Raw genomic sequence first — 72089 nt, 5'->3', positions numbered from 1 at the left:
TACATTAACAATGTGTCCCTGAGCATGACACTTAAACCCTAGTTGCTCCATAGGTGTGCGACCTCTGATGTACATAGCAATTGGAAGTCACTTTGGATAAAAGTGTCAGCTAAATGTAAAAGTCTGTTTTATTTTGCGCTTCATAATGCACCACACATTTTCAATGGGAGACAGGTCTGAACTGCATGCAGGCAAGTCTAGTACCCGCACTCTTTCACTACGAAGCCACGCTGTTGTAACACATGCAGAATGTGGCTTGGCATTGTCTTGCTGAAATAAGACATTTGGATGGCAGCATGTTGCTCCAAACCTGTATGTACCTTTCAGCATTAATGGTGCCTTCCCAGATGTGCAAGTTACCCATGGCTAGGGCACTAACACACCCCCATACCATCACAGATGCTGGCTTTAGAACTTTGCACCGATAACAATCTGGATGGTCCTTTTCCTCTTTGGCCCCTGAGGACATTTCCAGGTCATTTCCAGGTCCACACTTAAAATGTGGACTTGTCAGACCACAGCACACTTTGTGTCAGTCCATCTCAGATGAGCTCAGGCCCAGAGAAGCCAGCTGTGCATGGTAGAGTTTTAACTTGCACTTGTAGATGTAGCGTCGAACTGTGTTCCAAACAGGTGTTTTTTCAGCTCAACTTTCCCAGTCTTTTGTTGGCCCTGTCCCAGCTTTTTTGGAGTGTTGCAGGCATCAAATTCAAAATGAGAAAACAAAAAAACAAAGTTTATCAGTTTAACCCTTGTGTTGACTTTGGGTGACATTGACCCGTTTTAAATTTTTGTTTTATATCAGAAAATATGGGACGTAGAAATAAGCGCCGAAAATGTGTAGAAGAAAAATTTTACAATTTAAAACGTTGAAAAAAGCAAAAACAAACTATGAAAAAAAGGCGTCAAAAAACGTACAAAAAAAAAACATTAAATATTTAATTAAACATTAAATATCTTGTCTTTGTGTATTCAATTGAATATAGGTTGAAAAGGATTTGCAAATTATTGTATTCCATTTTTATTTACGTTTTACACAACGTCCCAAATTCATTGGAATTGGGGTTGTAATTATAAACTAGAAGGGCATTCGGGGAGTGCAGACCTCCACCAAGGCTTGCCCTATATTTCAATGTTAATGCAGTGTGAATTTTCCCAATTGGGAACTAACTTTTCCTATTATTCCGACACAACATGCAGCACAAAAGGCTTGATGGTGTTTTAAGGCCCCAACGTCTCCTTCCAGGCAGCGCTGCGACCGTTGACTTCAAGGCACCTAACCCTAACCCTAACCATTGCCTAATCCTAGTGCCGACGTTGGGGGCTTAAAACACCGATAAACGCACGAAAGCTCTATCTCGCAATGTTGACAAAAGTGAAACATAATTGGTGTGTCCGCTCCAAACTTTAACGGGTTATTCCTTGGCCCATGCTGCACCCTTCCACTAAGTTTCATGAAAATAAGCCAGTAGTTTTTCGGTAATCCTGCTGACAGTCAAATAAACCAACCAAAAAACAGACAAACCAAACGGAAAACATAACTTCCTTGGCGGAGGTAATAAAACAAAACGGTTATGATTATTTGATAATGAAAATAATTGTTACCTGCAGGCATTCACAGGTTTATAAATGTAGCCACACATTCAATGAAAGCTCTTAATACTTCACAGATATATTCAGACATTACCAAAACATTTATACTGAGCTCTAGTGACAATATAACCATATTATGTTAGTATTTAATGTTGTCTAGATTGATTTAGTTTTACATCAATATTGGAAAATATATTATTAACATGATGTTGACTTCATCTATACTGTCAAGACCTACCTGACCATGATCTCGATAAAAAAAAAAAAAGTTTTGGTTGGAGTACCAACTGGGAAGTTGATTGCATCTAGGGAACTTAGACTATACATAAACAAATAAAGCTGCCATTGATGAACTAAGCAGGTACATTATCAGACTACTCTACTAAGGTGCTTCATGCAGGTTAACTCAAACTGAGAATTAACTGGAGGCTGTGTTTGACAAAGACCTGACTGTCACGCAGTGCTTCACTGTGGTCAATCTGCAGGTCAGGAACCTTTCCTCCCCTTTCAAGTACCCTGACAATGAGCGTCTAATCCTGACAAGATTCAATATGCGTAAATGTCTTAACTGCCAGAATAGAAAAACAGTATCTAAGTGTTATGCAAAACAGACCACCTTGTAAAATCTGCACTTTTAGATTACCCCCCCCTTGAAAGATCCCCACTAAGTTAATTCACTCCATCCTCCCTCCGTATCGTGCAACAGTCGTTAATTTGAGTGAGACGGGACAGACCAAACAAACACACACAAAATACGTTCCCAAAAATCTGCAGTCCAGATGCGCTTGGCACATACCACAGCTGCACTAACATTGCTTTATGCAACAAGATGGCCTGTCATTAACGCCAAGTGCCGCGCCGGATGTGCTCTGTCAAAACCCCCCTCCACAAACCCCCAAAACCCCCAGCAGCGTCTGTATCCCATCATTCCTCTCTCTTTTAAACATCCTCACACTCATCAGCCTGAGGTTATGAGGCTTGTGGCACGCGTGCTGCATTCCTGGGAGGTGATGCGAAACAGAAATGCATTAAATTCCCGATCTGGAATCCATCGCAGGGGGTGTTGTATGTGTGAAAGAGAGAGAAAACGAGAGAGAGAGAGAGAGAGAAGGGTAGTGGGGGGTTAGGTGGAAAATAAGGATAAGGCGGGGTTAAGGGGTCTCACTGCCCCCTCGAGTACCAGAGCATCTGAGATACAAAGAGTCTGAAGACGTCTAAGGAATTCAAAATATATAGGGTTTGAAAGTTTTAGGAATTCTGTGTATTTACAGCGAACGGGGTTCTCGGGAGCCTCAGGGCCTGTAGAGCTTTACGGAGCAGAGGGGTACTCTTGGGACAGTAAAATAAAACGCCTGCAGAACATATACCTTCCTTCACAGTATCGCATATGACAATTCATGGACCCCAGGGGTGTGATACGCGCGAATTAAGAGTTCAGGGAAGCATCTGGCGAGAGAGTAGACAAAAATAGCATATCACTGCGTCTTCACATTATAGATCTCTACGGAAGATTAAAAGGTCCCCGGAGAATTCCTGCAAGGGTCAACGACGCAAACAGATGTCCTCCCTCCTCCTCATAAAAATGAAAAATGCCAAAAGTGGGTCCAGAAATTAACAGCAGCATTCCACTTCACACCAACAACAATGACTATTACTGTAAAGAGCTGCTCTGTCTCGCTGGTGGAATTTATGCTTCAACCTTATTTTACCTGCATGTCATCCATCTCGTCCACCAGCATGTTTCACTGCATCGCCCTCCTGACATTTCACAACATCACATTAGAGTTAGATTTGTGTAATGTGGGACTTAAACCAATGGCTGAAGGTTTTAGTTTAGAGATTTCGTGAGGTTCAAGGGTGCAAAGAGACGGAATTTGGGACAAAGGATCTGGCTCCAATCAGCGCATCTGACTGAGGTTGACTCTGCACCCACAGGAAGGCCGAGCCCGAGGCCACAGCGGGGTAATCAAACCCATCTTTCTCAATTGTTCATTCCAGATATAAATATCTTTTGACAATGCAAAGAGCCAAGCTAAAGGTGAGCCGTATGCCACTCTAACCTCAAATTTGTATTTTTACCCTCATAGGTTGGAGGTTACTGTGGATACATGTTAAAGTACATGCACATACCCACTTACCTACTGTAAATCATATGCAAATGCATGCACACACGAATACATCCACCTACATGCATGTATAGTGTCCACACCTGAATACATAAATGCTTATACTTAAATGTATGACTGCATGTACATTCACACCCCAGAAACACAAATGCAGCAGGGCACACAAATAAATACCTATAACTAAATGTGCTAGACACACAAAGATAATGTATTTTTTAATTTAGCCTGATATAATAATAATAATACATTTTATTTATATAGCGCTTTACATGGTACTCAAAGACACTTAGCACATATAGCAAATTAAAAACAGCAATAAACCAACACATAAAACAAGCATATTAAAATCAATTATAAACAATAAAACCAGTAACTATCAGGTGAGAAATGTAAGACTAGTGTATGTGGAAAGCTAACCTGAAGAGGTGTGTTTTGATTATGAACAGTAATAAGGCAGCAGAGAGGTGACTGGGTGTCTATGTCTATGTAGTCCTACTCTATCTGTGAGGAATGCTTTACGTGACAAGATAGAAAGACTTCAAAAGTCAATGTCTCATCCTCTTCCTCCACCATGAACACAAAAGAATGTGTGGCAAGGCGCAAATATAAAACACAAGTGTTTCTGTAAAAAAAAAAAAAAAAAAATCCCTGCAACCCCCATGGACTGTGCTGCACTCCTGCCAGCACATGAAGTTATTAATTTTTTAGTGGAAACCGTCTGACTTATCATGACTGAGCCAAGTTTAGAGCTGGCATTCTACCAGAGCATTGTTTACCAGCATCCTACTTAATTGCACAGTGTATGAAATCATTCTAAAAATACTCGGGGTGCAGCAGGCTTAAAAGGAAGCATGTGAACGAGTCAGCAGAGCTCTTCTTTACCGGGTGAAAGGCCATGTGCTTGATGAGGCGACACCGAGGGTAGAATTACCTGCACGCTCCTGTATGATCATCCCTTCCATAAATACACACCCTCTCTCTTCTTCCAGGTTGAGTGTGTCATCAAGGTAAAACTGCAGCTGCTTTTTATGACCACAAAGAAACACAACTTGCTTTGTTCTCCTGTCAAAAAAAGACTTAAAGGAGGGAATGAAACCTAATCTTAACTGTCACGATCCGCCTGAAGTGAAGACACTGGCCTGGAGATCCACCACCTCCACACCACCTCCCTTATTGTTTTTCTTAAGTACCACAACTTATTCTTAACATCCTTCTGGGTTAATGTGAATTCTCAAATAAGAATTTGAAAAAGTAAATTTTGATAATGAGACACACCCAGTGACAATGTAAAACCTTGTCTGGATAAGCACTCAAATCATTTTAGTGCTGTCAGTTAAACACGTTATTAACGGCGTTAACGCAAACCCATTTTAACGGCGTAAATTTTTTTATCGCGAGATTAACGTTCTTTTTGGCCTACCAAACTTTGTAGTTTTTTTCACATGCTGTTGCAACAACTAGTAACGTTAGAAAAACTACAACACCACACCGGATCTAGCTAGACCGGAAACAAAACAGGCACGCCACACACACTTGTTTGGGCTTACGAGCCGGGCAAAGAGTAGTAGGCTAACGTTACGTTTGGAGTGGATGGCGAGTGCGAGACGCCGAAATGGACGCCAATTAGATTCTGAATGGAAAGTTTACTTTTAAAAAGTTGCCAAATGGTTCCATTGACAAGACCAAAGTGATCTGTGTGTTTTGTCGTTGTGAACTGAGCCATCATCGCAGCACGTCCAGTCTGAAAGACCACTTGATGGCCAAGCACACAGCTGATGTGAATTCTCCGCCCCCTCGTCAAAGCCAGGCGACAATGGATGACTTCAGACAGAAGCACATTTGCACAAAGCAAGCCGATCCACTTTTCCATGTTGATAAGAGCATTGAAATGAGAAAAAACAATGGGACAAAAAGAAATCAAGGGACATTTAGAATAGATAAAAATGTGCGATTAATTGCGAGTTAACTATGACATTAATGCGATTAATCACGATTAAATATTTTAATCGTTTGACAGCACTAATAAATATCACAGCAATTTTACGAGCTTGAACCTAGTAACATTTCAAACACACCAAAAGTCTGAACTATGAAATATGGACAAAGATAAATCTTTTAGCCTTATTATAAGCACTGTAATATGTTCACTCCGTGGTCTAGTATGTACAAAGAAAATAATCAGTTTAAATCAACCATGAAACACAATGAATGAGCCAACTTTAAGTTAAGATGGATGTATAAGTGAATATCCAGCAAAACACTTTACTTACAGAAAGCCAGCGATCAAATTCCCAACTTCCCGTCTTGTAACTGAATGCTTGTGTACTTTCGAACTAGAGCTGCAACAATTAGCTGATAAAACAATTAAATTCAATTGACAGAAAACTAATCGTAGACAGTTTTTTTCTTAAACTGTTATTTGATAAACAATTAATCGTTGTCATTTTCAAGCAAAAATGCCCAAAAAAAGATGGTCTTACATTATTGTAGATTTTTGGTCAAACAAAACAAGGCATTTGAAGAAGTCATCTTGGGTTCCAGGATATTGTGATGGGCATTGACTATTTTCTGATGTTTTATAGACCACGCGATTAAAATAATCAGCATATTAATTGATAACAACAATAATCATTTATTAAACATTAAACATATAAACATTATAAAATAGGCAGCAGAGTGCGCTATCTAATATCGATGAATGATAAAAGTGACGAAAAAATATTATAGGATATGCTGTGTGAAGCAGGGACGAGTAACACTCAAACTCGTTATGGTCATTAATTAAGGCATCAATGGCTAAATAAGTTCTAAGATCCATTACTTACGTAGCCTGTGAGAGGACAGAGAACACTCCTTGTTCATATAGATTTTAACAACTTTATAGGTCCCCAACGCTGCTCCATCTCATCCACCAGGTGCCAAATATCCTGCAAACATTGAGGCTCTTTCTGTAAATGTTTTGTCATGCCTGCTTAAAGCCGTGAGGAACATTTACATAATTGACAAACATGTCTGAGTGACAAAAAGCCCCCACTTTAACAGACTGATAAAGCCAACAATGTTACGTATTTCATGTCTGAAAAGGGCTCAACAAACCTCTAAAATAACTATTTGAAAGAGCATGTCTAAAAAAAGTAAATCAATTCCTCCAGTTACTCAATCCATCTCTCCACTTGAAATGAAAGTGATGAAACATGCCTTAAACCATAAAGTCTAAATGAGGACAAAGTGACAGTAATCATTTGGCTAGAAAAAGTGGAGATTAACTTCTAATGGTGTGTCATACAATAATTTAGCTCACAAGATTGCCACATTTCAGAGCGTCTGAATCACTTAGCGGGAAGACTAGGGTGAGTGATGGCCAGCGATGCTTGCCAGATTTAGGTTTTTGATCTACTATCAATGCAGCATTGGGCGAAGACCGTAGTCTTTCAGCATGCAATGCCTCTGTGACAGAAGATGACTCATGGCAGCAGAATGTGATGGAGAAGGAAACATCACTTGCAATTACACTGTTAACTTCACAGGGATAACTATAGTAAACATGCTATTTTCGAAACACGTTTATGGGCCACTTGAGGGACATCCATCTGTTGGAATTAGAGAAGACAATGTGGAATAAAGCCCCAAAACATCTTGGACATGTGATCTAAGTTTGCTCTGCTTTTTGCCAAAAATGATAAACAATTGTAGACAGCGACCAATATATCCTTGCAGTTATACTGTATGTGAGTAAAGTTGTTTTTTAAAGATTATTCTTTGGGCATTTTAGGCCTTTAAGAGACAGGACAGCTGAAGACATGAAAGGGGAGAGAGAGGGAATGACGGTTGGAGTCGAACCCTCGGCCACTGCATTGAGGAGTAAACCTCTATATACGGATGCCCGCTCTACCAACTGAGCTATCTGGGCACCCGGTAAAGTTGGTTTTATTGACGAAAGACAAGGAATGTATACATGTGTACAAAGTGAGAAAAAGTTTAAATTAAGACTAATAACAAGATATATGCAGCAAGAAGATTGCCAGTTAAAATCCCCACCAAAACATCTACATCTACATGGTGACACCCCCCACACACCACCTACAGTATCATTAGTGCAATCAAATAACATGTGTAATCCCCAAATGTGAAGCTGCTCAGTGGTTACCGTTTTGAGTACTGGCTGTACTAAGCAGAAAATAGGTGTGAAATGTATTAAACAGGGGAAGCAGGGCGTTGCTGGAAAACAACACAGCACTTGACTTATTCTGAATAAAATGAACACTTTTCAAGTAACTGGGGTTTTAAAGCCAATTTGTTACGCAAGCATCCTTTGCATGTCATTGTTTATTAGCCTGACTCATACAGGTGTTATGATAGTAATTAAAAACGCTATTCCTCCACTGAGAACAGATTGTAGTGGGAGATTTCTTTAAATATTTAGGAGTAAGAAGTAAGATCGCTGTTGTTTAACAGTACAAAATAAACTTTATATCTGTAGGTGGTTAACAGTGTTGTTGATCAATATGACATCTCTGCCAGGTGCTGAAATTTTTGGCTGACAAAATCCATTTTCCATCCTGCACCCCACCCACTGGAATTTCAGGACTATCCAAATCCATCCCAGGCGTATTTGTACTTTCAACGCAACAATGAAAGACGTAGTGAGAAACCTAGATCACCAGACACGACAGCTATAAAACATAAACATGTGTCAGTTGCAGGTCAAAAAGTAGATTTTGCATGCTCATATATATATAACCCTAGTAAGTAATTGGCAAGGTAACTTCTCCACATTATAAAAATCTGACTGTGTGTATCATTGGGTTGTGAAAGCTGTTTTCAGTGGCAACGTTAAACACAATTCACTTTAATGAACTAAACAATACCAATTTGTTGATTTTGTTGATTAATCAACAAAAACTTACCTGTAACAATTTCATTAAACAATGAAATGTATAGTGCGTGACTATTTTTATGTTTACATGCCATTGCCAAATGAGTTGATACAAAGTTAATTAAGCTCCACAAAACTCTCTGTATTTCTCAGTATGGCTATGTTAGATGTAGTCCAGCGCTTTTCGCGCGCAGCAGCTCGAATGATGCATTTTACGTCACCGCAGAGAAAGGACAACAGCTTTGGAGATGAAGAGGACTGCTGCAACAGGTGAAGGCAGAAATGTTCACAAGTCATTTTTTGGAAGTCCAAGTCGAGTCTCAAGTCTTTGAGCACCAGTCCAAGTCAAGTCTCAAGTCTTTGAGGGGCAAGTTCAAGTCAAGTCTCAAGTCTTTTGCCACGAGTCCAAGTCAAGTCTCAAGTCTCTGGCCATCTGATCTGTCCCTAACACTGTATTGTTAAATCCTATGAATTCAAAACATGTCCTGTAGCTACCATCCAAACATTACAGTATCAAAAACAGTTGTAGGATAACTTTATGGGGTCTACTTAACACATCCCTCTAGACCTCGGACCTGGTGAAATATTAACCTAAATCTGTCACATGCAGGGTTGGGAAGTAACGGATTACATTTAATCTGGATTACGTAATTAGATTACAAAAATCAAGTAACTATAATCAGCCCATATTACAATAAAAAATGTGTAATCAGATTACAGTTACATTGTTGAGGATTACCTGATTACATTTTATCATGCAAACTATGCAACTTTTTTATGATAGCCTAACTTTGTTTTAATTTGACAAGCAGTTCATTCGTGTGTCCACTAGATGTCACTATCATCCAGTTGCCTGTGTAGTTTCTTGACAAGAAAAAGGTTCAAATCAAAACTCGAGATGGAGGAGCCGTCTGCATTGAAAGACAGACCCGTTTCAGTTGGGAAAAATGCATTTACTAGTTGGCAATATCGCCACAACTTCGATTTAAAGACAGTGGAAAATAATAATGGGTATGTTGTGTGCAAGTTGTGCAAACCAAAAGTGCAAGTATTGTCAACGGCACTAACATCTACTTCAAATCTGAAGAAACACTTGGAGGTAAGTTGAACGTTAACATTAACATTACAGGAACATGCTCGGCATCGTGCAAATATTTCTAGCTATGTATGCTAAGTACTTAGTAATAAATATAACGTTTTTAGGTGGTTCACACAGGAATGCTTTGAGAGCAAAAAGATTTCTTAGATGTAATGAAATAATAAAGAGGAAAATAAAATGAGAATTCATTGATCAATTCTGTGGCGGTGTCTTTTACTTAAGGTGCATATTTATTGAAGTGATCTAAGATCTAAGTAATCCTAAAGTAATCTGATTATATTACATGTTTTGGGTAATCCAACTGATTACGTTACTGATTACAAAAATTGCAATGTAATTTGTAGTCAGTAATGGATTACATTTCAAAGTAATCTGACCCAACCCTGGTCACATCATATGGATACAACTATAAAGATGCAATTTGCTTGTTCCCAGCACTTTGCGATGGTTAGCTTGTTACCTGTGACGATATATGCTAAATGTAACGTCTCTTTCACTCAAAAAATAGTCAAAGTATTAGGAGTAGAAATGATTGCTTTTTCATTTACTGTCAGATGCGCCGACAGTGTTGTTGTCATTACCAATATCCCATGGGGGCGACAGAAACTACGCACTATAGCTTTAAAGGTCCCATGGCATGAAAATTTCACTTTATGAGTTTTTTTTAACATTAATATGTGTTCACCCAGCCTGCCTATGGTCCACCAGTGGCTAGAAATGGCGATAGGTGTAAACCGAGCTCTGGGTATCCTGCTCTGCCTTTGAGAAAATGAAAGCTTAGATGGGCCGATCTGGAATCTCCTCCTTATGAGGTCATAAGGAGCAAGGTTACCTCCCCTTTCTCTGCTTTGCCCGCCCAGATAATTTGGCCCACCCATGAGAGAGAGACGTGGCCGGCTCCAAAGTGGCAGGTGGTCAAGGCCACACCCCCACCCTCCACCTTGCCCCCCCGCTCTCCTCCTCAATAACTACGGACACAGAAATGGCACATCCTAAGTAAAGCTCATTGTGGGACTGGCTCTAGTGGCTGTAATTCTGCACCAAGGCTGATTTTCAGGAAAGAGACTTCAGATACAGTATTAGAGGACCACTAAGGTCTATATAAAAGCATCCAAAGAGCACCATGTCATGGGACCTTTAAGTCTAGTCTAAGTCATTGATTTTTAAGCAATAGTGACAAAAATGAGACTCAAATGAAAATATTTGCTGATTTTCCTACTCTTTCCTAAACTTCTATGATAGTGAACATTATATCTGGGTTTTGGTTGTATTGGTTGAACAAAACAAGCAATATCAAGTCAAATTTGGCTCTGGGAAATTGTGATAGTCTACTCCAAGGTGCTGGAAAGGAGGGTTCGGCTGATCGTCGAACCTCAGATTGAAAGAACAATGCAGATTCCGTTCTGGTCGTGGAACAACGGACAAGCTCTTCACTCATGTATGCCCATCCGGTCTACATGTGTTTTGTGGATCTGGAGAAGGCGTATGACCGGGTCCCCCGGGAGATACTGTGGAATGTGCTGCAGGAGTATGGGGTGAGGGGGTCCCTTCTCAGGGCCATCCAATCTCTGTACGACCAAAGCGAGAGCTGTGTCCAGGTTCTCGGCAGTAAGTCGGACTGGTTTCAGGTGAGGGTTGGCCTCCCCCAGGGCTGCGCTTTGTCACGAATCCTGTTTGTGATATTCAAGGTCAGGATATCGTGGCGTAGTCGTGGTGGGGAGGGGTTGCAGTTTGGTGGGCTGGGGATCTCATCGCTGCTTTTTGCAGATGATGTGGTCCTGATGGCAACATCGGTCCGTGATCTTAAGCACTCACTGGACCAGTTCGCAGCCGATGGCGTGCCTACTCTGAGTAGGGAATGAGTCCTTAACCCAAGTCAAAGAGTTCAAGTACCTTGGGGTCTTGTTCGCGAGTGAGGGGACAATGGACCGGGAGATTAGCCTGAGAATCGGCGCAGCGGGGGCTGTATTACATTCACTTTATTGCACCGTTCTGAGCTGAGCCTTAGGGCAAAGCTCTCAATCTACCGGTCAATTTCCGTTCCTACCCTCAGCTATGGTCATGAAGGCTGGGTCATGACCGAAAGAATGAGATCCAGTGTACAAGCGGCCGAAAAGGGTTTCCTCAGGAGGGTGGCCGCCGTCTCCCTTAGAGATAGGGTGAGAAGCTCAGTCATCCGTGAGGAACTCGGAGTAGAGCCGCTGCTCCTTTGCGTCGAAAGGAGCCAGTTAAGGTGGTTTGGGCATCTGGTAAGGATGCCCCCTGGGCTCCTTACTAAGGAGGTTTTACAGGCACGTTCAGCTGGAAGAGGGCCTCGGAGAAGACCCAGGACTAGGTGGAGAAATGATATCTCCACCCTGGCCTGGGAACGCCTCGGGATCCCCCAGTCAGAGTTGGCTAATGTGGCTCGGGAAAGGGAAATATCATCCAAACGTCATGTTATATTTTTAAATTATCCAACCCACCACCATCAGCCAAACAACCGGCCATTGCAGATATATATTGACACGGGTGTGTGTGAAGTTCTTACACCTATTTTCCTTAATAAAAAGTACAATACAACGGTACACCTTCTGAATTCCAGTTTCTCTCCTTAACATAACTAAGGCTTAATTGCCTTGTTAACTCATCGTAAAACACACTTCATTCAAACAGAAACAAAATAAAACTCACCAAAACCATGTAGGTTATTAGTCTTTCACATGTTCCAACAATCACCGACTCTCACTTGACGCGAGTCTGTCCCTGAGTCGTCTCGCTTAGCCAGACATACAACACTTTCTCTCGATCGTTTTTCAGAGGCAGACCATTAAATTTACAAAATAAAATGACAAAAGTCGCCCAAAAAAAGCAACCACCAATATATTCGTCCAATTGCCCAACCCTACTATAGAGATTCAATAATTACAATCATGGTAAAACTCCTTAAGAAAAACATGTTTTACACATTTCTGAAATGTCTTAAACTATCTGAGCATCTGGTGTATGATAAAGTTAAAAGGTATAAAACTGGGGGCGACCTCTATCTCACCCGGTAGAGTGTCCCATGTAGGCACAGTCCTTGGCAGCGGCCCAAAATTAATCTGACCCGTGGCCATTTGCTGCATGTCATCCCCTCTATCTCCCCCATTTCCTGTGTATCTATACTTTCTAATAAAAAAAATGCATAAAAAAGCCCCAAAATAATAATAATAAAAAAAAGGGTATGAAACCGTGGGTACAGTATAAACCACTGAAATTGTAACCATTTATCATCTGTGTTGATATCTGAGTAATTCAGGAATCACGGAGGAGCAGCACCATTGAAACACACCACACCACTTCTTTGGAAAATACTGACAATGCTTCTAAGTGGGGCATGTCAAAGCAAAATGGTTAGAATGTTACCCAACATCTGTGGCTTAACAATGTGTTGAGGCCTTCAAAGGTTACTATCTGGTTTGTTTTGGAATAAAATGTCGCCCCCACCCCCACTGATATTCTGACACGCTACTCACATTTTTAACTGCCTAATAATAGAAAACGGTTCTACAATGGAGCTACTAGCAAATCATTTTAGCCTTGAATGATCTTAGTGTTCAAAAATCCAACACTGTCAGCTCTCAACACAGCATTAAAATGTGCACATTGTATGTCATCTTGAGGAGATTCACCTATGAGAAGATATGAGATCTGACGTGCGTTCTGTAGTACCCATCTGGTGTGCCATCACTTGGCAGAAGAGGCCAAATGGCAATGAGAAATAAATGTAACAAATCAGAAATTAAATATACATAAACAGCAGTTTCATTCAGAATTCCTTCAAGATGCTCCTCATACTGTCCGACACCCTGCAAAGCAACCTCACATTTTTGGGTCACTACTTATGTAGTGCTTATGACAATAAAGAAGGGTTCAAATGTACAGACAAATTAAAGGTAAACCAACGTAAAGTTTCTTAATAAGTGTTGAACAGAGATGGGGACTCGAGTCGCACTTAAGTCGCACAAACAGCTGACTTCAGACCTGACTTGCGACTCGACCCAAAAGACTTCAGACTTGACTCGGACTCGAGTTTTCATGCAATTATTGCTTTTTAAATCAAAATGTATTCATGTATTTCTATTTTCTTTTTTTGGCGCATATACGTTGGGGAAACGTATGATGAGCTGCATGTCCCCTGCCCTTAATAATGTGCAACGTAATGCGCTATGCATATGTGCGCACGCTCATATAAGAAAATGCATTGACGATGGCAACAGCCTTTTGTCAATAGTTTTGCTTTCAATAACTTCGTAAACAGTGGCAGTAAGCGAACAGCTACATGCAAGGTGTGTGGCACCAAGATAAATGATGCCGGATCAACAACGTTGAACTTCATCAGGCATCTCAAAACGCACCCAGATAGGTCAGTCACTTGCTAATGTGAAAGAGATGTTACATTTAGCATATATCGTCACAGGTAACAAGCTAACCATCGCAAAGTGTTGTGCTAATGCTGGGAACAGGCACATTGTAGCTTTATAGTTAGTAGTTGCTGAGGCTCAGACATCCATGGTGCATAAGAGGCGGGACGCACGGATCCATCTCCCCAAAAACAAACACTGTGTCGGGTGGGCAAACTCATGTGATGTGTAATCGATCCCGTGGATATTTCAATTCAATTCTATTTATAGAGTCAAATCATAACAAGAGTTATCTCAAGACACTTTACTGATAGAGTAGGTCTAGACCACACCAGCGCTTCCCACACATAGACTAATGTGTGGCGGTGCGCCGCACTATCAGCACCGGCCGCCGCACATTGCGTTTAGTGTTTGTAATGTTTCATTTTTTTTTTTTTAAACGCTATTTAAAACATGTTTTTCTGCATTTCCTTCCCCTTCTCTCCTCCGTCTCTCTGTCACTTGTGTCTCACTCACATACACACACACACACACACAGCTCCGAGGTGTTTGGTGTTTTTAGCCCCCAACGTCGCTTTCAGGCAGCGCGGCAATGGTTATGTCAAAGAAGTTATGTTAGTGGTTGGGTTAGCTGCCTGTAAGGCGATGTTGGAGGCTTGAAACACCATCGAGCCCACCGTGCACACAGCGTCTGTCTCCATAAAGGAGAGAAGACGGCTGGCAAAATTCACAAGTTCACGAAAGGTTGGTATCTATCTCGTAAACACCTTTACACAATCACACAATCACAATCACCGACCCGACTCTTAGCAAACAAGCGATTGCGCCTGCTTTAGAAAGTTAACTAGTCGCAAGTTTGCGGTAAAATGCAGTTGGGTTGTCGAGGTCAAAACACTATATGTAGCAGCTGTGAATCAAATAAACATATTATAAATAATGTTATGTCATTTTTTACATTCTTACACTGAATGTTTGCTGCTTCAATCCAGATGAGTATTGAAAAGTATTTTCCACGACTGAAAAAGGCATGTGTTGAGGATAAGGAGCAGCCTGAACCGGAGGTATCAGTCTGAAACAGAGCTGAACAGTCCGACCAGTGTAATTAGTTATGTTATTAATTTGTTTACAATATTTTCAGGCTTCAACCAGTGAATGACAGGGTCAGGGAGAGAGAGAGATAGATTCGTTAGGCATTGAAGTAGGAGAGGAGGACAGCATCCAACAGCGTGTCCTCCTTAGTTTTTGATACTTGATTGTTACGAAAATAAGTACCCCTCTCTTGATTTCCACTTCGACATTAGACATTTTTTGGAGTGAAAGAGATGTTACATTTAGCATATATCGTCACAGGTAACAACAACAACGGATTTTGATACTGTACTGTATGGATGGTAGCTACAGGACATGCTTTGAATTAATAAGATTCAACAATACAGTGTTAGGGACAGATCAGATGGCCAGAGACTTGAGACTTAACTTGGACTCGTGGCAAAAGACTTGAGACTTGACTTGAACTTGCCCCTCAAAGACTTGACTTGGACTCAAGCTCAAAGACTTGAGACTCGACTTGGACTTCCAAAAAATTACTTGTGAACATCTCTGGTGTTGAAACACCAGAGCAGTTTCAATGCTCATTGGCGTCGATTCACCAAGTCTCTGAGCTGGAGGGATGTACACAATTCTTCCAAAAGATAGTCCTTCATTTTGTGTTTTGCATAGATGGCCAGTAGGGCCCTTGACAAATTAGGAACTTCAACTTTGTTGCATCAGTACAATGTCCCCAGCCCCAATCCATCACGCCAGTAAGTGACACTGGAGTTGGCTGGGGAAAAAAAGAACAAGAAATATGACACAAAAAAACATGTCTATAAAATGTCCTGTCATCTGCCACGTTACAAAAAAAGGAACACAAATGTCCTGCAGGGGCCATGGATAGATTGACCTTGATCTCTGTGCCAAACTGAAGTCTTTGTTTGAACTCAGTCACAACGATACTGGAAGAGAAAACTGGACTCTCCACACATCCATCACTTGACACAAGATTTTGTTTATATTCTGACAAAAAGGTTATGTCCAGCCTCATCCTGCTCTAATGGACTAGTCTCTCAGGGCAGCTGTTGGGACACTGCTTTCTGAGTTTATTTGCTGGAATTCAAAGGCAAATTTCTCAGGATTCTCAGGTCCCACGTGGTGTAAATCTGAAACTCACAGTCATAAGCCGGGCTCTCGCTGGCCAGGAAAAGCTAAATTTAGATGAGCTCTCGAGAGAAAACTTCAGAATTAATTAATAAATTAGTTAGGGGTGTAAATCTTTGGCAATCTTACAATTCTATTCCGATTCTTGGTGTCACGATTAAATTCTCGATTCAAACTATGGTTGTTCAATAAAAAAGAAAAGGGGCACTATATTCTCTTACTCAAGTGCACTTTATTAGTTTTGGTACAAAGATATTTATACTTCATCAGACTGACATGCCCCACTTAAAAGTCTGTGTTTCAATGGTGCTGCTCCTCCGTGATTCATGAATTACTCAGATATCAACACAGATGATAAATGGTTACAGTTTCAGTGGTTTATACTGTACCCACAGTTTCATACCCTTACTAAATCCTGAACTTAAAAGGTGTTGTTGTGAGAGGAGAAACTTCAAAATGATAATCACTAAACACGTCATCTGTTATGAACAGACAGCATATTTCCCTCTAATTAAAGCAGTGCTTTAAGGGGGAGTTAACATTATAGAAAAGCTCAAATTCTGACTGTAAAACGCGGCGGTGAAATGGCGATTTATCCCTTTAAATGTGAATAAACGACAGTTACACTCACTGCCAGCAAATGCTCTTTCCGTTGTGATTGGTGGTATCTTGACAACTCGCCGTTACCTTGTTTCCTACAGACTGTGTTGATGTGACTTGTACATTACAGCTACTCAAACAGGACGGATATTTTTATTTTTTGATTACTTAGTTAAGGCGGCAGGCGCGTGTTGTTAAGGCAGACGCCTTAACTGCAAAGTTCTGCGGGAAACCCTGTATAATAATAATATAAACGTACTGTAGATGAATTAATCCAGAGCTGTTACTTATATTGTGTTGCTAGCTTGATATTCACTTTTTTGTTTTTTGTTTTTATTGGAGTCTAAAGTTTAAACTCTTTTGTGATCAGTCTGAATTGCTCTTGGCACGTCCTGTCCATTCATGTGTTACACGTGTAAACAATAATAATCTTTATTTGTATAGCACCTTACATTAATACAACACAGCTCAAAGTGTTTTACATCAAATTGTGTGTAAACAAACACCAAATAAAGAGCTACAGTTCAGATTGTCCTGTTATTTCTCTCTGATCATGTTGGTCAGGAATACTTGGAACATTGACTTTCCCTTGGGCAAATTGATAGTTTCCACCTGTAATTGGTAAATATCTGGTCCTGTTATTTCCACACAAAACAACAAAAACTGTTATTTTCCATTGTAAGAGGAATGTTTGGGCCTCACATTAATCGTGTGCATTACGCTCACAGTCCTTTCAGACCCATGAAGAGCCCCTTGGTATTACATACCAGAGGAGCAAAGTTAATAAAATCCCTATAATTCATGTATTTCTATCTCAGTAATAATAAAAACACAGAATGAAATGTGTAGCTATAAATAGACACTGAATATCTAATAATATCACATAATGGGAGCCTGCCAATGTTGAGCTCACACAAGTGCTCTACTGACCCGACTGTGGAAATCAACCACAGCTTAATCCGTCCCCTAACCAAACACCATATTGTCTTGATTACTTGTATAATGTAAAAGCTATTCTTTCAGCAACAAGTCAAGAAAAAAAAACTCTAGGTTTACTGATATGGATACAAAAACTATTTCTCAAAGCTATAGTGACCACCTATGGCTTTGATAGATAGATTTTGATCATGAGTACACTCTGTTTTGGAATAATGAAAATATGCAGCACAAGCATCTAATTTAAGAACGGGAAAGTATCATGTTAAAACACAGATCACTGAATCATCTTTTTGGCCCGTGAAGTTTGCTGTGTTGTTGCCATGACAGCTCTGTGTTTATCTTTTCAAGGCATCCAAATGCATTACTCATGTGCTTCTATAGACCCATCAAACCATTTTGTGCCACTGTGTTTTGTAAAGTCATATCAAAACAGATCTGACATTAGCAAAATTGCGTATAGAAATGTAGCCTACGGACAAGAGGATGATGATGATTGTAGGGGTTGGTAGTGGATGTAATGTGGGCTGGGATTGCATCAGCTGTATGCAGGTCAACACAAGTTGAAGGCAAAAGATTTAGAACAAACTGTGAAAGACTACTAGTACTTTTAATCAACTGTCAATTCTGTTTATCGGAAGATGTGAACGCTAATTATGCCTATTCATACAGGGTTAGTTTATAAATTCCAGCGATTTGTGTGACATGGAGAAATCAAATGGTCATGCAGCACTTTAACATTCTTACATGTATGTATTGATTGTATTTGTTTTCTGGTGTCACAACAGCGTACAAAGAAACAAGTAATTTAGGTTTGAGTTTGTTCTTTAAGCTTTAGTGCGTAACTTTTTGATATTAATAAACGTCTGTTACATTCAAGCCATTGCCAAATGAGTTGCTACAAAGCTAATTAAGACCATCGGCTCCACACAACTCTCTCTGTATTTCTCAGTATGGCTATGTTCAGAAGATTGTGTCGTCCGGTGACTTTCCCGCACAGAAGCTTGAGTGAAGATTATTACCTCTTCTGAAGAGTCCATCATGGTTTTTTTTATCCTCCGTGTCCTCCTCCGTCTATTAGCAACTGCGTGGAGGATGCGCTTACAGTTTTGTTGTCTTTGTTACTTAGAATTCCTCATGGGGGAGACAGAAACTATGCACTATAGCTTTAAAGGTCCTATGACATGCTGCTTTTTGGATGCTTTTATATAGGCCTTAGTGGTCCCCTAATACTGTATCTGAAGTCTCTTTTATATAGGCCTTAGTGGTCCCCTAATACTGTATCTGAAGTCTCTTTTATATAGACCTTAGTGGTCCCCTAATACTGTATCTGAAGTCTCTTTTATATAGGCCTTAGTGGTCCTCTAATACTGTATCTGAAGTCTCTTTTATATAGACCTTAGTGGTCCCCTAATACTGTATCTGAAGTCTCTTTTATATAGACCTTAGTGGTCCCCTAATACTGTATCTGAAGTCTCTTTTATATAGACCTTAGTGGTCCTCTAATACTGTATCTGAAGTCTCTTTTATATAGACCTTAGTGGTCCTCTAATACTGTATCTGAAGTCTCTTTTATATAGACCTTAGTGGTCCTCTAATACTGTATCTGAAGTCTCTTTTATATAGGCCTTAGTGGTCCCCTAATACTGTATCTGAAGTCTCTTTCCCGAAATTCAGCCTTGGTGCAGAATTACAGCCACTAGAGCCAGTCCCACAATGAGCTTTACTTAGGATGTGCCATTTCTGTGTCTGTAGCTTTAAATGCTATTGAGGAGAAGAGAGGGGGGGGCAAGGTGGAGGTGTGTCCTTGGCCAACTGCCATGCTTCGCTTGTTTTCAAGCCATGATGTCTCTCTCTTTCTCATGAGCGGGCCAAATTCTCTGGGCGGGCAAAGCAGAGAAAGGGGAGGTAATCTTACTCCTTATGACGTCATAAGGAAGAGATTCCAGATCGGCCCATCTGAGCTTTCATTTTCTTAAAGGCAGAGCAGGATACCCAGAGCTTGGTTTACATCTATCGTCATTTCTAGCCACTGGGGGACCATAGGCAGGCTAGGGGAACTCACATTAATGTTAAAAAACCTCATGAAGTGTGTTAACTAGCGTCATGTGCAGCAATGTTTTATTATTCCAAATATACTGCCGAATTACGGTATCAAGTTTCTTCCAGAAATGTATTGGTGGGGGTAAGGAGATCATTGTACTTAAGAAATTCACTCGAGGAACTATGTTCATTTTAACAACAGCAATCCTGGACTGTAGTGATGCCGGCAGCGCAGACCAATTGGCCAGATCCCTTTGAACACTACTTAGTATAGATTCATAGTTGTTGTTGCATTTCAGAACAGTTTTTAAGTTCATATTAACAATGGACAGCCATTCTTACCAGTGTATCTTGATTGGGAATCAAATGAATGCAAAGAAAGTGACTTTATGAACTTGATTTTAAGATTTGTATTTGTTTATTATATAATTAATCTAGTCACACATTTGAATTTAACAACAACTTTGAATGCACCACGAGGCTGTAAATTACCAGTTTCATTGAATGCACCATCTGTGTTTTTCCGACAACAGCAGCTGCAGATTATTACATCCCGGTGTCGGAATCCTCTACAGTGAAATACAGACACACTTTACACCGTTTAGCGTTAGCTGTCAGCATTGTAACCGTGTTTAATCCAGTTACTAGCTAGCTGTAGGCTAACGTTAGCTGCTGTCGAGTGTAGTGTTAACTAGCGTCATGTGCAGCGATGTTTCTGTTTCCTGTAACGTCTGTTTCAGAGCATCAGAGAGAAGTGCAGACATATCAGTGGCACCAGAATGAGGCAGCGAAATCTGCGTTGCTATTCCTGCAGCAGCAGGATGTGTTAAGAGGAAGTACGGCAAAATAGTAGCCTGTTAGGCACGACGCAAAGCCGAGTGAAGTGAAAATAAATTAATAAATGGCCGCATGCGATTAATATGATTAAAAAAAATTATTCATTCTGCTCGACCCTTAATCGCATTGCGATTAACGCGTTAATGCTGACAGCCCTAGTACTTTGGTTGTCAATTTCTTGTATTTCTGTAGCTAACAAGGAAGACCTTAATCAATGCATGTTAATCTTTACACATGCAGAACACACTACCTTTGTTTATAATGCTTGAAAGTTACTAGCGGAGGGTGTAAGTAGCACTTAGAATGATTTAACTGGTCATCTGGAGGTGCACAAGTTCAGTAAAAGCACATTCCTTTCTTAAATTTCCACAGTGCATGCAGTTGCCACAACAACACAGAGCTAATTTAAATATACTTAACCTTTTGTAGTGATTTAAAATCACAGATGGCTGACTCACATTTACACCCAACTAAACTGCCTCAAACATGCATGGCAATGACTGCACCATTATCACTCCCAACACAACAATTTTTGAGACAAATATAGACAAAAAAATATGAAAGTGGTCTTGGTGGGGGTGTACAAAACCAATTCTTTCAACACTTTCTCAAAGAAAATAGGTGTATCAAATCAGAATTAAGATTCACACTAACTAATAAACATTAGTCACGCTGTTTTATGGATTGCCGACTCGTTTATAATAGGGATGTCACGAGACCAGATACGAAGTCAGTACCAAAATTCTGAAAACATGACAGTACTCATTTTTTCACAGTACTGTAGGTCAGTGTTGGGGAGTAACGGAATACATGTACCGGCGTTACGCATTCAGAATACAAATTATGAGTAACTGTATTCCGTTACAGTTACAATTTAAATAGTTGGTATTTAGAATACAGTTACATCGTTGAAATCAATGGATTACATGACGATACTTCTGTTTCACGAGTTTATTCACTCTCTGAATAAATTAAGGTAACTCCATGCATTTCCCAGAAGCCCCAATAAGAAAACGAAAAAATTAGCTATTTGCAAGATCACTGATAGAGGTAAAGATGGAGCCGGAACCGGCACAACAGAGCCAGGGCAGGAATGCGTTTCTATCTTGGAAATTCAAACGGATTTCACATTAAAGACGGAACAGGGAGAACAAAATATAACTGTGTAGTGCAACCTCTGCTTGCCAGCAACCAACTTCCTTTCAGCGTCCAAATTACTCTACCTCCAACCTGAAGAAGCATCTTAAAGTAAGTTTTATTTTTTAATGAGCCAAGGGTAGTCGTCTGCTGTAGTTTTACTGGTCACCTTGCTATTTTATAGTTGACGTGCGACTTTACATTCTCCTACATGCTGATTTACTAGCCCCAGAGCCGTTGAAAGACTGACTAGCCCCGTTTGACATGTTAGCTAACGTTAGCTAAAATTAGCTCATGGTAGCTTAGACTGCGGTTAGATTTTTCTAGTATGCAGTTCGGGACTACAAATACAACAATCTATCTGCTTGTTTAGGTACACATTCAGCCAGTTGGAACAGAAGAACACACCAGAATAGGCCTGTTTAGTAAGCTGTATGTGATGGCCGCATTCCTACACTTATAAAATGCAATTCAATGTGGAAGTAATCCAAGTATTCAGAATACGTTACTCAGATTGAGTAACAACAAATTACATTTTCGGGCATGTATTCTGTATTCTGTAACGGAATACGTTTTGAAAGTATCCTTCCCAACACTGCCGTAGGTACAGGGGGATGCAATTATTTCGGACCCGCGGGGGCAGTATACGCCTACAAGTGTTCTAGTCTGCTGCTAATTGCTGGAGAAGAAGAAGAACGCCCACCAGCATCTCTGTTGCCGCCAAGGGGGTAAGTCTCTCTCCACAACGCCTACCTCCTATTTTGATGCGAACAAGCCATCACCCGCCGTTAGCATTCCATTGACTGCCATTCATTTTGGCGCCACTTTGACAGCGAATAACTTTACATCTGAAGCGTTTAAAGACTCTATTTGTCCGTTGTTTATTTCTAAAGAAATACGACAATGTATAAAAGGCTCCCTTACCTTGTATTACACATTATGGCTCTGTAGTAGACATTTTTGTAAAAATAGGCTAACGATTGTGTCATAACCACGAGACTTACTGTCGCATAGTAGAGGAATTACCGTACAGTACAAGAGAATCTCGCAGGCAGTTTCGACTTACATTAGCTGTTTAAGTTTAATTACTAATGTTAACTAGCATTTTAGTTAGCAATAATTAGCCTGTGCCTATGTTATCTCCTAACATATACCTACGCTCTCCGTCTCTGCAAGATTCGGAATGATTGAGATTTCTCTTGGCACAGCTACCAGAAGACTTACAACTTTCAGACAGGTTGCTCACGTCACATCTACGTCTTCAAACTCAGTTGGAGGCTGCGCAGCAACGCTCAGCCATCACCTAATCTAATAGCCTTCACTGGTCTCCGTCCAGAGCAATGGGATCTGTTGGTCCATTTATTTTACGGTCATTGGTTGCCGCTCACGCTTTACCGTAACATTACATCTACAGCAACGGCTTTCCCAACTTCACCTGGACCTTGCAAACCGAAAGCCCGGTTCTATGTGAAAATCAACAACGGCAGAGAGAAACTTACTAACTAAACATGCTTGCTGTCTGGGAGTTCTGGGTGAACTCATGGAAAACAGTACCGTAAACTGGCTGTGTGGTGATGCCAGGCTTCGGCGCAGCGGGCTGTGGGTCCAGAAGATTGAAGTTTTGTCCAGATTACATCTAAATCACGCTCTCCTTGCCCCCTCCACTCAACACCAAAACAGCGACAGAAAGCTGAAAAAAATAAAATAAAAAATGAGTAACATGAGACTGACCCAAACAAACCCCCCACCCTCCACCCACCCCAAATATAAACTTATTAATGTTTAAATATTAAGGCTGTCAAAATTTCGATTAAAGTGCCCATATTATGAAAAAAACACTTTTTCTGGGATTTGGGGTGTTCTTTTGTGTCTCTGGTGCTTCCACACACATACAAACTTTGAAAAAAATCCATCCATGCTGTTTTGAATGAGATACGGTTTCTGAATGTGTCCTGCCTTCAATCTTCGGGTGAGCTGTTCAAAATCGGCACGGCTTGTGACGTCACAAGCTGGCTAACCGCAACCGTTAGCTCGTAGCGTTAGCATGCTAACGCTAATACTAACGCTAGCATGCTACCTCATTCTCAATAGCAAAGCACTGCTACAACATACACAAGTTCACCATAATCTACAAAAGAACTACTTACATGTGCGCCCTCATTTAGAAGTCTCCCAGCTAATCCTGCCTTGTAACTGACCGAAGTTGGAGAAACAGCCTTTCTTTTACTGTCTATGGAGCTAGCTAGCTGACATGATCTACATCTGAGCTACTGCGCATGTGCGAGTGCAATCAAAGATAGTACAGAAGAAGAAGAAGAAAAGAGGTCTCACTCTGTAGCTAAAACAGAGACCAGGTGAAAAGAGGATCTGCAGCAGTGAGAGACAGCGATGCAGTACAACAAAAATAAGGTGTTTTTTGAAAATTAAACCATGTAAACCTATTCTGGTACAACCTTAAAATACAATTATGAACCTGAAAATGAACATAATATGGGTGCTTTAATTAATCTGAGAAAGAATAACGCGTTAAAAAAAATAACGCAGATTAATCCATTCCATATTGACGTTTGACCCTGAGCCATTCTAGCCACCATTCAACTGTAAAATGGAGGAGGGAGAGGAGAATGTTCTACCTGGATTATTAATTGTAACATTTACTTGTAAAAATCTTCTTCCTGCCAACCCTGGCTACCGAAATCTGGTGCCACCGATATGTCTGCGCTTCTCTCTGATGCTCTGAAACACAAACACCGCTGCACATGACGCTAGTTAACACTATACTCGACAGCAGCTAACGTTAGCCTACCGCTAGCTAGTAGCTGGAATAACACGGTTACAATGCTGACAGCTAACGCTAAACGGTGTAAAGTGTGACTGTGTTTTACTGTAGAGGATTCAACACCAGGATGTAACAATCTGCAGCTGCCGTTGGAGAAACAACACAGACGGTTCAATGAAACTGGTAAACTACAGCCTCGTGGTGCATTTGAAGTTATTGTAAATGTCCTTTTCCCATCTGGTGGTTGTTTTTGTCGCAATAGCAATTTAATAGTGAAATTAGTTATTGTTATTGTGGTACATTATTATTAAATCATTTCATTTTGACCATATGGCCTTAGCAATACACAAGCCGTTCTTTAATGTCACTAACTGTTGTTTAGTACCCTTTTGTTTTTTCTTTTCTTTTTTTACTTTCTTAAAAAGTATCGGTTCAGGCACCGTTAATTATGTATGCGATTAATTTCGATTAATTAATCACAGAGTATGTAATTAATTAGATTAAATGTTTTAATCGATTGACAGCCCTATTAAATATTATTGTTTTTATTATTATTTTTTGTACACACCGTGGTATCAAGTTTGGTATCGAGTATCGTGTACTTTTACTGACTACTAGATTTTTGGTACCGTGACACGCCTAGTTTATAATCTCATGAATGTTTTTGGATTTAGTGTCTACATGTGGGGTGGGCGGGGTTGACATGAACTGTCCCACAGTCCCTCCCACTGGGTCTGGCATTCAGGTACAGTTCCCTCCCTCCCTCTATAAAGCCTCTCATGTTAGCAGTGTAAACTTCAGACTTCAACTCATGGTAAACTTGTTTACAACCTTGGAAACAACTTACATTAAGTAGTTATTCTTAACTGTTAAACAGCACACAACAAGCTTGGATGTGCATCAGAAATTCTCTATATTAAGTTACAAGCTCAAGCCTGAGGTAAGTGATTTTTTCCACAATTTTGAGTTTCGTTCAAGAAATTTTAAGTTTAAGATTGTTTTTTAAAAGATTGCTTAAGTGTTTACCTAATTCTTCAGATATTTAAGAATGTAAATTGATGTCCTGTGAAATTTGGGTTATGAGTTTGAAGAACCAGGAGTTGAGTAAAAATCTTCATTTGGAGGTTTCTTCAATAACCTGCCTTACAAATCCATTACTACTGACTTGTAATTGACAAAGCAGCAGACTGTGAGTCTTAACTACCCTGTTGTGCAGCTACAACGGCTATTCAATGCTGTCTTAAACTAATCAATCACAAGTTGTGGCAGCAGTTCAGAGCTAACCTCCTACATTTTATTTCTTTAACTTTACAACACTACAGCTCCCAGCCAACATGAAATTAGTCCTGCACACTGTCATCTGCTGCTGTGTTTTCGCCACTGTCCTGCCACTGGTGAAGGATGCCACAGGGGAGCTCAACACCAGCCTGAAAAAAAGGTGAGCTGCCTGATCAACAAGTACTCTGAGAACATTGTGTTCATTTACAAAAAAAGCCTCATCATTTTGTTCTTTAATATTCAAATCAGGTGCTCGCCCCAATTAGGGGCATTCATATCAAGTTATGTCTGTTAGTAAATGAGAACAAATTAAGAAAATATCAGAGGATTTCAGTTTTGCTATAGCTTGACAGATACTGGATTTTTTAGGCCAATACTGATGGATATTTGAACCATATCGGTCAAACACAAAGAAACCATGTTTGATAAGGATCACCAAGTTGGTTACTACAGAATAGCGATAAAGATATGTTGTGAAAGGCATTTTAAACTGTTCTCCAGTAGACAAACTATGTAATAGAAACACTATAAACTACTTCAAACATGTCTTTGACTTTCCTGTACTACAATTTCTTGTTTCTTATTAGAGATAAATGCTGATATGGATATATCTATAAGCTAACATCGGCCTATATATCAAGCTGGCAGATCTATCGGGCAGGCAATTTTTGCTTGTGCTCGCATCAAATTATATTTTTTGAAAACAAGTAAAGATGATAATGCTTAATGATCCAACCTATTCTGTTCTTTGTGGCAGGCTTAGAGTATGGCTGCAGAGACGTATAAAGAGAGACCTGTGCAACAGCTTATTGACAGCCAATGAGCAGCACTCTGATGTTGGACCACAGCAGGACGAGATTGCAAAAATTGTCTCACCTCCATCAAGGTAACAAGAAAAGTTGCATTTTGAGGGTGTTTTGCTCTCATTTGATGACTGACAGTGTAGAGATAGATAGTAAACATGGAGACAGACAAAAGTGTATGAAATGAGCTGGTGTGCCTTCCAACCATTAGGCTACCAGGGGACCCCCAAAGCTAATCTAAATGAATTAAAAATGAAATGTCCACCATGTGAGAAACAAGATCTTTTTATGGCAACTGAAGACAGTGGATGATTTATTCTCTATTGCACTGATAAATTGACATGAATTTAGATAAATCCTGATGATAATTTGGATTTAAACCTCATCAACATATTATGTTTCCAGGTCAGATGTAACAACCCTGGAAATCAGCTTGAAAATAGAGCATAAATATACATTTTTTATTTTCCAGCTTTGGGCTAAATATCAGACGCAGGAGGTCAACATTGACCAAATCATCCGGCTGCGTCCTGGTCACATGTTCATACCACGACCTGCTCTACCGACTGCACCAGATCAACAACCAGCAAAAAGAGGCCAATGCACCTGGAGGCAAGATTGGCAAAACAGGTTATGGCCGCCGCCGCCGCCGCTCACTCCTGGATGTCGCTCAACTCACCCTCCAGACAGGAAGACGGAGCACTGAAGCTGGTCAGCGAGTCCACAGACACAAAAGCACACGCATAGTGGCCTAAAGACAGGCATGGAAGTGCAAAGGAGAATCCTTGTTGGGGTTATTTGCTCACAGCAGATCAAGATAAGTCCCTTCAAAGGTTTTATTCCACAGCTTCATCTTTACAGTCCATCAGAGGAAGATTTGCTCAGGTCACGCTGGATAAAAGCGAGATTTCAATAATAGATTTGTGCATGCTTAGGTGCAGGTTTCAATGTGTCTGAACAAGTGTGTGATTTATGGATCAAGTCAGACCTGTGAAACTTGACAAGAATGTCCGTTTCTTCTTCAGCTTCCAAAGTGAGCTTGGCAGCTGAGATAGAAGACAATTCCTGAAGATCTTCTCTGAAATACCCGTAAACTGAAGAGGAACCGAGGCTGCGACAGGGAGGATTTTGTCTGACATTACTAAGCCCCAAATTGCCACATGCAAGATCCTTTCACAAGTGAACTTGATGTTGTGAACTGCTTGTGAAGTGCAATTTAAACAATATTTACTACTATATTAAAAATGTATAATTATCCGCTTGTATATAAGGATATATAAAGCTACCTTATATTTAAGTATACAACTATATTTTTATACAGCCTAAATACATATTAAACATCCCTTTTTCAAAAAAAAACTTGACTTCAATGAAGTATGTATCTTAACTGTGTCCTGTATTCATGTAAATTAAGTATCTTTTCACCGACTTATGGGTTATATTTTTGTAACATTATTATGATGATTATACATTATTGGAAACTATTCATATTAGAGATGTTTCGAAGACATTGGATGTTGAAAGTCTTACATAGCAGCCTAAGAACAACTGCAAAGTAGTCATCTAGTTTTTGGCCGTGGAGAGTGATGATGAAGTAGAAGTAAAAGTGTTGTGCTGCCATCTAGCGTTACAGTAGGATACATATAACAAATGCAGGCCAAGCGGTTTCAAAATCAACAAAGCATGCTAAATGTTTCATCTCATTTTAGAAATGTATCTGCTTCTTTATTTATATGTAATAAATCCTAATTTACTCACAGTCCAGCTGAAATTACTTGACATGGTATTAGGCAACATGATTTATGGTCTTGTTGTGGTGAACGTGGCAGGAACTCTAATAGTTTTCAGCTGGCTGCGACGTCCTTGTTTTCAAAAAAATGTATTAGTGCTACAATGAAAAGAATTTGAAGCAACATTGATGTTATTTGGTGACCTAATATCAAATATTCAGCTTGTGCACACAAGTGACAGTTTATGTGCCCTTTTATGTTGGTATATGTAGGAAAATATGATTAACTCTTGAGTGTTATAAAGTCTACAGTGGTGTACATTCCATTCTAAAAATAAGACATGTTTTATCAGCTGCACGCTCTCAAAGAAACACATGTACTGAAACTAAATTTGTACATGTTCCAAAAATTGTGTAATCACAGCATTTCAACAAAAAAAATCTTTCGGTGAAGAATTTAAGTTTTGATGAATGGAGAAAAAGGAACACTCAAATGACTAGAGCAGATAAAGAAATGAATCACTATGGAATTTGACCTCCACTGAAGTGTCTAGAGTGGTCACACTGTCCTGTAATCTTTTTTTCTAATTTCATTAAAACATCTAAAAACTCCCTATTGGAATAACAAGATTACATAAAATGAATGGTTTATGTCAATCACTTTCTAATGTCTTCAAATGTAAATCAAAAGTATTTTCAGCAATTTTTGTTCATAATAAAATCCAGTTTTCGGTTTGTTTCTTCTCTTTGTGAAGTCCATCCATAAAACGCAACATCTATGTCACTTTTCAATAACTAAAACAACATGAATGCAGCTCTCTTTAGAACTATTTAGGTCAACTGAACAATTCAACAAACGCATATAATCTACAAGACATCATTTAATGCAATACATTTTCAGCATTTCTTAGTTCTTTATGCCAAGTGGGAGAAATCATAGCTCTCAAAAAGTCCAGATATCTCCTACTCATAATTAGAGGTAAGCTGATAAATCTGCCATGGCAATTATATCAGTAGATTTAGAGATAAGTAATCGTTATTACATTTGCACATTGCAGTACAGAAAAGCCAAACTCTTTTTGAGGTAATTAAGTAAGGGTTGTCTCCATTAAATACTTTGTCCACCAGAGAGCACTGACACAGTGATTATTCAACAGCAACGTATTCACTCAGTATGTATCTTGGTCACAATTTTATATATATATATATATATATATATATATATATATATATATATATAAACTAATGTAAGGGATCCATGACAAGATTGTGTGTTTATGTTACTGTTAAGTGTTTTTTTAAAAGATAAATGTGCCACTAGTAATTTTTGAAACTCTTAAATATCAGTAATTGTATTGGACTTAATACTCCTGTGTCAGTTGGGCTATACTTATAATTACAACTAAAAGTGTGACAAATGTTTTGTCTAGTCATATGTAAGGTCTGCATGACATGTACTGAACTCCCATAGAAATCCCCGCTGTGATTTTAAATGGTGCTCATTTACTTTGAAAACTTCGAGGGAGGAGGAACCGAGTCTTATACTAATTATACATCAGAGTATAAAGCAAATGTTGTAATTTTTGTGCCTATTTTGGAGAGCCAGTAGAAAGCAACAAGAAACATTGTGGCTACTTACTGTTAGCTACTGTTTTTCTCTTTATTAAAATATGAAACAAAAAAAATTGTAAAACAATATACTTCCTTTTTTTTTTAATATTGTAACAACAGAAAAGTTGAGACATAAGTATACAAAATTCAAATTCTCAGCCAGCCGTTCAGGGGCCGTGAAAGAGACCTTTTCTGTCCAGATGGGGGAGTTGTAGGTGTTACTCTGGAACCTCCTCAGCCACAACTTGTATGGGATACTGCAGGTAGTCCAGAGAAAAAAAATGTACCACTGATGTTTGTTAGGATTCATTACATTGACAATAATCAGAAGTAAAGTTTATTGCAACTAAGTACTTAAAAGGAATTTGCCTTGGTGGTTGGAGCAAACATAAACAAACATATTGAACATGAATATGAAATAAACAATAAATACAGAAACAAATATATACAAAATACCTTTTACCTATTTTAATAATCCCTTTATACCTCCTGCATCTCTCTAAAGGAGAAGCATCAGTAGGCCAGTATAATTTGTACTCTAAGTAGATGAGAATTCAAAGGGTAATTGAGAGTGAGGTGGGATTTACCTTCTCAACACTGCTGTACAGTTTTGATAAGGTAAGATAACTAGACAATGAAGTAGATCTGGCAGTTAATCACGAGTTGTTTATCATCAGTGATGTAACTAGGCACCACTGGGTCTTTCAGTATCAGATACCTTCGCCCAGGCGACCAAGTCAGGGTGAAATGGACCCTGACCTGTGTCACATGAGCACTGAAGTTAAGGCAAACTTTAATGAATTCAACTTCCTTTCCTGTGAATGTCAACACTTACTTCTCTTTTTAAGTGAGTAGGGAAAACTCTGACCATTAGCTCAGCCTAAAATTGAGATACAAATTACTATTAATCTCTAAATAGTATCCGACACAGGTCCTTTATGCACATTATTGTGCAATCCAGAGATTTTGCCTGCACAATGAACTGCACATACACCCTAAAAAGAAAAAAAAGGGTGTGGCCTGTAGAGTTCAATGCTTTTGAAAAAAGTGGCTGGTGCAAATACAAGCTTCCTCCAGCACTTCCTCTACTGCACTGAGCCACATTAATACAGATCACTTCCTGAAACTCCTTTTGAGTGCTGGAACTTGACGCATTTAATTGTTCAGACTGGCAGTGAAAGAGTAAACCAGCTGTGTGTCTGCATGCTAGAAGAAGCTGCTCTGACAAGACTTTGATCCAAAATTGTGCACAACCCTCCAAACAGTAAGTACAATGCTGTCAAGACGATTATTTGCTTTAGCTCTTCTAGCTATAGTCACATCTCATAATTTCTTATCACTCTCACATTCTTTAGAGCACTTGCCCTACTTTGTATGGTGTCATCGTGTTACTGAAATAGCTTCGTTGTACTTTGCTTTGGCAAATATTCTAAGTAAATAAGTGAATATGCACATTTCTAATTCATTTAGAACATTTCTAATAATTATTTGTTTTCCAGTTCAGAATAGGAATGCTAATTTAGAGCTTTTTTTCAGACCGATATCTAGGGCTGCACGATATTACCTAATTAACAACAATTAATTGTAGATTTTACCTTGATAATGATAAATGAACGATAATTAAAAAATGTTATGTGCTACGGAAAAGGCAAATAATAGAACAGCTAGAACAGTCTGGTAAGTTCAGAAAAGTACATCACTTTACTGTAATGCAGCTTTTAAAACCAGTAAAAGACAACACTTATGTCATATCACGATATTAGGAGATCCAAAATCTAAGACGAAATCTAGTCTCATATCACGATATCGATATAATATCGATATATTGCCCAGGCCTACATGCTGCGGGCCGCTGTAAAAACCCCCATTACAACTTCAAAATGAAATACCTTTCTAAGAAAGTTTTACATTTCTTGGGAAACTATACACTTTTGCTTATATGGTTATAATTATGTTTAACCAAACATCTTGCTACAGTAGCCTCACTGTTATGTTTGTGACAACTCTTTAACTTCAACTCTGTTTATAATTTACAACACAATTGTTAAAGGTCCTATGACATGCTGCTTTTTGGATGCTTTTATATAGGCCTTAGTGGTCCTCTAATACTGTATCTGAAGTCTCTTTTATATAGACCTTAGTGGTCCCCTAATACTGTATCTGAAGTCTCTTTTATATAGACCTTAGTGGTCCCCTAATACTGTATCTGAAGTCTCTTTTATATAGGCCTTAGTGGTCCCCTAATACTGTATCTGAAGTCTCTTTTATATAGACCTTAGTGGTCCCCTAATACTGTATCTGAAGTCTCTTTTATATAGACCTTAGTGGTCCCCTAATACTGTATCTGAAGTCTCTTTTATATAGACCTTAGTGGTCCCCTAATACTGTATCTGAAGTCTCTTTCCCAACATTCAGCCTTGGTGCAGAATTACAGCCACTAGAGCCAGTCCCACAATGAGCTTTACTTAGGAAATACATTTCTGTGTCTGTAGCTTTAAATGCTATTGAGGAGGAGAGAGGGGGGCAAGGTGGAGGGTGGGGGCCTTGATCAACTGCCACTTTGCTTGTTTGCAAGCCATGATGTCTCTCTCTCTCTCATGGGTGGGCCAAATTCTCTGGGCGGGCAAAGCAGAGAAAGGGGAGGTAACCTTATGACCTCATAAGGAGGAGATTCCAGATCGGCCCATCTGAGCTTTCATTTTCTCAAAGGCAGAGCAGGATACCCAGGGCTCGGTTTACACCTATCACCATTTCTAGCCACTGGGGGACCATAGGCAGGCTGGGGGAACGCATATTAATGTTAAAAAACCTCATAAAGTGACATTTTCAATCCATGGGACCTTTAAGGGAAATCTAAAAAGTGGTAGGGACATATCCCCACAGTTTCTACCATAACTTCCGCAGTGTACTACTGTTCCGCTAGCTACATGGAGATGCCAGAGGAGGAGGGGGCTAACACGGCTAAACAGCCCAAAGTGCTGGACAGCCTGAATCTGGACGGTAAAACTTAGACCCCACTAGCGCTAGCTTCACAGCGAAGCGCCTAGGTCCAGTCAAAACAATGCAGCTAGCTCAGCGCCACATGCGGCTGAAGTTGTGTAAAATATAGTGGCTATGGATGAGAGAAGAGTTGACTGCTGGGAGTCAAAGACATTTTGTCACTGGTGATTTTCCATTGGCGCTGACTAAAAAAATGTGGGGAGGCAAGGAATTATTCTATGCAGGAACAACCTGTTCATGTTTACATGTCATGTCTGACAGAAGTGACTCATTTCAAAGATATGACATGCAGATCTCCACTTAAGAGAGGAAAGCTGCTCAGACTACCTCAGCTGCTACTGTAGCAAGTACATTTTAGCTGTTCACATTGATGTAGTTAGTACAGTTACTGCATGTCACTGCAGAGCCTTCAGATAGCAAAACTGTAACAGTGTTGTGGCTCAATGTCGTAATGTTTGGCTGTGTGTACAATAGCCCTCTGAGAGAAAAAGAAAAAACAGGAAGTTCCAAAAACAACCAACTGCCACCCTGGGTTTCTCTTTCGTACTTATTTTACACAAGTGCTGGTCACCTCAAAATAGTACAGTTCAGACAACTTACAATCGCCACTGTTTAGTCATAATTTAAAGTTTAAAAAAAGTTAAATACAAAGCTTAAATTACATATGTAGGTCAACCCACTTGCGTGTTTGGTACCCACTTTCTGAATAACAGCCACGAAAAAACAACAGTCATGCCCTTATAGGACAAAGAACCAGTGTTCTGCTATACCTATAATGCTGTTCATTCAAGGCCAGCTCTTTAATTTATGTTAACAACTTTAACAATAGACATTTCTTGATATTCCAGTTTTTTGGGGTTATTGGGTAATTTCCTAAAGCAAAATCTGCAGCATTGCAGGAAAGGTTTAAAAAAAAAAAAAAAAAAGGTTTGCAAGAGAGATATGACAGTGGGACAGCCCTGATCCCTCGGCGTCTTAACGGGAATATGCTTCAAAAGTCTATAGGTGGACACTGCGAGTGGGTCAAACTTAAACGTTTTTTGAAAAGTCCAAATTAGTTTCTCAAGTCACAAAACAAGCGAAACCATCGTATTTAAAACAAAGATTCATTAGTTCAAAACTCACTTCATAAACTGTTATTGCGTTAGTCTTTTACAGTGTAGAACATAGTGAACATATTAACATTTTATAAAATGGACATAAGTACTATATTTTCACCTTGTGTCCTAAGATGAAATAAAATTCACCTTGAGTCTTAATTTCCTTTTTTATTATTACTGTTTTTACATTAAAAGGATTTGGCCAACACTAAGATAATTTTCTGTTCCCAGTGAAAACAAAACTGTTTTCTTGATTTAAATAGATTTTTCTTACATTTTTATTATCCAATTGTCTTCTGCTCCAAAATTCTTTAGACAAAGGCTATTATATAATTAAATTATTGTAGAAAGAAATCCCAGTTCCAATATGAATGCAAATGTTCAAACTCAATATAAGTAGATGGATAAATGATTTGGTCAAATAAACACTTTTTCTCTGAATGTGTGTAATAGATGCAGTACATTTCATGCAAAAAAAAAGTATTTCTGCTCCTGATTTTGACTTACTGAGAATCACGTGTGTTGTGAGGAGACCTGAACTGCACTTTAATCTCCTTTAACTCCACTGACCTCCCCCCCAGCAGGTCTATCATTACAAACACATGTTGCATGGGCAAGTGCTGTGTAAAGCCTCAGAATCGTGGCAGTTAAGTTAGTATTTTGGCAACTTAACACCACTGCAACACCAACATTTCTCACTTGCACTTTCCACATGCATGGAATAAATCTGTTATTCTTACAACACTTGGCTCATTCTGCTCCCGTTTTATCGTTAAATATTTTCTCAATCTGAATTCTCACTCTTCTCACGACTGCAGCACCAGCCAAACTTGACCTACATAGTGAGCACCTTTTTGAAGTTCGAACCTCGGAGAGACAATGTCTTGTTCCATTGGTGGTTTCTTTTAGTGCATTTCCTGAGAAGCTAAAATATGGAACTGCAGTTTTCTGTGAATATTCTTTGTTTAGTGTTTACTATTGCACAAGGTAATATAATCTGACAACCTTATAATTTTAGCAAAGATGATACAAATATTATTTTAATAGCATTCAACAACTAACAGCTAACGTCAATCTTGGCCATAGGCACACTATCAAAACCTAAATGGAGCAGCAGTTGTTTGATGCTAACAAAATAATTGTCTTGACTATGAGGTTCTAAGATTTTATCCAGTATCATGTTTTAGTTTTTCAGAAAATGGAAATGGAGGTTAACCCTGAAGTGGTGCAGGAATTTTGACTTTATAAACACAGTCTTGAAATGTCAAGTCAACATATGGCGTTTTTCCATTACATGGTACCTGCTTGACTTGCCTCGACACGCCTTTTTTTTCTTTCTGTTACATGGTACCTGCTCGACTCGCCTCGCCTTTTTGTTTTTCTGTTACATGGTACCTGCTCGACTCGCCTCGACTCGCCTTTTTGTTTTTCTGTTACATGGTACCTGCTCGACTCGCCTCGACTCACCTTTTTGTTTTTCTGTTACATGGTACCTGCTCGACTCGCCTTTTTGTTTTTCTGTTACATGGTACCTGCTCGACTCGCCTCGACACGCCTTTTTGTTTTTCTGTTACATGGTACCTGCTCGACTCGCCTTTTTTGTTTTTCCATTATGAAAAAAAGTACCTGGTGCTAGTTAACAGGTACTTTTTTTAGTATCACCTCCGTCAAGGCTCCAAGCGAGCTGAGGCGATACCAAAAGGTGACGTGAAAACCTGCAGACTACTGATTGGTCAGAGAGAATTGTCACTAATCGCTGTGTCATCATTGCTAGCGACAGACGGGGGTGTCCTGAACAAACCCGCCATTTTTGAATAGTTTAGCCAGCGGCTGCCTCCAGCTTCTTCTGAAACTAAATTTGTCTTCTGGCTGTGGCAACAGCCACATGCTGAGAATCAAAAACAACACACCCTCGACGTTCTGTGTGTGTGTCACGTTAGGTCAAGGTAGTTTCCTGCGGCGTCGCTATGATGACCAGCCACGCTTGCATCACGCATGAGGCGGTACTAAATCTGCAATGGAAAATGGAGGACGGGGGGCGACTTCTAGTTCACCCAGTTAGAGCATGTGCCCCATGTAGGCTGAATCCTTTGCAGCAGCCAGGGTTCAAGTCCGACCTGCGGCCCTTTGCTGCGTGTCATCCCCCATCTCTCCCACCTTTCCTGTCTGTCCACTGTCACTATCTAATAAAAGGGAAAAAGCCCCCAAAAAATAATCAAAGAAAATGGACGGGGCACCACGGCCGAGTCGAGTCGGGCCAAGCCGGTACTAGCAGTGGGTAAGCCCCAATACTGTACCCCTTTTCAGCCACTTATGTACTACGTTACTTTGAGCTGGTAGAGATTCAAATCTACAAAACCAGCCAGCATTAACCTCTAAGTTACTACTCCACCACTAAACTGTGGATTACTCCAATGTTAATTCAAGCTTGCTTTCTTTCAATACAGATCAAAATGAGGAGAAGGGATACACCCCTTTGCAAACAGCAGTCTACACCCTGCTTTGGGAAAGGTGAGTAAATACTACAGTGTAGAAAGTTTTAAAAAAAATATTCGGGTGCAACTTTTCCCCCCACTGTTTTTGGGGGCACCTTTAAGAAATAGTAATTAGTGCATAAAGTTTCTGTTTTTTAATGTGAAATGAGCCCAGATTAAAATACATACAGTAATCACCGCCCTGTGTCAATAATATAAAGAAATAAAAAGCAAACATATTGCTATTATCAGTGCATTTATATGTAACAGAGCTGTTTATGTGAGTGTGCTGGAGAGATGGAAAGTCAACACTGACTGTAGCTTTTTGGGGGAGGGGGGGTTCAAATCTACTCTCCCAGGGCTGTATTATCATCTTTGAGCCATAGCATTACATTCCCTCCTCATTGCCAATTCTCACAGATAGCCGCTCACATGTTAGCAGCCAGTTGTGACATATCAGCTTGGATTAGCAGACCATGTTGCCATGATGTTCTCAACACCCTAAAATAGCGATAGAGATGGACACTCAACTCACTGAGCAGCTGCATAATATATACACAGGCACTGGACCACAAAAACAGCCAAGCAAAGCCTGACTGAGGCAGTCGGAGTGAAACCTCAGAAGGGAAGCATCGTAGATCCGAGAAACATACAGACAAAAGACCTGAGGAGATACTTGATAGTCCAGGGGTTTACAGCAACACAGTGTTCTGAGACAAGACAACAAGTGGCATATGAAAAATAGTGGAACCAAAGCTAAGAGATAGGGAGTCTAAAAGAGACAGAAGCAGACACATGAAAGCTGAAATACTTGACTCAACAGGCAGAGGCTGAACAGCCAAACATGGCCAAAAACACAGCAGAAGGTAAGAGACAGATAGAGCATCCTCTACTGATAATTGAGCTGTCGTGACACTGAGATTAAATGTGATGTAATTACCGGTTATGAAGAGGTTAATTCATTGTCTACGATCTGAGATTTGATGGACGATTCACTTTCTGTAGACAAGTACACCAGCTTTTAGAAAAGTGGCAGCTGAAACAAAGGGGTAAATACACTATAAAAATGGAGTATTGTGAATTACTAAAGCATTTTATTGAGGTAAGCATTTTATATTTTAAAACCACAGATCAGCATATTACTTTACTACATTTACTACGCATGTTAAAAGACCCTCCCGACATATCCAGACTGCTTTTGTGGATCAGGTTTCTATAATAGGTGGATGAAGGTCAAGGAAGCAGCAGCTGTTCCAGTAGAGTGTACACATGCTGAAAGGCTCGTCAGGAATGCAGCTAGGAACAGGCAGAAGAAGTTGTGCCAATGTGAGGGCAACTGTTAATGGTGTCATCTGTGAAGGCGCCAAGATCGTTCAAGTTTTCAGACAGACTGAGTTGCATGTGAACCACTTAGGACGGTGAGTATGCAGCAGAGAAGTTTGCTATTTGATACGATGGTACAGCATATCTTGTCTTGCACTTATTGATTCGAATACCTCCACGGTGTGATTGATGCTGCAACTGGTCAAGTGACCTACTCTGGCTGCAACTTTAATATTAATAGCAACAGAGATGAAATGGTGATCAGAATAGCAAAACATCTCCACTACAGAGGGGATGTTGGATAGCAACAGCAGTTTTCACACCAGAGGGAAGCAGGCGTAGCTAAACAACATTGCTGTCCTGATGAAAATATGAATTCACAGGGTCTCAGGTTTAAAAATAGGACCCTAGTCCCTGCATTTGATATGTAAGAGAATCAGGTCAATATAAATAAACATTGCCTTTTCCCAACCAAACTGTCAAGAGAACCAAAATGCTGGTATGCTCATAACTGCCGCTCTAACAACAAAAGGTCAGACATTCCTTTTCCATTTACAAATTCTTTTCTGCAGATTCTTTGGGAATGTTTACTTAGTCTGCTGTTCCAAAGCTGATCTGGTTTAGAGTTTCTGCAAACACACAACCTTATAAATTGAGATGTAGAGAAAAATAATTTTGACTGACTCACTATGAATATGGCAAAATGTAGCAACAACGAAAAGCATGAAAACTTAATGAAACTTAATATAAACTGGCAATCAACTGTGAACCAAACTTGCGGCCCCAAATATAGCAGTCATCAATGCAGATACATTACAAACTCATAACCTTATATAGCACCTAAACTGCGTGACAATGACATGCTATTGTATTCAAAGCAACTAGATTGACTCAACAATCGATGCACTGTTTCACGTCAAACAAACTAAAACCAGTGATGCATAAGCAGACAAATAACACAGACTGTGGAAGCAAGACCTTGTCATGTTTTTACTTTTCTTTATCTGTAAAGTGTCCTGAGATAACTTCTGTTGTGGTTTGACCCTATAAATAAAATTGAATTATTTCCAAGCAAGGGTGACCCGTAGTCAGCAAGGGGTTGCGTGTCACACTGCCAGACTAAGACACCTGGGACAGTGATTAACTGTGTTTACTGTAACTTGCCTGACACGTTGGCAGAATATGTAGCCACTCAAGACGTGTTTACTGTTGAGTTATTGCAAAACGTGCCAAGATTATTCCTTAACCCTTGCCAACCCCAACCTCATATTCATATTCGTAGGTCTCATGTTTTTCTTGCTGGTATTTGTATTTACTGTCATCACTAGGTTAATGTTATTTCACCCTCAAGTGCCATATTTCATCACATTTATGAGATGAAATATAACATGTTAGCAAGTTGCTCGGATTCATGTTATGGGAACTGTAATCTCAGTTTCATGTACACAAACTGTAACATAAAACTACTTAAGTAACTACTGCATGAGTTATGATTCCTTACCAATTCCCTTGTAATCACAAATATTCCACAATATCCCAATGAAGCAAGCATGTCATTTCTGTAATTACATTTTTGCCCAGCAACAGGTGAAACAGAGTTTGTGGATTTTCTCTTTTCCATTAAATTGCCAAACTAACAAACTAGCTTAAAAACAAGCATACCGTAGCATCTGGTCCCGCACCACCAGGCTCAGGGACAGCTTCATCCAGCAGGCCTTAAGGCTTTTGAACTCTTAAGCTCATCACACTGTCACTTTACCTTTATATACTTTTACTTTCTGTTTTACAAACAGTTTACACACACACACATACATATATATATATATATATATATATTTAATGAGCATTGTTGGAGGGAGCCTGAGACATTTTCATTGACAAAGACTACTTTTCTGGAATTGCTGACTTTAAACTGTCAAGCATGAACTATTTCATTTGGCATAACCCAGCATTCACCTTAGGCCTGAACAAGATGATGCTCTCTATACACTTTCTTCAGAGATAAATTTTTTAGCCCAACCTTTTTTGCCAAGGAAAAAAGCCTTCACTTAGTATTTTTCTCGACTCCCTCAGAAATGCCACGGCTTTTCAAAAAAATGTCAATGAGTGAGGTGGATGAGAAGGTACGCCTGCGAGCAGAGAAGGTCTACGCCTCTGCCCTGCAAGAGGAAGACACCAAGGATGCTCTGGCACTGTTCAACGTGCCGGAGGACTGTCCCATCGGTCTGCATGAGGACAGGGAGAGGTCGATGCAGAAGGAACTGGCTGCGCAGCAGTCTCAGGAGTCTGCTAAGAAGTAGGAAATGGAAATGTTTGATAAAATATGCATCTCATTCTGCACATCCTTTGAATCCTAAATTTTCCAAGCAACAACAGAAAATATTCCCAATGTTTTGTCATGGACCTTAGGCAGATGTGAGCTTTTAGTTAGAGAGTAATCTTGTCCTCCTGTGTGTTATTAGGAAGAAGATGTTCATGTTGAAGCGTTCGCAATCAGTATCTTTGCAGATACCTGTTGGTGGTGACTGGGCCCGGTCTGTGGTTTCCCCAATGCTCTCCGAAACCACACCAGAACCTTTTCCCCAAGAGGACTTTCCAGACTTCCAGAGAGTAACCATCAGTGGAGATTACTGTGCAGGGGTAAACAGGATTAACCCTCCAGCCCGTTGACGCAAACCTACACATTGAACATGTAACTGTAGCTACACACATCTCACTACACTCAGAAAATGGGTACCATCAATAAAAAAGTGTCTGTACGCAAAGAACATTTAGACATGCAGCAAGCAGACAAGAGAGACCAAGACTAGTGCAGTGCCCCTTTGTGCCTGCTTTCTTAAGGACCAATCATCCAAACAACCTCGCACTTGACACTGCACTTCCTTGGGTCCTGAGCAAAACACCTGCCATGACATGGACTACATCAAACTGCAGGCAAAAGTGGCCCAAATCTTTAGCTGTGTATCATAGTTGTAATGAATTATCATATGTCTTAAAAGGAAATTAAAGGACATTTTTTGTCTTTAAAATTATTTCTTTGTGAATAAAAATACCAAACTTTAACTGAAATGTTTCCATGACCTTCACAGATCACAGTAGAGGATTATGAGCAGGCAGCCAAAAGTCTGCTTGGGGCACTGTTCATAAGAGAGAAATACAGCAGACTGGCCTACCATCACTTTCCCAGGACCACTGCCCGATTCCTCCGCAACGCCCAAAATGAGAAGTGGAGGGAGGAGGATGAGATTATGCCAGGTAGGGGTATTTATAGAACAAATTTTCCTCATTGGAAAAACGTAATTAAGTTAATACTCCTGCTTTTTGTCCAGTATTTTACTCTTGCACGCTTAATAGAGTTGCGACAGGGAAGAATCTATTTTGGGAGCCTGATTCCAGAAGTTAAGAGCCCCATTCATTTCCCCCATTGACAATGTTACGTGACTAACAGTAGGAGCACTTCTATGGCTTTCAATCATTCAACAGCCAAAATCTGTAAGATTAGTGGTAAAATGTTGGTTTGATTAGGGTAAAGATTGTGATGTCTTAAAATGGAATAACTAAACGTAGCAAGTTTATAAGCTCAAAAAAGAAAAAAAATTGTTTACAAAGATTATTATTTTAGAGTTGGGATTTGCAGACAAAGTGATACTAAACACTCTGGAAAGCCAACTGCATTTTGAACAGAGAATACAGAGGAACTGCTTTGTTCCTCAATTCTTACCTTGACTTGTAAAAAGTTAAGCAGCAGCAAGGGTAGTTTGTTTAGAATAAATAGATGACCGAATAGTTAGCGAATAGTTAGCATAAGCAACAGAGAAGAAACTTCAATAACTAAATGAACAAAGCCTACGGATACTTAACGTGGTATTTTACTGGCAGGAGATCTCAGGAACACCACCATAACCTTGTCTCAGTGGCAAAGATGTAAGATGTCAAAAAGGAGGAGTTTAAAGTGGCAAAACTGGTTTTACGTAATAATTTCACAAACCTGACTGGAACAGTAAATTCTACAATTCAGAGAACAGTGACTTTTTAGCATTAATGTCCCGTGTCACACGCTGTTATTTATACATAAAAAAATCTTTAAAAAAACTGCCCTTGTGCAATACATAATGACTGTGTGCAATACATTAAGACTAAGTGCAATAAATAACCACTTGGGCAAATTGTGCTACTGTCTGTAGAGAATGACTGGGCTACAGTAATATTGTAAATAGTCTTTCAACAATTTCATCATCGTGAAATATTTATTATGATACACATTTTTTAATCATGATAATGTAAATGTATGTATCGAGTATGCTAATGAGTATCTGATTATTTCTCTAATGATGCTGTTTTTGTCCATACAACAATCCTATTGTAAAGCATTCTCTATAGTTTAAATGACTATGATTATTCCTCATTTGCCATTTTGTTTATTTCCTCCCATTGTCTGTAGACATATGGCCTTTCCCTCATGAAGGGGAGGACCCATACTCCATGGAGTGTATTCCTGAGAACCTGAATTATGAGCTGCAGATGAAGGATGGCATAGTTCATGTTTACGACAATACCGAGGCCCTGAAACAACAGCAGCCTCACAGCCTCCCTTATCCCGACCTTGAGACCTTTGCTATAGACCTGAGCCACGTCCTTGCAATGATATGTGACGGCCCAACGTGAGTACACAAACATTTTAAATATTCTTAACATCAATAGGTCTACACAGATTGTAATTGATATTTCACAAAACAGTGTGAATAGTTTTCCCTTCCTGAACTGTGGGAGCAGTATGCCTGGAGCAGAGGATTAGTAAGCAGCGTGGTGCTAAAGATACATTTTTAATTTAAATCACTAATTTAACATTTTCCAACATGAAATGTTTTGCTGAAATTATGTTGCTTTACAGGAAAACCTACTGTCACAGACGGTTGAACTTCTTGGCTTCTAAATTCTATCTTCATGAAATGATGAATGAAATGGCAGAGCTAAAAGAGCTAAAATGTGTTCCACACAGAGACTTCTACAACGTCAGAAAGGTTGGTTACAATTAATAACTTACTAGAAACTCTGTACTAAAAGTGGTGTATTACAATTCATCTGGCCAACATTGCTTCAGACTGTGCTTTTACTCTGAAGGGCTGTTTTACCACTGCAGAATTTATTTCTAACTTTAGGGCCCTCAGTCTAAATAAACAAGTTGATAGATCCACTGTAACATGTCCAATAGTTATGCACATTGTCACTGTCTGCTCTATGTCAAACACAGGTGGACACACATATACACGCTGCTGCTTGCATGAACCAGAAGCATCTGCTGAAATTTATAAAGACCTCATACCAGACAGAGGCAGATCGTGTCGTCTTGGAGAAGGGCAGCCAAAAGCTCACACTCAAGGAAGTCTTCAACAAGCTTAACATGGACCCCTACGACCTCACCGTAGACTCTCTGGACGTGCACGCTGTAAGAACAAATTATACATAACTGTCAAAGATCTTAAAAACAAACAATTCCAGTAACATTTCTGCTATACAGTCATACATCAGGTAATCACATAATAACTCCATGTGCCTGCCAAGAATTAATGTCACTTTCAAATAACTACAGAAGATTGCACTAACCTGTGCTTACTGACACAAGGATGCAATTATGGGTGTTCATGCATTTCATATGGTGTTATGCAATCATTTTTATGTTCCATGCAAGGTCCTCATAATGTGTAACTGAAAATAATCAATATGGTCACTTTGTTGGAATGAGAATGTGATCATCGTACATAACATTAACCCTCTCTCACGAATTACTCTCCTAGGGAAGACAAACATTTCATCGTTTTGACAAGTTCAACTCCAAATACAACCCTGTTGGAGCCAGCGAACTGCGAGAGATTTACTTGAAATCAGACAACTACATAAAAGGAGAATACTTTGCACGTCTCATCAAGGTGTAGTATGAGTTTAAGTACTAACATCACTTAAAGGCCCTGCATAACAGTGTTTTCATTTATCTGGTCTTAGATTACTGTTCAGGTTGAAGTGGGATAAAGCTAAACTGTAATTATGAGAAGTCAACGACGAACAATAATGAGGGTCAGTGAGATATCAATGAAGTACAGCCTGGCATGGCATGGCTTACTGGGACAGAGCTATTGTGCTTACCTTTCAAAATGTCTGCAGTGAAAAAGGCCTATTGGACAAAATATGTAAAAATACCTCTATGGGTGAACCAAGTTGAAGTTTACCTTTAATTCAACTATTTAAAAAATAAATAGTATAGCTGAGATTAAATATTTTTATAGGATGAGAGCACACAAAGAAACAACAAAATATCATGAAAATAAAATCAAAGGGCCATGGGTGCATAATACATTTTGTGGTTAATTTAAGGTAGAATTTCTCTTTCTCCTCCAAACATATGTGTATGCTAGTGTAAATGTGGTTCAACCTCAGTGTATTTTGTAGAGATATACCAAGGAATTAAACCATCTGTCATAATTGCTTTAGGATAGGTTGTAGTTATCTTGCACCCACTGGTGGCGAACTACTGAAATGTTACTGGAGTACATGACGTTTCTTTCATGTCTATAATGTTTCTTTGGAGCATAAAGTACACTTGCTCTGTTGGTATTTAGAAATAACCCTGATGGGACAGAATTAACTTGTTATCTGTCCATTGTGCCATTACCAATTGTCACTTCTGCTTTATCAAGAAACATCTCCAAAGTCCTGTGGTTTGGTGTCTGTTTTAGGAAGTGGCCAGAGAGCTGGAGGAGAGCAAGTACCAGCATGCTGAGCCCCGTCTGTCGATTTACGGCCGCTCTGCCAGCGAGTGGGAGAGCCTAGCAACCTGGTTCATCCAGCATAAGGTCCACTCACCAAACATGAGATGGATGATCCAAGTACCCAGGATCTAGTAAGTCCTCAGTGAAAACTAAGAGATAGCAGGCACATTCCTTACGATAAAACAAACATGGTTCTATAAACACAAAAGGGTCTGGGTCCACTTACATTTGATGGTATGCCATATATAAAGGTTACTAATAAAACCAATGTTTCATCTTCCCGATTGTTACATTGTTTCCTCTTTTAAATGAGTGATGAAGCTCAGATAGTTTCTTAAGTACTAACGTTTTTGAATTAAAACAAATATCTGTGTTCAATTTTGCATTTTTCCAAGTCATAGATTAAGAAACCCTGAGTAGATAAATTCTAATGTCACTGTTGCCAAAATGTTGGCTCTAAACTTGTAAACTCACAATCAACTAAGGAATAATCACATTACTCAATAGGCTGTTCTGAATAAGCAAACAAATGCTAAAATGTTTGTATGGAAAGATAAGTTGATTGGATTCCTTTTGTCTCGCAGTGACATTTTTAAGTCAAAGAAATTGATACCACACTACGCCAAGATGCTGGAGAATGTTTTCCTCCCCCTCTTTGAGGCTACAGTCAATCCGCAAAAGCACAAAGTACTACATGTATTCTTGAAATACGTAAGTACTTTCTTGAAGGGTGAACTCTGTGACAAACATAATATTTTGAAAGTGAAATAGCAGCCATATCTGTTAGTTTTGCCCTGATGATTCAGGGATATTTCGTGACACTTCTTTGGAAACAGCCTGAGCGCACAAAAGTTAAACTACATCTTTTTTGCACTGATGAACAAACATGCATGGTTGTGTAATATCTGTTCCTCAAATGTGTTGACATTATCTTTGTAGGTGACAGGATTTGACAGTGTGGATGACGAGTCCAAACACAGTGACCACATGTTCTCTTACAAAAGCCCAAAGCCTGAGGAATGGACCACAGACGACAACCCTCCCTACACCTACTACCTGTTCTACATGTATGCCAACATCATGGTGCTCAACAACCTTCGCAAGTAAGACATACATGTTTGCGTATGCATCAATCTTGCAAAAGATTTCCAGAGTGGTTTTATGACATCAAATGCTAATCCATATAACACATCAGAGTTGTGTTACTTGTCAGGGTACAAGAAAGTCTTCCTGGTAATATACATGATATTTATGGGCCAGAATTTAGCCATCTTATGCCTTTTCCAGTCACACATGGGCGGGGGAATAGGTGGTGTCGTGACCTGGACAGGCTGCAAGTTAAGGCCCAGACACACAGAGTCAACGGCCAAACGTAAGCAGTTGGGCTGATCAGTCTCTCCAAATTGGTCAAAAAAGTGCCTCGGAACCAGAGCTGTATAGTAACGAAGTAGAACTACTTCACTACTCTACTTAAGTACTAAAAGGCTGTATCTGTACTCTACTGGAGTATTATTTTTTTTCTCCTACTTCCACTTTTACTTGAGTACATTTTTTCGATGAGTTTAATACTTTTACTCCGATCGATTTTTTATGTGCTGCATTGTTACTCGTTACTGTTGTGAATTCCTCACGCTACGGAGATAATTTATGTAAGAAATCCCAGAGATCGCGTCGTGTTTCTTTTCATTACGGTTGCCCGTTCAGAAGTCAGAGACGATGTAAGTTTGTACTCTTTCTAGTTAGCTATTGTTGCAGCAGATTAAGCTATTCCTGAGTTGTTTGAGTCTGCAGTGAGTCCTGAATGTTAACTGTTTGACCCTGTGATGTGAAGCTAGCTTATCTGTACTTTGCTAGCTTGCTAACTTTCCTGTTCATTACATGTTACTAGCTAGTGTGTAATACATTTTTGGGGGCTTTAATCGTTACTGTGCTGGAGAGGATGTTTATTTTACTTGCACAGTGTGATAATTGTACATTTTATTTCAGTATTTGTTAATATTTGTTATTTTTAATATAATTAATATTTGTTAATTCCTTTGGCTACAGCCTTGGCTAAACATTTGACATAATATAAACAATATGATATTCAAACTTTTGACTGCTTTCTTGAATAATTAAATAACACTACAAATACTTGTACTTTTACTTTCAGTACTTGAGTAGTACATTTTAAAATAAACTACTTGCAATACTTAAGTACAAAACATCTTTAATACTTTAGTACTTCTACTTAAGTGTTGTGCTTAAAGAGCACTTCTACTTCTACTCAAGTCACTTTTTTGATAGAGCACTTTTACTCAAGTATGGGTCTCTAATACTTTATACACGTCTGCCCGGAACACACCAAAGTGACGAGACGTAATACGTCTCCATAACAGCAGGTGGCGACAATTTGTATTGTCGCCCAAAAATGAAAACCGGCAGCTGATTGGACGAACGCGTCACGTGGGTCTGGTTTCTCCGGAAATTCAAAGACAGACTGTCATGGCGGCTTGTTCAGAATACGATCTCATATTGTACTAAAATAGTTTAGTAGTAAACATTTCAGTAGTAAACATTTTAAGCGTGAAATAGGCCATGCAGTTGCTGAATCTGTCTTCATTTCAGATCAACAAAGGTCAGTTTTAAAGAGACTGTCAGACTTTGAGAGACTCTAGTCACTATTATTCCGCTCCCCATTTCCGGGTTAGCACTCTACCAATCAGATGGGTCATTTGAGTCCTCGGACGGACGCCGGCACAGAACACACCGAACAGACTCGAGTCACTGACCTCACCAGACTGTCCAACGGCCGATTATCGGCTCTGTGTGTCCGGGCCATCAGGCAAAATTCAAACTAGATCAGGCGCTGCGGCGAAAACAGCAGTCGTCAGATTAATTTGATTGTGGGTAGTCCTTTTAGGCTGCGGCGGTGGGGGCCACAGCGGGTTCTAAAAAAAACGCAGCAGCCTGCGGCAAAAAGTTAAAGTAGGTTCACCTTTGGAGAAACCAATGTCATGCTGCGGTGGCCAATCACGTAACCAGCGATACGACCAGACACAACACAACGGACTGGAGTGTAATGTTATGTTTCACGTGTAGTCACCTAATTTGGTATGTGCAACAGTTTAAAACCATTTTGATGGACCCCCGCATCCTGGTTAATTATTAAAAGTAAATTTGTTTTTTAATCTGTTGATGCAGCCCGAAAGTAACTCATAGGACTAGAAGCATGGCTAAATGCTAGCACCATGGGGATCACAATGGAAACACAAACAGGCAACACACCAACGCACAACCCTGCGGCTAATCGCCCCGTCTGATAATATGTGAATTCCACCTTTAGTGGAGGCCTGACATAGGTGAAAACTCAGTTTCCAGCCTGATTTGCATGTTTTGCATCCGTAATAAAGCAAGAATGTAAACACCAGTATTGTTAAAAACTGCTATGTATTCAGTCCCTCCAGCATTTCGCAATGTTGCGATCACGCCAATTCAACCAATCACTGCGAATTTGGTGCGACTCGCAATTTTGACCAATCACCGCAACTTTTCCGCACATTTGACCAATAACCTGAAGTTTCCCGCGACTTCAACCAATTACAGCAGTCCCACGTGCACTCTGAGAGCCAATGACCAATGGGGAGTGAGAACGGGTTGATCATTTCCTTGTTTGTGATATGAAGACGAGACGTGTGTGTGTGACTCATTTACCAACAAAACGTACAGCCAAAGAATGTGCAAAACATTTCAGACCGTCCGATACATTTTAACATCAATGTAGACTTTAACGATTTAAAAGTCGCTGAAGTTGCTGCCGTTTCCATCCTGGCTGTCGGCGGGTGGGGCTACTGCTCCGTACCCCCCGCGACTGACGCTTGCACACACACAAACACAGAACACACACACGGTGGATGCTGGAGAAAAAGGAGATGAGACGACACGATGGCCTAAATTGAGGACAGCTGCGCTCGTTATTGTAAGTGCAATGATAAGTTAAAGTCAGTATTATCAAACCGTATGAATGTGTCCCAGCCCAGGTTAGGAAATGAACTAACAATGTAAAAATCAGCAAGCCACTGACACATATGTTTAAATTTGATTGATTCAATAAATTATTTTTTTTTGTCTTAAATCCACCAGCCGTTTTCATATTATACCAACAATTTACAGCATCCTGAGCCTATTTGGTAAGGTTACTAGGAAAACTCAGCTGAGAGTAGTCTTATTCTCCCCAAAACAAGTTTCCTTTTTATTTTAAAAGAACTATACAAAAAAAAATCGCAACTTTTTTGCAACTTTCACTGTCTCCCGCAACTTCATTGCAACAAACGTACAAAAGACATCGCAACTTTTATCGCAATTTTTTACACAAGCTCCCGCGAAATTAGGCATTTTGGGCCGCAACAATCTCAAAAAAAGGCCGCGAAATCCTGGAGGGACTGTGTATTGTTGAAAGGTTTTTGGCTCAGGTGACAAAAGTACACACTGCCAGTATCATTTGTCCCTCCTCAGGGAGCGAGGCCTGAACACCTTCCAGTTTCGTCCCCATTGTGGCGAGGCCGGCTCCATCACCCACCTGGTTTCCGCCTTCCTTACGGCTGACAACATCTCCCATGGACTCAACCTCAAAAAGGTGCAGTCCTGAATTCATACAAGGGTTTAAAACTCAAGGTCTCTTGAATGCTGGCAGCTCAACATGCTGAAAATGTTGTAATAAATGTGCCTACTATAATAGTAAGTATAATAATTAGTGGAGTGCTATCTTAAGGGTTTGCTTGTTCAGAAGCAAGCATTGCTTCGGCAACTCACAAAGAATGCAGTCGCTGACTGAAAATAGGACAAGGGACCTCATCTTGAAATGCTGTTGATGTTTTTATGAGAAAGGCAATGTTCACTCAATTCTGATCTTGGAAATAGTCACTTTGATTTATGAACACGCTTAAATGTGATCTGCATTTCTGTAGGTGGCACTCTTTTCTTTGTTCAGACATGGTGGCCAACACTGTTCATACTTGCAACACAGTACTGCTGTTTATTATGGAAAATGATTATCCATTGAAAATTAGCATATTATTCCTTTAACGTCAGATAGTGAATTTTTCTCCAGTAACCCAATTAGATGATACATATCATTACTCATTACTTTGTTGTCTACACCCCATCCTCCTCCCCAGAGTCCAGTGTTGCAGTACCTGTACTACCTGGCCCAGGTCCCAATTGCCATGTCCCCGCTGAGCAACAACAGCCTGTTCCTGCAGTACTCCAAAAACCCTCTACGAGAGTTCCTACAGAAGGGCCTGTGTGTGTCGCTGTCCACCGACGACCCCATGCAGTTCCACTACACAAAGGTCAGAACCACTGAAACGACAATAGATCAGAACTATTTTCCTCACCGCCAGGATCACTTTAATCACCAATTACAGCGGATAAAAAGATGTCTTGGTGACACTAGTCCGGAGAATTCTGGGCAACTAAACAAGTAGTCAGTAGGGGTGGGAATTACCAGAGGCCCCACGATATATTATCACAATACTTATGTCACGATACAATATTATTGCGATTTTATACATATTGTGATATTCTGCGATATATTGCAATTTGTTACCTTTTTTCCTCAACTTCAAATTGTGTCCCTAAAGGAAAACTTTATCAACATCTGTTTAATCTGTGCACCATCTAGTGGACTGAAAAAGCAATTGATTTCATTATTCTAGTACCAAAAAGTTAAATTCTCATCTGCAATTTCTATAATAAAAGATCCATGCATAGGCGCCGATACTGTGGGTGCTCGAGCCCCGAGCACCCACGGAGAATACCGAGCACCCACTGAGCACCCACGTGTGCCAGACTGCCAGTAGGCTACATACATTTTAAAAATAAACATTGCAGTTAGTGCTAAGTGGAGCGTCTGTCATAAGGTGCTTTCCAACCGGATAGTACTTGTACTTTTTAGAGGAAAAGTACACTTCTAAGCAGTTCTAAGAACTACTCTCCCCCAAAATCTTTTTTGGCAGGACATGCTTGTGGAGTTTAACTCCGAAAAGACAGTTAACCACAGGTTCCCGTTAATCTTATGATGGACATGTGTTGTGATATTTAAACAAACAAACCGTCAACGGCGAAATAAAAGCCTCTTATTTACGAGAGCAGTCTGAGAGACCTCCAGCTTACAGCGAGGTGTCTGAGCATGACTGGCCGAGCGACGAGCTAGAAGCCGGGGCAGGCGCTTGCTGGCTGTCGCCTCACTTGATGGAGCTTCTGAACTCCGAAAACTTTGAAGCAAATTGTCAACTTGGCCTCAAGTTTCGCAAGACTGCCTATATTCGAAATCTAAACAGTTAATTTCTCGCCTAAAACGTTGTCAGAAGTGAATTTAATGATGAATAAGATGGTGAAAATTGTCAAAAATGTCCCGTTGTTGGTTGTTGCTCTGCCTGCAAGTTCCGAGTTGGCAGTGGGCGTGACTTATAAGTTTGACCAATCAAGTACACCTAGGAAAAGGGAAAAGGGAAAAGACCCTGCACTGAAGTCGGAGCTAAAAAAGTACGCTACAGCGGCCAGAGGAACTTAAAAATCCCCACATTTTTCCTGTCGGAACACGACAAAAAAAGTGTTCTAGGAACGTTTAGTTCTAAGAACTGCAAAAATCCCTCTGGTTGGAAAGCCCCTATAGTGTGATTGGTTATGTCGCTGTCAGTCCCCTGCTCCATATCCTATCCACCAATCACAGCGTCTCTCGGATAAAAACGCCTCTTTAGTGACCCCGCTCCATCCCCCCACTATACAGTGTGTGTATGAGTGTTCAATAGCATAGTGGCGGTTCGCCACGGTAAAATTTCCAGTGCCACGGTATCAGAAAGAGGGCAGACGCACAACAGGGTTTCCGCTATGTACGCCGCACCACCGCTCCTTCAGCTGTTTATAAAAAGTCATAAACTCGTAGCGCCGTCTGCTCTACTGAACTCAAGCAAACTGTCATCCGCTCTCTCTCCCCCTAGGGTGAGCAGAGCAACTGGAACAGTGACAGGACGTCATCACTCGCTAAGTTATGGCAACCAAATAAACAACAGGGCGAGTACTACTTCACTCAATAAATGATAAACAGCGACGAATGTCGCGACATGAAATCCGCACTCACGCCCGTGAAATATGACAGCTACAGTTTATTGGAAAATAGCACGAGTTGATGAATTTACTGTTTATCAGACCCCAGATGAGACAAGAAGCTAACGTTAGCCACGCTGCTGTGACGGCCCCTCTGCCTCTGACTTGCCGCTCCAGGAGTCTGTGTGTATTCCTCCGACACGCTGTAGTAACGCTACTGATTTAAAACCGTTTTCCAGGTTAGTGGGGGTGCATACCACTCAAAACCAATATATATAATATAAATGTAGCTAGTAATGTTCTCTCAGTGTTTTGTTGTTAAACTGTGTGTGATGTTAAATCCCCCTACGGTACCGTCTATTTTCTGGATGGTTTCAAGGTAACGGTCGGTAGCTTGCATTAGCAGATAATAGGACCATAAACAGGTAATAGGACCTCACTTAATAAAACATGATTTAATACATAGTACGTATTGCTGCAACAATGATTATTTAATTAATCTGCCAATTATTCTTTTGATTTAGCAATTTATCGTTTAGTGTCGATGAAATGTCAAAAAAAGTGAACAAAAAGCAATCACAATTTCCCAGAACCCAAGGAGGCGTCTTCAAATGTTGTTTTGTCTGACCAAATATTCAAAACCCAATACAGACCACGACACAGAGAAGCAGCAAATCATCCCATTTGAGCAGCTGAAACCTTTGTTTTCACTTTTTTGGCTTAAATAAATGACTAGGAATAGGGGTGTGTCGAGACACTCAGCTCAGGAGACAAGGCGATATACGGCATTGGGTTCATGAAAAGGAGAAAGGATTTTAACACTATTTCAAAGAAAACGTCTAGTCTTTTATTCAATCCAAGTCACTGTCTCGTGGGACGAGATGTCGTCCCACCTCTAGAAATAAATAATCAATTATCAAAATAAGTGCCGGTTATTTTTCTGTCTGTCGATCGACTAATTATTTCAGCTCTAATAGTAGGGCATACACAAACAAATTACTCTCATACAAATCAGCCATACATATCCACTTTTAAAGTGAAACAAATTTTACACCAGATCCTCAAATATACTTTATCTGTAAATGTTCTTGGTGACAATTTATCACAAATGTTCCTTCTAACCCTTTCAGGAGGCCTTGATGGAGGAGTATGCCATTGCAGCCCAGCTGTGGAAGCTGAGCACCTGTGATTTGTGTGAGATAGCCAGAAACAGTGTGTTGCAGAGCGGACTCTCACATGAGGTAAAGTCTAACTTTTTTAGCTCTAACTTTTTTTTTTGGGGGGGGCATTTCTGCCTTTATTGGATAGGAAAGCTGAGATATGAAAGGGAAGAGAAGAGGGGGGAAGACATGCAGGAAAACCCAAGGGGGTAAGCTTCTCCTGACAACGCGTAGATCCTATGGTGCCATTTTGATGCTAACAAGCCATCACCTCCCGTTAGCATCCCATTGACTGCCATTCATTTTGACGTCACTTTGACAGCGAATAACTTTACATCTGAAGCGTTTAAAGACTTAATTTGTCCATTGTTTATTTCTAAAGAAACACAACAATGTATAATAGGCTCCATTACCTTGTATCTCACGTTATGGCTCCGTAGCAGACGTTTTTGTAAAAACAGGCTAACAATTGTGTCATAATCAAGCGACTTACTGGCGCATAGTACAGGAGAAGCTCGCAGGGAGTTTCGACTTACATTAGCTGTTTAAGTTTAATTACTAATGTTAACTAGCATTTTAGTTAGCAGTAATTAGCCTGTGTCCATGTTATCTCCTTACATATACCTACGCTCTCCGTCTCTGCAAGATTCAGAATGATTGAGATTTCTCTTGGCACAGCTACCAGATGCTCACGTCACATCTACGTCGTCTTTCTCAGTTGGAGGCTGTGCAGTAACGCTCAGCCATCACCTGAAAAGTGCTTCTAATATCCTTCACTGGTCTCTGTTCAGAACAACAGGATCTGTTGGTCCAGTTTATATACTGTCTATGGGAAAACCGTCACAGGTCGGACTCGAACCCTGGACCTTCTGCGTCGAGGAATAAACCTCTACATATGTGCGCCCGCTCTACCAACTGAGCTAACTGGCCCCAAACTGGACTAACTTTAGACTGGAGAAATTGTTAAACTTCTTTTCTACATTTCTCCTATTTCACAGTTTAAACATAAACTCCTCAGTGCTCTCCGGTGGACAAACTACGTAATGATGACACTGTTTCTAAATAGCCTCAAATAGATTTCTGCCATTACTACAGTTTTTTCTCTTGTCAATACAAATATATCTGTGATAAGCTAATATTGGCCCATCCAAATTTAGTGCTTGGCAGTCTCACAATCGTTCCCTGAATGATCCAATTACTGTAAGTACACAGAGTACATTATATTAGCCCCACCTGCATTATAATGAGAAGCACCAACGTTATCCAACGGTCCATCAAATCTTTAAAAAGCTATGTCACTATAATAAATCTAACTGTTAATAGTATATAATATGATAACGGTCTAAAATGAAATCTTGTCCCTGAGCTTATGGAATAGAATAGAATACACTTCATTGTCCCCGAGGGAAAATTTGTCTTGGGAATAGTGCTACAATATGTTGCTTTACACAAACATGTAACAACGAAACCATTCTAAAATCGACATTAAAACAACATAAGGTCAACAAATCTTAGGACCAAGGGCGTAAATCCCAGGGGGGTCAGGACCCCCCCCATCTAAGGGTTGTCCCCCCCCCCCTAGAAATATCATTAAAACAATGCTGTGTATTGTAAATAACATAATAATACATACTTAAAATATCTGTGTAAGCAGAAAAACAATACAAACCCCCAAAAACGCTTCTTAAGTTTAGAAACATTTTTAGTTCCCCCTCTCTTGCCTCACAGTGGTTTGGTCCACTGCATTCTGTCGGATCTGCGCTAGACTCCCAGTCACATCGGGTAGTGACAGGAATGTAGTAAGTAGGCGGTTCAAGGCCGTTTTATTCACATTAAACATCGGATGAAGTTGTTCTTTTCTCAAATAGAAATGATGCTGAGTAATTAATGAATTAGTCATGACAAAAAAGTTTGCTATGTTAGTGTAATATAATGTAACCTATGAACCTAACTCATATTTAGACATCTGACGTTAAAGATTTGTGTTGTTAAAAATGACAGAGAAAAGAAAAACAGACATAAGATCCTTTTTCAGTAGACCTACGCCAAATAAGTACAATAAGTCCTCATATCAAGACAATTTGGAAACATCTTTATAAGAATGGGTGCTTATGGAAATAATAACGTCACTATGTCACAGGCAAAGGAGACAGAAAGACCTGAGGAACAGGGAGACCAGGGACAGACAGGTGTAGAGTCTCAGGGAGACCAGAGACAGACAGGTGTAGAGTCTCAGGGAGACCAGAGACAGACAGGTGTAGAGTCTCAGGGAGACCAGAGACAGACAGGTGTAGAGTCTCAGGTAAGTGTGTTGAGCTCAGTTCATATTTTTGGAGGTGTGTGGCTGTCAGGGTTAGCAGATGATCTTTACCAGTGGCTCACTAATTTACATTATGATCAGCTAATTTAACAAGTGTACAAAAGCATTGTATTTCTTTTATATGGGGACACTTTTTCAAAATAAGTCATTATGTTTTAAGGTATTTTTGTGGCTTGATTGTAAACAACTTAAAAATAAATACATGATTTTAAAGAAGAATAATTCGTTCAATTTAGTCAGCTTTTTTATTGAATCAAGAGAAACGCTGAAAAGAAGGATAATGGTACAGTCTCCATGCTACACTAATGATGGTATAAAGGCTTTCCTCTGTGAACACATGTCCTCTACGAGTATAATTGTGGCTGTATTATTTGTGTCCTCTTCAAAAATTGCTCTTCAGAAATGTTATGTTTATTGTCCCCCCCTTCTGTTAGATCAGATTTACGCCCATGCTTAGGACATGAAGGAAGGACACATACTGTATGACTGTATAGACAATGCTACTGAAAACATTTTCACATGTGTGCAATATCTGCTCTATATTTTTTTTACATTTACACCCTACAGGAAAAGAAACACTTCATTGGTGCCAACTACCTACAGGATGGACCGGAGGGCAACGACATTCGGCGGACAAACGTGGCACAAATCCGCATGGCCTACCGCCATGAGACACTGTGCAATGAGCTCAGTTTTCTAGTGGATGCAGTGAAGGCAGATGTTGGCAATAACCCACCTGAGTGATTTACCAAGCCAGCACAAACTGTGCCGGAGTATGTCCTCAGGGATAAAGACGCATAGGTTAGACGGCACATACAGTACATTTTTCTTATTTTACATATTCTTGTAAAACGTTTTGACTCAGATTTAAAAAAGGGGGTTCTTACGATTTTATGTGCCTTGTTTTATTGGGATAGAGATTTATTTTCTCATGAAGGGTGTGAAGTGCAACTTGTGGATTTGGATTTATGAATGAGCACTAGCCACAAAACCTGATTTGGAATTGACACATTCATTCAGAAGCAGAATATAAAATTATTTTTACTGAAAAAGAGTTCTTATAACCGGGCACTGCTTGGTGAAAGTTTTCTGTCACTTGCATTTATGCATATTACAAAGGCCTTTATCTGGACTATAGGTCTGAAATGACTGTAGAAAAAAGAAAAATATTAATTTAAGGCTACCATCAGATTTGCCTTTTCACACTGAATTCAGTCAATTGCATGATTTTGTCAGAAGTGAATGAGAGGCCAGGCAAATATTCAAAGACGGGAGAGCTTTGTGGTGAAATCAGTATCACAAACCTGTTTTACTTACAAATATGAAAAGACTACCTGATAGTTATTTTCTTTTGTTTGTCATTGCTAATTTTACAGGCTGCAAAACAGTCCATAATGTTGCTGCATGGCTCTTTTTTTAACTTGTGTATCTCCATTCAATCATTTCATTGTTTAATTACATCACTGTTGGTATTCTATCAAAACTAAAAAAGATAACCGACCAATATTTAATTACATGTTGAGGGGGAATTTTCACATTCAGGTGAGAGCAGGAGAAACTGAAATAACTTACTGTATATTAAAGAAGTATTTTACCGCTGGAGAGAGGGTATAAAACTGGGCTGTCTTTGCAGTAGAATGGCATTTTAAAAGATTGGTGCTGCATGACCAGAGAAAACAGAGAAAATGAGCTGTGATATTCCCTTTCGCTCGTACAAACCTACAACTACCAGAATGCACTTGCCTGTGAGTAGGGAGGAGATCTGGGCACTGGTCAAATGGAGGGAAGTTTAACATTCATTTACACATACTACTAACATTATTATGATACAAAGTTGGTAGAATATCTATCCCTTTAAGTGTGTAACGTTACTTTGGTTCTATAAGAACAAACAGTTGTTAACATTAAATTAATTATGAATTTATACCTAATGTCCATGTAGCACACGTGTTGACAAACATTTGCAGAAAGTAGCTTCAGATTTATTTTGGATGGGCAACCTGACACCAATTCAATATGGTTTTGGAGCTAATGTTAACATCAGCAAACGGGTTAATTAAATTGGCGTTAACATTAGCTTACATTCGTGTAAAAATATATTAGAGTATATTCCATTTGTTTTACACATTGGGCAGGCAAAACATTAAGAGTAGTGTTAGCTCCTGTAACATTGGTGGCTAAGCTAGCTACTAATCAATTAGCTAGGGAAATATACTTTCGAAAGAAGACACTGCCATTACAGTGTCAATTGTCCACAGGTGCTAATCAGTGCAAACGGTTTTACATTAGCAGTTAGCTAGCTTAGCCCTGGTAAGTTACTGCACAGTTATAGATACAGTAATGTTAGTGCGTAGCTCGGTCTTATAGTGCTAACGTTACATAGCTACGTAAACTCACCCATTTCACGTAGTTAATGTTCATAAACGTTGATACATTATAATTACAAATCACCGGAGGGGAGGTAAACGTTTACTTCTCAGCTACACATCAGGAGGTAAAAAAAAAAAGTCAATCGTCGGGGTGTACGGCATGGATGTGTACGTGAATGTATTAAGGTGAACGATAGGCGAATTTGTGTTTCCTAGGATGGCAAAGGAATGTCCCGCCCTATTCTGCCTTACTCTTCCTCTGATTGGCTTACCCTGACTTTTCTTACCCTAACCAATCGCACTCCTCTTGCCTAAATTTAACCAACCCAACCAAAGCAGCCATCAAGTCCTAGCTAGTCAATCAGATGGAGAGTAGGGCGGGAAAGCCCTCGCCATCCTAGGAAAACATTTTTGACGTACGTACACCCATGACGTTCTCCATGGAAGCGCGGGACTTTCATTAAAGTCCATCAGGCACGTTCAAAATCAAATTTTAATTCAATTAATTTTTTGTTAATTTATAAGGTTATTTAATTCATCGATTTATTTGATATTCTTGTTTTTATTGCTTGGTTTTCTTATTGTTTTATTTAATTTCCTATATTGTATTTGTATGCTGCTTAGACTTATTTGTTTGCAAGTTTTGTATTTGAAAGCAATGACTAAAAAATCAAAGATGGCGCATCATTTTTTTCCTTCCACACCATCCATGTTCTCTTAATACATCCATTGTTGTAAACTATTACAACAATAGTATTAATGTTTCTTTTAAAAACACAGTTTAGACCGTTTTAAAGTTGGGTCCAGCGGTGTCTTCTTACTCAGTTTCCCCCAGTGTTGCCAGTATTGCTTAATATTTTCTTGCATGTTTTTTAAATGAAATGGTTAAATTTCTTAATAAACAGTAATACAACTTGTTTTTAAATAAATTCAGGAAATAAAAGGCATCCTTCTTTCAATCAAACATAACAGTCTTAAAGTGCAAAAAGTGAGTATCTCTTTATTAAGGACAATACAGTATGAATCAATTCAATTTAAATACGACTCCTTTCATTCAGCAAACTGATGTGTGTATGTAGGATCAGATGCTTCATAGCAAGGGTCACCAACACAGTGCCCACGGGCACCAGGTAGCCCCCAAGGACCACATGAGTAGCCCTCAGGCCTGTTCTAAAAATGAAAATTGAATATTGCTATTATCAGTTTCCCACCTTGTTAAGTCATTGTTGATAATTATTGATAATGAGAAATCATTAACGTGATCAGTGTCTATATTATCTGTTTCCCACCTTGTTAAGTCATTGTTGATAATTATTGATAATGAGAAATCATTAACGTGATCAGTGTCTATATTATCTGTTTCCCACCTTGTTAAGTCATTGTTGATAATTATTGATAATGAGAAATCATTAACGTGATCAGTGTCTATATTATCTGTTTCCCACCTTGTTAAGTCATTGTTTATAATTATTGATAATGAGAAATCATTAACGTGATCAGTGTCTTCACATAGATGACTATCATTAATAATCATATATATAACTAAAGGCAAACTGAGCAAATTTGTTATTTCAGAAGAGTGTATCGAACTGGTAGCCCTTCGTATGACTCCGTACCCATGAAGTAGCTCTCAGTTTAAAAAAGGTTGGTGACCCCTGCTTTATAGTAATCCATTATGAAAAAAACATTTTCTCATTCTATTACAACTTTGTTTCATACATTTTGAATGGACCACGCAGAAATGAAGAAAGTCTCCTACGGCTGAACATTTTGGGTTGTACTGCTAAAAGGATTACAGTGTCAGATATTTTTCACCACAGAGATAAAATCATCTGTTGTTGTACTGCACAAACACCAAGACAGCTACAGTGAGTTTTCAAAGTGCGATTTGTCAGCATCTACAACCAAAAATTGCTTTTGTTCAAATTTAAAATTCACGTTTATGGTCCATTAAATGAAGAGAAATCAAATATCTGTACAAGAAATGGCTATTCTGTAAAGTTAGAAAACTTAAATTACTTTAGTCTTGAATAATTGTGTACGTTACTGTCTCATAATTGGAAAAATCTGTTAAATGATCTAAATGTGATCAAATGTGAAACTGATTAACTCGCTGAATGTCACACCTCAAAACTCTAAATCAGCATTCCATATCTTTACAACTTTAAATAATACATTAGATTTCAGTAAAATAGAAATTCATCACTCAAATTAAAATGATGCTCAATATATTTTCATTTTTTTTTTTTAAATAGTTCAGCACAGATCCAGTCCTTATAAATCACAACCAGTCCTTAAACTAAAAATGCTTCATGTGATTTATGTGATCTGGAAATCAGGTCAGAAATACTTTTTTTTAAATAAAACTATTTTGTGGTTTTAAATTCTACGTTACTTCATTTGTACATAATACAAGAGTTTATTTGTAACTAAAAAGCCCCCTATCTCAATAAATCAGTAAGTGTTAGTCATAGGCATGACAGAGCAGAGCAAAACAAAGACAAGACTTGTCCTTTTGGAGTGTAAACTAAAGTACTTCTACAGCAATCAGATTACAATAACGTTAATACAATTACTGTAAATTAAAAAAATATGTACAAAGTAAAAAGATGAGAACAGCATGACAAATAGTGGTAATTTCCATCAGTGAAGACACCACAGCAAGTCAAGTCATTTTAAATTATATAAAACTATTTAGTTCTGTACACCCAAGACTATAATTTGTGTGTGTGTGTGTGTGTGTGTGTGTGTGTGTGTCTTCAGCTGCTCCCATCAGGTTCTGAACTGGATCAGAACATCACTTTAGAACAGGTTGACATTACACGGCTCATAAGGCATGTGGGATATAAACATGCAGGGTTACATTGCACAGACGACAGAACAGCTTTACGAGTGAGAAGTAAATTTGGTTTTACAGTTTGACCAGAACATTTGTGTCTTAGATTTGCACTTGAAGCACGACATTTTTTTGGGGAAAAAAACCACTTATTTACTTTCTGGCGGCGTTAGATGACAAGATTGATACCACTCTCATGTATGTCTGTTAACTATAAAGCTAGAGCCAACAGCCGGTTAGCTTAGTGTAGCATAGATACTTGGCACGGCGAAACGGCTAGCCTGGCTCTGTCCAACGGTAACAAAATCCACCTATCACCACCTCGAAAGCTCACTTCAATTAACACGTCATAAGCTTGTTTGAAACTTTGGCTCTGGTATGGTTAAACAAACAAGATACATGTTAATTAGTGAGCTTTAGAGATGCAGGTAGGATAATTTGGTTACGCTTGGACAGAGCCAGGCTAACTGTTTCCAACCCCCCCACCCCCACCCCATTTCTAGTCTTTATGCTGAAGGAGAATAAGCGTATTCTAGAAATATTCATTTCATTTCAATTTCAGGACTATGAATATATGAGCCATACTTATCTACCATTTCTGAATATGAAGTCTTACCTTAATTCACCTCCTTTGTCCCATTCATATCAACATGATATGAGGATCAGGATTCCTATAATAAAGTGCCTAGTTTATCCCAACGCAAGTCTTCCCTACCCTCCCATGTAGGATTGTTGATGTAAGATTACTGTAGGACCTGTACTTTTGGTTATTATGTGTGTTAAATTATTAGATTATAATTTATCATTTTACAAATACTGAATTATAACTTCAGACGTTTTATCACACACAGTTCTCATTAAGTACCACATCTACAATACTGTGGTTACAAAAAGCATCCTGGGATTTTGTTTAGGACTTAATTTTCCGAACTGGTCAATAAGAACAAAATAAGTAGGAAACCCTGCTGGTTTCTTCTGCTTTTTAGGAAAAATCTCTTCCTCAGTGAATGTGACATTTTGTGTCTACTTGGTGCGGGTCGATTTCTCTTGTCATCTAATTGGCCCATTGTGTTGTGTGTTAAGGCCTGTGTGGATGACCCGCCTCATCAGCCAAGTTGAGTATGTAGCCAGCCATGTCGTCCTCTGTGGGGAAATCAGACATTACCCATGATTCATTGGCAGCAGTCACTTGCAAGCGACATATCGGACAGTTTCGGCTCTGCCCACTCCTGCAGAAACAGAAAGAGTGTGTAATCATTACTGTTAGTTCATATCATGGATAACTAAATTGTCTCTAGGACAACTTAACATGAATTACAAAGCAATAGAAGATTTATTGAAATTCGTTCAAGCTTTAATCCATCACCTTACCATTTATCAATGCACTTCTGACAGAAGCTGTGTGCACAGGGAAGAATAAGGTCGGCCTTTCCATCCATGCAGATACAGCACTCCTCCTCATCGGTCAGCTGCTTCACTCTGCATGAGCACACAAAAAAAGAAAGATTTTCAATTATTTTCTAAGGAGTAAGGTATCCACTTTTTCCAAAAAATATTATTTTAGAATGAAATGCCTGATGTTGGATGAATCTTGATGGCTTGCGATCAAAGAATTTGCCTGAGAAAAAATATCTTTCAGTGTTATAAAATGACATGAAAATGCAAAAAATCTCCCTTCTGCCCCCTCGCTCCTTCTACGGATGGCAATTCATCCAGGGGGATAAATATTCATTCTGCTGCAAAATAAGTTGTATAATCCATCATTTAAGTCGCTTTGGGACATTTAAGAACCATTTTTCTGTCGTCCAGCAGCACTGACCTCTGTGCAGGGCTCTAGAGTGCGACCAACATTTGTAAGGGTGCGACTAAGATTTTTCCTAGGTCGCACCGCTGCACCTAACGTCCTCGTATCCGCTGCGTCTCCACGAACGAAGCGATGTCGTTTATATCGATATGGTTTAATGTTGCGTTACGTGACCCATTCCTTCTGTAAAGCCGTGCCTGTGTTTGGATCTCTCCTCCGCGCAGCCCCGCCCCCATTCACTCACGCGGCTCACCTGCAACATGGAGAGACATAGTGCCTAGTCTCTCCATAGTGCGCTATGTATATATAGTTCATAAAAATGCAGCGCAGTGACGATACAGACATTTCATAGCCTACACAAGACGTGTGTATTTAAGATTTCGGCCTTTATTTTGATAGGAAAGCTGAAGACATGAAAGGGGAGAGAGAGGGGGGAATAACATGCAGGAAAGGGCCGCAGGTCGGAGTCGAACCTCTATATATACACCAACTGAGCTATCCGGGCGTCCTCTTTCTCTTTTAATCAGTCTGTTATTGTTGCTGAAAACAAGCGAAGGAGATAGATATATATATATATATATATATATGTATTTTAATATATCCTAGGCTATTTAATTCAGATAACTTTAATTTACATGTGTTGCAGCTGTATATTTTCAAACTCATAAAGGAAACCCTGTCTTTGTATTTTATTTTAATCACAATCTGTTTTAATAAAAGAGCTTGTGAAAAGTGGCTTTGACTTAAAACTGAACATTTAGCCCACTTTGTAAAAAAAATACAGAGCTATATATCGTGTATCACCATTCAGCGTTGCAGGCAACGCCAGGAAAGATTTGGGTGCACCTAAATTTTGTGCTGGTGCACCTAAATAAAAAAGTTAGGCGCACCAGTGCAACCAAGACAAAAAGTTAGTCTGGAGCCCTGCCTGTGTGGTGAGTAGGTGAAAACTGCATTAATTGATTTCTTTGGCCACTTGGGGGCTGAAGCTGAAAACACAACATTGCATATTCTCAACCCTATGAAGTTGTTATGCTAAATGTGTCCAGCAGACTGATTGAGCAACATTAGCATTCATTTGGAGTTGTATTTCTGGCCCCCTGATGAAAGTCAGTCCGATATTCACTCATCTGTTTTTGGCATTTGCCAACTCCTGATGGAAATGTGGTGGCCATTAATCAATACATATGTGTGAAACATTGAATGTAAATTAAACTGTTCATTTCCAATAAAAACTCATTTAAAAGGAAAAAGATACATACAGACATGGAGTCTGTTTCTGACTGTTTCAGGGACCACTTCATGTGCACCTACAGTACCTGCCCATCCACATGCTGGCCTGGCAGGAGTCTGTGGAGGGGAGCTGGGCAGACGGGCCCTTGGCGGCGCCCTCTGCAGACAGCACCTCAGCAGCCTGGCTGGTGATGTCACGGTACAGCTGGATGAACTGGTACAGGTTCATGATGCGTGATGCTTCCAACATACCGTTTTCCTTGTTGATCTGGGGGAAGGCAAAGCCAATTACAGTATCCTGTTTGTACGTCCACAGGCAGTCACAATCCTACACTGTTCTTAAATAGTTGGGTTTAACCAGTGTGGGCTTTTGACAGATAGTGCAAGTGTTAACTCAAGCTGCTACATCTTTAAATTTGGTGTTTTCTATGTCTAGAAATTGTCAAAGCACTGTCAATGAAACCATCTGAAATAGCATTCAATCATCGTGGAACAAAACTCATAGTTCAGTTTTGGCTCTGTTTGGTACAGTTTGGTTATAAATGGCATGCAAATGATCCCTTAAGTGCTCCATAAACTCAACAGCGTGTTCCAATTAAAATTAAATTGCAGAATGACTCAACCACAATGAGAACAGGTGAAATACTGAGGGAAATATGTCATATTTATGCCTGCAATAACTTCATACCCCCCCTTGTCATCCATGAAGAAAAATACTGACTCATGTACAGAAAGAAAGTATTAGATAGTGCTGCTCATCTTGTGATACGAGCTACCCTAAAGGCTTTGGTTATATTTCTTTAGGAGCCACTGACACTCACATTTTTACAGGAAAATCCTACTAGGTTTATTGTAGTATTTCCCTTCACACCATTTCTTTTATAGATTCATTGTTTCACTATAGGAAACAAAAAAAACTGCGGTCACTTAAACTGAAAAAAATTAACAAAGTCAATAGCCCAAGTTCAAAACAAACATATTACTATATTTAAAAATCCTAGATTAGGTTCTAAACCTGTTACCATTTACTGTTTGATTCTAAAAAGACCAACATGCATGGTAAAGGTATATCTACAAACTAATCTGGTGTAACCATATTAAGAAGACACACATAAACTCAATAATATTCCTGACCACACTTTCTCCCACATATAATCAAAACGTACAGGTTCAATTTCTCCACCCACGTAGGTCTTTCACAAAAAACAAATGTGTGGGCAGATGCTTTTGTTGGCATGTGATGCGTGTGCAAAAAGTAATTTTGGTCTCACCTTGGTACAGAGGACCCTGACAGCCACCTTCCACAAGGCCGTGGCATCGGATCCTGGCTCAACCTCAAACAGCAGGTGTTTCTGCTGTCCTGAAGCTAGCTTGGCCGTACTGAGAGAGATCCAGCAAAAGAGAGAATGTACGTTCAACTCAATAAACCATTTTGCATAATTTTTACTGTGTTTAGCTATAAACACAGCTACACATGCAAACACACACAAAGTAGCATTGCTACATTTAGCTTTTTCCTAAATTTAAAGTATGTTGCTGTATGTGTAGTATGTTGACTATTATGTGCACTCTGCAGTTTCGGTGCTGTTCACACACCCTGAATTCTCCGCTGTGAACTGGGCTTTATAGAGTGAATACAGATCCAAAATATGGATCGGTTCAGATCGCAAATCTGCAGATTGGAACTGGATATTCCTAGACGGGATGATAGACTTTTTAACCACTTACATTATGCTGCATAAATGATTTTATTAAAATATATCCAAATGATATGTACATTCTGAGTTTCTTTTGTCACACAGCTGAGAATAACTCACTTTAACCATGTTTTCCAGCCTCTCAGTTACTATCTCTGAGAGCTAGTAAACAAAAATGAAATTGATAGATGCAGGGATTGGTGTCTGGGGAATAAGATGAACCAAATCCTACTGTAGATGGTGGACTAGTACTGAAGCTAGCTGTGCTGAGTTTATCTCTCAGTCAGAAAGGTTTACCTACAAAGCCAAAAAGAAAAGCACTTAAAAATCCAAAGCATTCATCCACCAGCCCAATTCTGGTAAATATGCAAGTGGCTGGTAGATTCGCTTCACTCACCAGCCAAAAAACCAATGGTAATCTATTGAGTGGCTGGTACAATTTGAACATTCACTAGCCATTTGACTGGTGGACAGAAAAGTTGATTTTGAACCCTACATTCAGGTATTCTTCGTGAGATAACTCAAGTCAACATTCCTCACAGTCATTGGCCTATACATGTTCATTCCACTGTCCCTCGACTACATCAACTGGAAAACCGCTGTATGTTTTCATCTATTATTCCTATTTGTCTGGTACGGACTGTGACTTACACTTCGTTAAGTTCGGCCACTCTTGCCAGAAACTCCTCGTAGGTTAGGTAGCCGCTGTCACGTACCAGTCCGGCGTGTTTCACCAGCTTCTCAGGCAGATGAGTCATCTGACCTGAGAGCTGCTGGCCCATCCTGGCAGCAGCAGCAGCAGCACTTATGAAACAGCACTGGCAGAAAGCTGCACCTCATTCAGTTCTGCAGAGCCTGGTGGTAAATACACAGTTAAAAGGTCACTTGTTTTGTCAGTGTGTGACAGTCTATATATTTATTTCCCTGGGTGACGTCAATCTAGCATTTACTCATTTCTTATTTTATTTGAATCACTGAAAACATAGATGTGATTGAAACGTCTGGAACCAGGTTAAAAATCTACAACAGAGTATCTTAAACCCGACTGCTCTCTCAGTCTGTTGCTGTGTCTTGTAGAAATAACCTAAATGCCACACAATTCTGAACCAAATTTCTCGGTCATTTTCAACTTTTAAAGCCCTGACGGACGGTTATATACAGTCAGGTCCATAAACATTGGGACATCGACACAATTCTAATCTTTTTGGCTCTATACACCACCACAATGGAGTTGAAATGAAACGAACAAGATGTGCTTTAACTGCAGACTTTCAGCTTTAATTTGAGGGTATTTACATCCAAATCAGGTGAACGGTGTAGGAATTACAACAGTTTGTATATGTGCCTCCCACTTTCTAAGGGACCAAAAGTAATGGGACAATTGGCTGCTCAGCTGTTCCATGGCCAGGTGTGTGTTATTCCCTCATTATCCCATTTACAAGGAGCAGATAAAAGGTCCAGAGTTCATTTCAAGTGTGCTATTTGCATTTGGAATCTGTTGCTGTCAACTCTCAATATGAGATCCAAAGAGCTGTCACTATCAGTGAAGCAAGCCATCATTAGGTTGAAAAATCTAAACAAACCCATCAGAGAGATAGCAAAAACATTAGGTGTGGCCAAATCAACTGTTTGGAACATTCTTAAAAAGAAAGAACGCACCGGTGAGCTCAGCAACACCAAAAGACCCGGAAGACCACGGAAAACAACTGTGGTGGATGACCGAAGAATACTTTCCCTGGTGAAGAAAAACACCCTTCACAACAGTTGGCCAGATCAAGAACACACTCCAGGAGGTAGGTGTATGTGTGTCAAAGTCAACAATCAAGAGAAGACTTCACCAGAGTGAATACAGAGGGTTCACTACAAGATGTAAACCATTGGTGAGCCTCAAAAACAGGAAGGCCAGATTAGAGTTTGCCAAACAACATCTAAAAAGCCTTCACATTTCTGGAACAACATCCTATGGACAGATGAGACAAAGATCAACTTGTACCAGAGTGATGGAAAGAGAAGAGTATGGAGAAAGAAAGGAACTGCTCATGATCCAAAGCATACCACCTCATCAGTGAAGTATGGTGGTGGTAGTGTCATGGCGTGGGCATGTATGGCTGCCAATGGAACTGGTTCTCTTGTATTTATTGATGATGTGACTGCTGACAAAAGCAGCAGGATGAATTCTGAAGTGTTTCAGGCAATATTATCTGCTCATATTCAGCCAAATGCTTCAGAACTCATTGGACGGCGCTTCACAGTGCAGATGGACAATGACCCGAAGCATACTGCGAAAGCAACCAAAGAGTTTAAGGGAAAGAAGTGGAATGTTATGCAATGGCCAAGTCAATCACCTGACCTGAATCCGATTGAGCATGCATTTCACTTGCTGAAGACAAACTGAAGGGAAAATGCCCCAAGAACAAGCAGGAACTGAAGACCGTTGCAGTAGAGGCCTGGCAGAGCATCACCAGGGATGAAACCCAGCGTCTGGTGATGTCTATGCGTTCCAGACTTCAGGCTGTAATTGAATGCAAAGGATTTGCAACCAAGTATTAAAAAGTGAAAGTTTGATTTATGATTGTTAATCTGTCCCATTACTTTTGGTCCCTTAGAAAGTGGGAGGCACATATACAAACTGTTGTAATTCCTACACCGTTCACCTGATTTGGATGTAAATGCCCTCAAATTAAAGCTGAAAGTCTGCAGTTAAAGCACATCTTGTTCGTTTCATTTCAACTCCATTGTGGTGGTGTATCGAGCCAAAAAGATTAGAATTGTGTCGATGTCCCAATATTTATGGACCTGACTGTATATTATACAAATCTGACAGAAGGTGCTAGAGAACAGCAAGCATGAGATACAGTATTGTATTAAAAATATATAAAAAAAAAGTGTCAATATTTACTTATGAACTTAAGATGTGTATTAACAGATTTGATTTGCTTACTTTAATTAGTATTTAATTAGCATATTAAACTGGAAAAAAATTTGCAAAACCAATTATTTATTTCAACATTTTCTGATGGAAGTTAGGTCCGGTTATAGCTGGCATGCAAATGATCCCCTAAGTGCTCTATAAACTCAGTGTGTTCCCATTCAAATTAGGTGGAATACTGAGGGAAATATGTAATGTTTCTGCCTGCAATAACTTCATACCCCACTCCCCCTTGTCCTCCATGAAGAAAAATACTGACTCATGTACAGAGAGAAAGTATTAGATAGGGCTGCTCATCTTGTGATACCCTAAAGGCTTTGGTTATATTTTTTTTTGCAGCCACGTACACTCACATCTTTTCAGGCAAAACCTACTAGGTTTATTGCTGTATTTCTCTTCACACCATTTCTTGATAGTTTCTTTCTTGTCTTTATTGTAACAGCTACAACCTCTCAGATACTAGATAATAGTCGAGAGATAGCCCATGTAATATAAAGATAAAACTACAGGAAACACAAAAGCTGTCACTAAAAACTAAAAATAAACAAAATTCAAAAGTCAATAGCCAAGCTCATAAACAAATGAGCGTATTAAAAAAAACAAAAAAAAAAAACATTGTCTTCGTCAGTGTTAACTTAAAAACTCAGGAGCAGCACAACTCATTTCACATACGTGAAGAAGATTCGGGAGACCTTGATGAATTACACAGGAGCATTTGATGAATTCCCAATTGAGGAGAATTTATAGGATCACAGTACAGTGTCAGTGTCATCCCAACTTCTGAATTCCCTGTCTTCATAAAGGTGTATTTAAACTCACAGGCAAAATCAGCCATGATCAAAAATCATGTGTTTACTTTCTCTATGGCGTTGGCAGGGTGAGCAGCACTCGTCTTATACAGCTGCTACGTCTCCCGTCATCTACGGAGGCACAAAGCTGAAGTACTCCTCTGCCTGAAAAAGGTTATGAGCTTATGTTGGACACTGACCTCAATGACACCTGGGTACCACTGTCTCATGAGTTCATAAGCTGGAAATTCCAAAACAGTCAGAGTGACTGAACTTAGATCACATTACACAAACCAAATGATGTTGCCCAGTAACTTGATAACATACTGCATGATAGAGATGTTCCGGTACCGGCTCCGATACTGGCTAAAACGCTGGTATCGGGAAGTACTGGAGTTTATGCACCGATCCGATACCATGGAATAAAGCCCTTAAGAAAAAATACGTTAAAGTAGTTTATTTATGTTGTTTTTCCGTTATAACTGACTGTCAAACTGGATAATAAAAGAAGGTTCTGGGGCATTCATGTTTCACAAAGAGTTGACCCAGACTGACAACAAAGATAGAAATCATATCACATCCATACAGGGATAGTAGTATACAGTTCTTAAAACATAATAAAATATATGACACACTGGTATCGGATCGGTACTCGGTATCGGAATCGGTATCGGGAAGCAAAAAATGGTATCAGACCATTTCTACTGCATGACCAAAAGGTATGTAACCCATATTTGATGTCCCATAAATATAGACATTAACAATGCTACTTTAACGGTCTCCAATCTTCAGCGAAGGTTTTTTCTTTGAGATTTGGGGACCTGACAGCAGGGATTTGCTCCAATTGAGCCAAGACAGCATTAGTGCGATAGGAGAGTGACGTTGGGTGATAAGACATGGCTCAAAGTCTTACGCTCCACTTCATCTTAAAGTTAACAAATGTCAGTAAAACAATTTAAGCTTTAATCGTTAATGGGAACTCTGACAAACAACTGAATACACAAGGGAACTTCTTTCCATTTCCCTTGCAAATGCATGACGTACTCGCAGGAGCTGGACGTCAACTCTATTAGCTAAATTAGCATTGTGTCATAACGTCCATCTGACCAGTAAGCTAAACGTTAAATATTTTACCCGTCACTGTGGTGAATTAGCAGCATTCTTTTTCTTTTAAATACACGTTTAAAACACATATCATTTTAGATACAATCCACCAACAAACCTCAATTCAAACACGACTTGCTAATCTAGCTAAGCAACAGCGTCATACTTGTCAACAGGAGCCGCACCACTTTGCACTTCACTAACCAGTCAGTAATGCAAGAAAGATACGAAATGTAAATATGATCCTAGTCGTGATATGAGAAAAAGGAAGGTTATTTTCTTACCAAACACTCAACATTAGAGGTAGGAGTTGGCGTTCAAACTTCACCGACGGCTAGCTTGTTGACACAACACTGGCGCTGATTGATGACGTCGTAGTTTATTATTCTTTTTTTTTTTTTTTATCTTTATTGCAAATCAAGTACAATGACGAATTCCAAAATACATATTTACCGGGGGTTAGGATGTACATAAAATATGAAAGAGTAAAAATACATTAAATAATTTAGCAGTTCATGCAATTAAGACATTTACAAATATCAAGAGTCTTTAAGGCTTTAGGTTTTGTAGAGTGCTGAATAGTTTGTACTTATTGTAGCATTTCATTCATAAATATTTTAAATAGAGGTGTGAATGTGAAATTTTGCCCAGATAACAAAAAGATTGATGATGTTCTAGAATGCAGACATGATAAAAAAAAAACAAAAAACAGCACGACTTTGTACACCAGAGAAAAGTTGACAGAAATGTTACAGCAGATATTTTGGGCAAACTCTTTCCAAAAAGTGACAGTATAAGGACAGCTCCAAAATAAGTGTATGGTTGTTTCACGATCAACTCCATAGAAAGAGCAGTCAATGTCAATGTCATTTTTTAGTCTTTCCAAGTGATGTTTAGCTGGATAGCACCTATGAAGAAGTTTAAAACAGACAACTCGATGTTTGTTTGTGATTAAATATCTTGAAGGTAAGGTCCAAACTTTTTTCCACCAGATATTTTTAAACAAATCTTCCCCAGTAATGGGTAACATATGGGATGGTGACAATGTCCTTTTGAAAAGAGGGATCTGATCCTTCTGTTTCGGGTTGAAGGGCTCAATAAAAGACATATTTTCCCTATTATTGTGTCATTCAATGACAACAGACAAGAAGAAGGAAGTAGTTCAGTGTTACCTCTAAATAATATCATCACACCTTTCAGAATGGCATCCATTACAATAGCAAACTCTTTTGGGGTGACAGGGATGTTATACTGTAGAAGGACAACACATCAGAGTAATTAATTAGAAGACCATCTGCATTGAATAACTGTTTGACAAATAAAATATTATTGTTAAAACAACTCTGGAAAAATAAGGATTTGTTTTTGAATAATATGCCCCTGTTAATCCATATCAGATACTTATGGGGAGAGAAACCGTGTTTGTAAATAAGAGACCACGCTAACAGCATTTGTTTGTGTAAATTAGCTAATTTAAGTGGAACATTTTCAATGTTGTAATTGGACAGAAGCAAAAAGGGACAATCCCCTAATTTAGAAAACATGTCATTTGGAATAATATTCCAAATGGATTCTGGGACATACATTTTCTAATCCAGTTGACTTTAAAAATGTATAGTTCAGGGTAGTAAAATCTAAAAGTTAAGGCCACCAGAGTCAACAGTATTTTTTTTTATAAAATGTCTTTTTGTTTTTCCAGATAAACTTAGCATTTTATCAATAGACTTACAAAAAAAGGAATCAACATTTAAAGCAATTGCAGCGTATGTTAACCGGATATACCTTCAACTTTTGTTAATAAAGTTCTACCTCTTAATGACAAGTCTCGCTGGAGTTTTATTGATAATGCGGCTAAAGTTCAAATTGTTTAGTTTTAGTTATCACAATGCCTAAATAAGTTACCTGAGACTTCACGGGAATGCCATATAACGATGTATGTTCACACTGTGTAATAGGATAACAGCTCACACTTCTTAATATTCAGACAAAGGCCTGATGTTGCAGAATATAATTGAATGTGCTGAATTGCAATAGGAATTTGGTTTGAATCTTTCAAAAAAGTGTGGTGTCAACA

At 39.4% G+C, this 72089-nt stretch overlaps 3 protein-coding genes across 4 annotated transcripts; 2 read left to right on the top strand and 1 right to left on the bottom strand.

The window, feature by feature from the left end:
• The first annotated feature begins 25389 nt into the window (after positions 1-25389).
• admb (adrenomedullin b) lies at positions 25390-29153 on the top strand. The gene is made up of 5 exons (XM_078256545.1): positions 25390-25547; positions 25930-26045; positions 26643-26771; positions 27161-27399; positions 27714-29153. The coding sequence occupies exons 2-5, from the start codon at positions 25942-25944 to the stop codon at positions 27755-27757; spliced, it is 516 nt and encodes a 171-aa protein (XP_078112671.1). The 5' UTR covers positions 25390-25547; positions 25930-25941; the 3' UTR covers positions 27758-29153.
• A 1959-nt stretch (positions 29154-31112) lies between these two features.
• ampd3b (adenosine monophosphate deaminase 3b) lies at positions 31113-56857 on the top strand. Of its 2 annotated transcripts, XM_078256544.1 has the most exons (17): positions 31113-31292; positions 36576-36639; positions 37812-38020; positions 39999-40221; positions 40388-40565; positions 41015-41180; positions 42367-42586; positions 42817-42946; positions 43177-43371; positions 43721-43852; positions 44657-44820; positions 45274-45400; positions 45629-45792; positions 49184-49304; positions 49846-50019; positions 52906-53016; positions 55823-56857. In XM_078256544.1, the coding sequence occupies exons 4-17, from the start codon at positions 40001-40003 to the stop codon at positions 55997-55999; spliced, it is 2280 nt and encodes a 759-aa protein (XP_078112670.1). In that variant the 5' UTR covers positions 31113-31292; positions 36576-36639; positions 37812-38020; positions 39999-40000; the 3' UTR covers positions 56000-56857. The 2 variants fall into 2 exon arrangements, with proteins under 2 accessions (XP_078112670.1, XP_078112669.1); XM_078256543.1 differs by lacking the exon at positions 37812-38020.
• Positions 56858-58598: 1741 nt separating this feature from the next.
• rnf141 (ring finger protein 141) lies at positions 58599-70387 on the bottom strand. Its single transcript, XM_078256542.1, has 6 exons — positions 70300-70387; positions 65846-66049; positions 64769-64877; positions 63584-63765; positions 61832-61939; positions 58599-61689 (listed from the first exon to the last, which is right to left on the bottom strand). Exons 2-6 carry the CDS (start codon positions 65974-65976, stop codon positions 61539-61541), a joined length of 681 nt encoding a protein of 226 aa, XP_078112668.1. The 5' UTR covers positions 65977-66049; positions 70300-70387; the 3' UTR covers positions 58599-61538.
• Positions 70388-72089: the final 1702 nt, after the last annotated feature.

The sequence above is a fragment of the Sander vitreus genome, chromosome 8 (genome assembly GCF_031162955.1).
Source record: "Sander vitreus isolate 19-12246 chromosome 8, sanVit1, whole genome shotgun sequence".
Classification (NCBI taxonomy): Eukaryota; Metazoa; Chordata; class Actinopteri; order Perciformes; family Percidae; genus Sander; species Sander vitreus.
The sequence above is the reverse complement of the archived record's forward strand: the minus strand, read 5'-3'. Positions and strand labels throughout refer to the sequence as shown.

Bases quoted from the DNA above. Each gene is read 5' to 3' on its own strand.
- admb (XM_078256545.1), top strand. From the start codon at position 25,942: ATGAAATTAGTCCTGCACACTGTCATCTGCTGCTGTGTTTTCGCCACT. The intron at 26,772-27,160 runs GTAACAAGAAAA...TTTATTTTCCAG, and splicing joins ATTGTCTCACCTCCATCAAG to CTTTGGGCTAAATATCAGAC. The intron at 27,400-27,713 runs GTCAGCGAGTCC...TTTCTTCTTCAG, and splicing joins AAGACGGAGCACTGAAGCTG to CTTCCAAAGTGAGCTTGGCA.
- ampd3b (XM_078256543.1), top strand. From the start codon at position 36,582: ATGAGGAGAAGGGATACACCCCTTTGCAAACAGCAGTCTACACCCTGC. The intron at 40,566-41,014 runs GTAAACAGGATT...TGACCTTCACAG, and splicing joins GTGGAGATTACTGTGCAGGG to ATCACAGTAGAGGATTATGA. The intron at 50,020-52,905 runs GTCAGAACCACT...TAACCCTTTCAG, and splicing joins TGCAGTTCCACTACACAAAG to GAGGCCTTGATGGAGGAGTA.
- rnf141 (XM_078256542.1), bottom strand. From the start codon at position 65,976: ATGGGCCAGCAGCTCTCAGGTCAGATGACTCATCTGCCTGAGAAGCTG. The intron at 64,878-65,845 runs GTAAGTCACAGT...GATCTCTCTCAG, and splicing joins GTGGCCGAACTTAACGAAGT to TACGGCCAAGCTAGCTTCAG. The intron at 61,940-63,583 runs GTACTGTAGGTG...GTGCTCATGCAG, and splicing joins GCCAGCATGTGGATGGGCAG to AGTGAAGCAGCTGACCGATG.